Source organism: Manihot esculenta, chromosome 8 (genome assembly GCF_001659605.2).
Source record: "Manihot esculenta cultivar AM560-2 chromosome 8, M.esculenta_v8, whole genome shotgun sequence".
Lineage (NCBI taxonomy): Eukaryota > Viridiplantae > Streptophyta > Magnoliopsida > Malpighiales > Euphorbiaceae > Manihot > Manihot esculenta.
This window is the reverse complement of record NC_035168.2, coordinates 28361997-28434085: the sequence shown is the minus strand read 5'-3', so window position 1 is coordinate 28434085 and position 72089 is coordinate 28361997. Positions and strand designations below refer to the sequence as shown.

At 38.5% G+C, this 72089-nt stretch overlaps 2 protein-coding genes and 2 non-coding genes across 6 annotated transcripts; 3 read left to right on the top strand and 1 right to left on the bottom strand.

The window, feature by feature from the left end:
* The first annotated feature begins 25926 nt into the window (after positions 1-25926).
* LOC122724464 lies at positions 25927-26033 on the top strand. Its single transcript, XR_006351837.1, has one exon. It is a non-coding gene; the product is annotated as a small nucleolar RNA R71 (small nucleolar RNA).
* Positions 26034-37280: 11247 nt separating this feature from the next.
* On the top strand, positions 37281-37352 carry TRNAD-GUC. The gene has a single exon. It is a non-coding gene; the product is annotated as a tRNA-Asp (tRNA).
* Positions 37353-37808: 456 nt separating this feature from the next.
* Positions 37809-38246, top strand: LOC110620235. The gene is given in 3 exon segments (XM_043959398.1): positions 37809-38060; positions 38062-38143; positions 38230-38246. Coding segments are annotated over 3 exon segments (351 nt in total).
* A 911-nt stretch (positions 38247-39157) lies between these two features.
* On the bottom strand, positions 39158-42413 carry LOC110620234. Of its 3 annotated transcripts, XM_021763881.2 has the most exons (6): positions 42020-42412; positions 41415-41505; positions 40553-40716; positions 40043-40103; positions 39876-39923; positions 39158-39501 (listed from the first exon to the last, which is right to left on the bottom strand). In XM_021763881.2, the coding sequence occupies exons 1-5, from the start codon at positions 42134-42136 to the stop codon at positions 39907-39909; spliced, it is 450 nt and encodes a 149-aa protein (XP_021619573.1). In that variant the 5' UTR covers positions 42137-42412; the 3' UTR covers positions 39158-39501; positions 39876-39906. The 3 variants fall into 3 exon arrangements, 2 of the variants coding, with proteins under 2 accessions (XP_021619573.1, XP_021619572.1); XR_006351602.1 differs by having other exon boundaries at positions 39399-39501; positions 39876-40103; XM_021763880.2 differs by lacking the exons at positions 39876-39923; positions 40043-40103 and having other exon boundaries at positions 42020-42413.
* Between the last annotated feature and the right edge of the window lie 29676 nt (positions 42414-72089).

Sequence of the window (72089 nt, the reverse complement as noted above, 5' to 3'; positions counted from 1 at the left end):
TTTTTAATACATGATCTTGGATTTTTATGATGTATATGTAAACCAACTCAGCATATGTTTTGTCACCCATTGGGGGCATTGATGAGATCCCACTGAGGGATCAATGTTATGTTAATGTATATGCACAGGATGAGTTTGGTTGATGTATATGGAAAGAAAAGTTTTAATTTTTATGTATATTGTTGATCGTGTATGGGATTAAATAGGTTCACAGGATGCATGTTAGGCTTGCTACGGGTCCCGGCGGCCTTAAGTTGACCCGGATCCTAGCGCCGGTAGCGGTCCGATTTTCGGGTCGTTACAAGCGTTTTCCATCTCCATAACTAATCTATTGAATCAATCAAGTGAACATAAGTTTCAATGATCAATCCAAACAACCAAAGTGGATCCATCTCTTCAACTAGACCTTTCTCATATTAAATTTCTCTTTTATTTTAATTACTTGCTCATTTAATTGCTTTCAGTAGTTTGCTAATCAAATCAATCTCAAAACCCCCCCTTTTTACTTTTATTGCACTTTACTTTTGTTCCGCTTTTAGTTACTTGCTTTCAGTTACTCATTCAGTTGAATCTCTTGGTCTTGTTGAGAAAAATAGATAAGTTTTCAATTCTCTGTGGATTCGATCCTTTACCACTATCTGCAGTTATAAAATTATTGATAACCGTAAAGGTTATTTTTGACCGGCTTCGACAACCGCGAGTCACACACCACACTCGGGGGAGTACTCAATTTCTTTTGCTCTTTTAATATTTTTTATACATTGAGGACAATGCATGAATTAGGTGTGGGGGTGTATATCTCTGAATTTTCCTTTCAGCTTTTTGCGATTTTGCCTCTTCTTTTTCTTTCAGTTTTTGCGCAAATTTTTTTTTTCTTTTTTTTCTTTCAGTTTTTCTTTCAGTCTTTGCTTTCAATAACACACACAAACACATTCTTCTTCTTTTTGTTTTGCTCTACTCAACTGATGAACTATGTTGGATGAGCTTTTCTTTCCATGACCCCATTGGTGTGATAACTCTTTAAACTTATGTTGAATCAATTGCAGTGAGTTATATTCATGTTTGAGAATTGCCTTTTGAATTGAATCTTTGAGCTTGCCATGGTGAAAAATTTATTGATGACTCTCATTAGAGAGAATGAATTGAAATTTGTGTGAATAAACTTAACATGACTTGATTTAGCAATTGGTGTTGATTTGTCCAATGCATTGATTAAAGAAATTCAGCAAAGGCTTAGACTTCATAAGCACAATTGAAAACTGTTCCAATGGTTGAAAGACTATGAACAGAGCTAGTAGCCACTTGGACAGGTGATCAACTGAGTAACTGGGGGTGGGTATCACCAATATGTACCTTCACATCAAAAGGTTGGTGACTTTTTCAAGCAAAACTAAAATGCAAAATGCTGAATATGGTACTTCAAGGTAAGGGCAAATCACTCTGAGAGCTAGAAAAAGTCTTAACTGAATGAGAACATGTGCATGTATAGTCTCTCTTTTGAGTAAAATAGATCCTAGCCATGGTAAGTAAAGGGAAACAAGGAAAGAAGATGAGTAATCTTCATGCATATATTCTTCACTGCTTGAGGATAAGTGGAAATAAGGATCTAGGGTGAAAAAGCTTGTTTGACTATGTTTATTTGCTTGAGGATAAGCAAAAGGTTAGGTGTGGGGGTATTTGATAGAGCATATTTTAGTCCACTTTCTCATTATGTTCTTGATGTTTATTTACATCATTTCTGCCTAATTTTGCGGTTTTAATCATATTTTGCAGATATTAGGTGTAAAGAGACAATCTGGAGAAAATGCTCTTAAAACTGCCAAAAGTGCCAAATATGGAAAGTGCCAAAAAAGGAAAGTTTTCAAATAAGGAAAGTTTTCAGAAAAGGAAAGTCTTCAAATAAGGGAAGTGCAGAAGTAAAAGCGAAAAAGGAAAGCTCAGTTAGAAGATTATTTGAAATTCAAATCGCAGATCTTTCTTTCCTTGTTCAAAGATGTGCACACACTGCAGCAGTCATATCTTTCTATTTAGGCAGCAAGATCTCATGAAGACGCACTTGCCTCTTCTGCGTTCAGCATTCAAAATTCAAACGAAGGCTCCACCTAAAAAGGAAAGACTAGACAGATTCACTTTCCCTTCTACATTCAATGACTGCGCTCCACTTCCTCTTCTGCAATCCGCGCGCATCCTTCTTCTTTTGAAGCCTGATCCGCGCGCCTCCTTCCTTCTGGAGAATTTGCAACGCGATTCTTTCCTTTTCAGCACTTTGGACAGCCTCTTCACTAATTAGGAAGCAAGTATGACCTAGGGCAGCACTTTCAACTATAAAAAGACACATAAGGAGCCTCCACACAACTGTTTACACACCACCTTGGAGACACCTACGGGATTCACATCTCTTCTTCTACCTTTCTTCTTTTCTTTTATTTTTGGTTTTGGTTCAGCCATGAGTGGCTGAAACCTTTTTATTCTAGTTGAAGATTAGGTGATGCTTTAGTTGTTTTATGGATTGGGAGACTTGATCAAACATTGTTTATCTTTTGTTATTCAATATTCATACAATCTCATGCTTAATTCCATTGTTGCTTTGTTGTTTTGATCAATATGGCCAATTGACTCTTGATTGCAAGGTAATAATATGTTAGTTTGGGTGATTTAAGTCCATAATTGCTTGGATTATTCAAACATAAGAACACTTGGTGTAAAAACCAAGAAAATTGTATGATCTAGCAACATCTCATGTGTTTGAGTAGTTAGGATTGGATCTCTCTATATCTTCATGCAATTAATAATTGTTTTGGTGCCTAAGGCCCAAGGACGTTCCTTGGAAATTTGTTAATTAGTAATTAATTAGAGGACGTTTCCTAATTGGTTTAATCATAAGGAGAGACATAGTGGTGAGAAGCGTCTTCCATCTCCATAACTAATCTGTTGAATCAATCAAAAGAAACTAAGTGTCAATGATCAATCCCAACAACTGAAGTGGATCCAACTCTTCAACTAGAGCTTTCTTATTATTTATTTCTCTTTTATTTTATTATTCACTTATTTTAATTGCTTTCAGTAGTTTGTTAATCAAATCAATCTCAAACCCCCCATTTTACTTTTACTGCAATTTATTTTTATTTCGCTTTCAGTTTATCTCGTTTTCAGTTTTATCTCATTTTGGTTTATTTTGCTTTCTGTTTATTTCTCTTTCAGTTTTATCTCGTTATATCTCGTTTCAGTTTATTTTGCTTTCCGTTTATTTCTCTTTCAGTTTTATCTCGTTTCAGTTTATCTCGTTTTCAGTTTATCTCATTTTCAGTTTTCTTCTTTTTCAGTTTATTTTTGTTTCATTTTATTTTATTGGTCTTGATAAGGAAAATAGGTAAGTTCTCAATTCCTTGTGGATTCGATCCTTTCACCACTATCTGCAGTTGTAAATTGTTGATAACCAGAAATGTTATTTTTGACCGGCTTCGACAACCTCGAGTCAAGAACTGGTTCTCATCATGCAACTTATTTAATAAATGTGTGTTAAATATGTACTCATTATGTGTTTATGGACAATGTAGTGCCCACACAAAGTGCCTTTCTCGCCCCACTCCCCAACACACAAATATATATGTACACTTTCATGCAGGTTGAGTGTCGTTGAAAATGGAAACATTCGAATTATAGAGGAGTTCCTGCCAAATAATAAGAGTCCTTTTTTGAACAGTATTTGATATAAAATACATTTTATGCATTAATGGTTTATTATTTCATTTCTTTTAATTTCTCTTTTCCCTTTTTTCTTAGAATTAACACATGGTATCTTACTTTAATATAGATATCTTGTATAGAAAAATGAATGCTAATCGACAGTGGATGTACAATAGACTTAACGACAGGTTGTTGAATATTGAATTTTTAAACGATTTAGAGGAGTTCATACAATTTGCTTTATCTCATCCTGAATGTATGGATGGTATGAACATAAAATGTCCTTGTAGTATGAGAAGGTGTTCGAATCGTAATTCTTGCCTGTGGACGAAGTATGGTATCATGTGATGAAAAATGGTTTCGTCTCTAATTACTACAAGTGGACGTCACACGGTGAATCTTGGGTCAATGATGGAGGAAACACAATTGTACACTTGTTTGAAACCATTATGGAAAATGAATTCCAAACTGAGGCGAATGGTCGATACTATAAAATGGTAATTGAAGGGTTTTGTTTGCCGCCTCAAATTGAATAGATGGAGGAGGCATCGAATGTCGATGTACAAAATCTATATGAAATGTTACAGGCAACAAAAGAAGAGTTATGGCCAAGTTGCAATAAGCATACAAAACTGTCTACTCAGCACGTTTGATGAATATAAAAGCGGAATATCATTTTTCAGTAAAATGTTTCGATCAAATTGTTGAGTTCATGAAAGAATTTTTACATGAAGATAATGTGCTTCCGGATAATTTTTATAAAATAAAAAAGTTGATTGAGAGCTTGAGTCTTTCAGTGCAAAAGATTGATTGTTGTAGAAATAATTGCATGATATATTGGTTTCGTGACAGTGAGTTATGGAAATGCAAGTTTTGCAAAATTCCAAGATATAAATGCACATTAGACAACTTAACCAAGCGATTTTTCGATAAACCATATAAGAAAATGTACTACTTTCCTCTGACTCCAAGGTTACAATGACTTTATGCATTAAATGTCACAGCACCCCATATGAGATGGTATGCCGAACATGAATAAGAGGAAGGGGTTATGTGTCATCCCTCATATTCTCCTGCATGGAAGCACTTCAATTCATGTTATCCATCATTCAGTTTAGAGATAAGGAATGTGTTGCTTGGATTATGTACCGATGGATTCCAGTCATATGGGGAATCTGGCCAACAGTACTCATCCTGATCCATCAGTCTTATACTGTATAATCTTTCGCCTTGTAATTTTTATAGTTGCTCTTAATGCAAGAATATACATTGAGGAACTACAGAGGGCGGTACCCAACATTAGCGATAGCGAGGTGGACATCAGATTGGAGAATGATTTTTCCACATGGTTCAAAGCATATGTAAATTTTATAATACCTGCAATACAACACAATTTAGCGAAAGGATCAAAATTTATTTTACATGTTTTTTTAATAGGTACATAAACTAGCCAATATAATAAACAACCCCTTCATCCAAGATTTAGCCAAAGGACCTCTAAATACAATGAATGTGTACACTAGATACTATGTAAATGGATACAAATTTCACACTGAGGGATGAAGTGCTAATCGAACAACGGCGAATTGTGGTGTATGCATGAAATGAGTAAACTATAGTGCTCAATCAAGTGATTACTAAGGTAAGTTGATAGAGGTTATGGAATTAGCGTACCTGGCTTTGCCTATCAAGCGGATAGTTATATTCCACTGTGAATGATTTGATCCCACCATAAATGTCAAAGTACAAATTCATCTAAGGTATTATATCGTGGATGTAAATTAGAGAAGGAGATTTCAAAATTATAAGCCTTTGGTTTTAGCTAGCCAGACACAACAAATTTATTTCGTTCCCTATCCTTCTTTAAAATGGGCAAAGTTTGAGTACCAGTGATCGAATTACCAGACATTGTTGCAGCATCAACAGCTTCAACAGTAGTTGCATATCAAGAAGACAATGTAGCTTCCCAACCTTTAGCATTAACTGAAGAGGGAATACCTGATACATTAAATGGTCTATAGGGTGGTGAAGTTTATATAACTGAAGTGGTTAAAGAAGAAGATGAAGAGACATAATTTTTCAACTTTAGACAATGATAAAAATTACATATATTAGGAAACTAACAGGTGCATAGTAAACATTTTTGCTATATTTATCATTTTTCAATTTTAAACAATGATAAAAATTACATAGATTAGGAAACTAACAGGTGCATAGTAAATATTTTTGCTATATTTGGCGTTTGTAATCCCTGCACCTGCTTCAGCAGCCTTTATAGCCCCTGCACCTGCTTTAGCGGCCTTTATAGCCCCTACACCTGCTCCAGTAGCACATGCACCTTGCTTACTAGCCCTTACAGCCCATGCACCTTCTCCAGCAGCCTCTTACAGCCTCTACACTTGCTCTAGTAGCTCCTACAGCCTATGTACCTACTCCAGCAACTAATGAAGCCCTCCCAGCATCCTGTGTACCCCTGCCACCCACCTCTTTAAGCTCTATTCATGGGTCGGGTACTAACAGATCTATACCGAGCATGGGAGACTACTCATATGCAGCCTCATCACATGTGACCATGACCTTCTGTTATGTGCATAGAAGTGGAAAGTAAGTATACTAAGATTACTTATCTAATTTAATAGTTTTTGTTTTGGTTAATTATTTGGAAAATAACTATATTGATTATTTATAAATTACGTTCTTATTGTTAAATTATTATAGTCTTATGCCATCTGAGAAGACATTCGATGCCTGCATAAAGATTTTTTAGAAGTACAATATCGAAGAGAGTTTTTCATGGAAAAATATCCCACAATCCACTAAACAATTTGAGGTATGGAATATATTATGCATTCTAATAGTCTAAATATGTTATAATCTATATTGTGCTATATGTGTTAATTAAATGAATTTGTAGAAAGAATTTTACTAGGATGAGGAAAGTGCTGCAACAGTGAGGAAGGCATGGAATAAAAGACTTTTTTACAAATGAAAAGAAGAAAAACATGGGAGTGCTTATATATCAGTTGAAGTATGAGATAAATAAAACTTAGATTGGAGCACTTCCGAATATGTGCCAAAGTCAATAAAGTATTCGAAGAATCACCTAACAGAGATAGTTCCTCCAACAGCAGCTGAGCATACAGGCGGGTCCATTACATATGAGGAGCATGCTAAGCGCTTGCAAAATACTTCTACATAAAAAGTTCCTCTAACAGTAGCTGAGCTGTTTCTCCATACGCATACAAAGAAAAGTGACCCGTAATAAATTTATTAATAAACAAGCTGAAATTGTTTATGTAAGTTTCTATATGATTAATTTTGGATTATATGCATTTGATTAGTACTTGAAGTTGTATTTTACGGATATAAAATACTGCAATTTGTGATTTGGTCTGCGCAATTAGACTTGAGTTGCTACTCTTAGGATTTAGATGATGATCCTTCAATCTAATTATTGTAGGTTGATATTTCAGGTAATTGTTATATGTTATTAAATATTCATTTGATGTTTGTTAAGAGATAGCCCTGCTACTTAAGAAATTTACATTGCACTTTGAAATTTTGCTATTATGATGTCTTAAAGGTATATAATTATGGTATCTTGCATGTATTATGATTGTCATGTTTTGTAGGTATTAGCATATTTTCTTACTTTAATACTCAAATTGATATATTACTATTTGATTGTATAGGAAAATTATCTGAAGTTAAAAGAACCGCATACAAGCCAGCATGTGGGACTAGATGTGGAAGAAGGTGGAAGAACTGTTAATGAGAATGAGTTATTCATTGAAACATCAAGAGGGTGGTAAGGAAGCCGAGTTTATGGGTTAGACAGCGCTACCTCTTCTGCCTTCACCCAGATAGGATCAGAGGGGACATCAACAAATATATCATCATCCCAATCACCAGAACGGAAGAAGGAAATGGAGGAGAAGCATAATAATTTGCATAAACTTATAGAGGACCAAAATCCCATGATAGCTGAAATGCGTGAAGAACTAAGGGCATTGAAGATTGGACAACATACTTCCTCATCTAATATCCATCCAGCCCATGGGTCTCTTGATGATTTACAAATGGATTAGGATGAGACCCGCTTCTAGCCAGCTTCATATATTTCATGATATGAATATATTATTTAACTGTTTTAATTTTTAATACTATTTAAATACTTAAACTTCCTGACACAGTTTCAAACAATTATGTACTTTTAGTATTTATGATTTTTAATGTTAGACTATACTAGTGTATTTTGGTGTTTTAGATTGCAAAATTGTGGATTGAAATATATGTATACATGTTATTACAACAAGTTTAGGAATATAATAGAAAAAAGGGAACAAAATAGCTTTAGATGGAGCCATTAGTGATCAATCAGCTACAATTTAGCGACCAACTGTCCATATCAGCGACTAAATTGTAAATGACAACTGAAATTTTCTTCCATTTACTACCAATTACCAAAGACATAGCAACCAAAATATAGCATTTATCTTAAATATAGCTACCAATTTGTGATCAAATAGCGACCAATCTGCGATCATTAGTCAACGATCCAGTTGCCACTAATTTAGCGACCAACTTGGCTGATGTCAACTTTCTTTAGGCCCTCGATTAGCGGCCATTTTTTTATCGTTAAATGTCGCTAAATAGCAACCAAAATTCATTTGGTCGCTAAATATTTAGCGATAAGACAAACACCGACCACTCTTTTGTGGTCATTAAGTGGTCGCTATTTACAAATAGCGATCAATTTTTGCCATTTAATGATGAAAATTTTGGTCGCTATTTGACTGGTTTTTTTATACTGGGTTGAAAGGATGAAGGAAAGAATAATCCAAGACCAGAAGCAACTTTTATGTATTTGAGTACTCATTGTAAAGCCTTCTTATGTAAGTCAGTGGGAGTAGAAAGAAACTGACTTAATTGATTTGTGACAAAGGAGAGGTTAGACCTGGTAATGGTTAGATAAAGAAGTTTGTCAACCAGTTTTTGATAGGAAGAACTGTCTATGAGAGGGACAACTATTTTCTTGGAAAGTTTAAGGGAGCAATCCATAAGAGTTTTAGCATATTTACAAGCTAAGTAACCTATTTCCTCTAAGAGTTCCAATGAATACTTTCATTGGGACATGTGAATACCAGTTGAGGATCTAAGAACTTCTAAACCCAGGAAATACTTGAGATTGCCAAGATCTTTAATTTTAAAAGTAGAATCCAGGAAAAACTTGATGGATTGAATCTCTGCCATGTCATTTCGTGTTAGAATTAAGTCATCAACACAGATTAGGATTGTAGTAAAGGAATCTCCAACAATCTTAACAAGTAAGGAATAATTAGACTTGGATTAGTTATAGACCTTAGAAAGCAAGGACTGAGAGAGCCTGGAAAACCACTGTCGCCTGGCTTGTTTGAGCCCATATAAGGATCTATTCAATTACAAACTTGATGAGGTTGAGTAGGCTGAAAACCAAATGGAAGAACCATGTAAACCTCTTCATTTAATTCTCCATGTAGGAAGGCATTATTAACTTCTAATTGATGTAAATGCCAGCCTTTAATAGTAGCTAAGGCTAACAAAATTCTGATGGTTGTCATCTTTGCAATAGGTGAAAAAGTGTCAAAAAAAAAAAATCAATGCCTTTAGTTTGTGTATAACTCTTAGCAACTAACCTTGCTTTGTACCTTTCAATTTTCCCATCAGCCTTGTACTTGATCTTATAAATCCATTTGCATCCTATGGGAATTTTATCAGCTAAAAGATCAACCAAAGTCCATGTATGATTCTGTTCTAAGGCTTCAATCTCAATAGCCATTGCCTATCTCCATTCATCAATTTTGGCAGCTTGTGAATAAGTCTTTGGTTTAGTATGGGGTAGTAATGGATAAGGTTTAATGTAACTGAGGTGAAGATAGAAATTTATATGATAAAATAGAATATAGAGAATAAATGTTATTTGTGTACGTAAAAGAATGAGGAGTAGCTGAGTTCAAATTACAGTGATAATTTTGAAGGTAAAAAGGCACTCTTTTGGTTCTAACAGATGATCTTATGGGTTGAGAAAGAGGTTGACTGTGACTTTCTGACTGTGCGGTTGTCGAAGCCGGTAAAAAATAACCTTTTCAGTTATCAACAATCTTACAACTGCAGATAGTGGTGAAAGGATCGAATTCACAGGGAATTGATACTTACCTATTTTTGTTATCGAGACCAAGAAAAAGAAAACTAAAAGTAAAATAAAAGTAAACTGCAAGTAAAGTAAAAAGAGGGGGTTTTGAGATTGATTCAATTGAACTAATGATGAAAGCAATAAAGTAAGCGAATAATAAAAATAAAGAAATTCAATTATGAGAAAAGCTCCAGTTGAAGAGTTGGATCCACTTCAGTTGTTGGGATTCATCATTGATACTTAGGTTCCTTTGTTTGATTCAATAAATTAGTTATGGAGATGGAAGACGCTTCTCACCACCATATCTCTCCTTAAGTATAAATTAATTAGGGAACGTCCTCTAACCAATCACTAATCAACAAGTTGCCAAGGAACATCCTTGGGCCTTAGGCATCTAACAACTGTCAATTGTATTAAGAAATAGAGAGACCTAATTCTACCTATCCAAACGCATGGTGATATTGCTAGATCATGCAATTTTCTTAGTTTTTACACCAAGAGTTACTTGTGTTTGAACAATCCAAGCAATTACGGACTTAAAATTATCCAAACTAACAATTTATTACCTTGCAATCAAGAATCAATTGGACATATTGATAAAAATAACAAAGCAACAATATAATTAAGCATGAGATTGCATGAATATTGAAAAATAAAAGTTAAACAATGTGTGTTCAGATCTCCCAATCCATAAAACAACTAAAGTATCAACCAATCTTCAACTAGAATTAAAGGTTTCAGCCACTCATGGCTGAAACAAAACAAGAAAATAAAAGAAAGGTAGAAGAGAAGAGGTGGCCGAAGCCCTTAGAGAAGATGGAGTGTGCCGAATCTGAAGAGAAGAGAGAAGAGAGAAGAATTGGTGCGGCAACCTTTAGTGATCCTTATATAGCTTTCATGTGTTGCCCTAGCTCTCCCTTGCTACCCAAGTTGGCCTTCCTTGCTGCCTAAGTTGCTGCCCTTGCCGCCCAAGTGTACATTAATGAGGTGGAGTCTCCTTTTGAATTTTGAATTTTAAATGTGCAAGACTTGGGGGGCAAGTATGTCTTATTTGGCTTCCTTGACAAGCTGAATTTTGAATTTCAAAATTTTGAATGTGCATCTTCTTGAGATTTGGCTTCTTCAATAAGGAAAGGGATTCTTGAAGATTTGAAGTTTGAATTTCAAATTTCTCTGCTGACCGCACTTTCCTTATTTGCCACTTTCCTTATTTAGCACTTTCCTTAATAAGCTAAATCTTGAATTTTGAATTTTGAACGCTCTTGGAGATTTGAAATTTGAATTTCAAATTACTTTCCTTATTTATCTCCTCTTCAGTTGCAACTTGGCATGCTTGCTCTCCTTGGTTCCATTTTAGGCAGTTTTAAGGGCATTTTCTCCAAATTACCTCTTTACACCATTTTCTGCAAAATAAGATCAAAATCACAAAATTAGACAGAAAAAGGTAAATTAACATCAATAACATCATGATAAAATGGTCTAAATTTGGACTGATCACTTTGAGATTGTGAAGGTATGCGAGGTGGATGGCAATCATCATCATAATCTACACTGATGGTTTTAAGAAGAGAAGGAACTATGACAGGAGGCTGAGACTGTGAATATGGAAATATATGTTCTTCAAAAGTTGCATTCCTGGATACAAAAACATCTCTGCTCTTGAGGTCCATAAGGAGGAATCCTTTTTGTGCCATCTTTATAGCCAAGAAAGAGGCATTTTTTAGCCCTTGGATCAAATTTACATCTGCTAGAAACAAAAGTTGAGGCATATGATAGACAATCGAAAACCTTGATTTGTGAAAAATCTGGAGAATGCATGTGAAGCATTTGAAAAGGAGTTTGATCACTAAGAAAGTGTTGGTAATCTATTTATAAGAAATGTAGCATGAGATAGAGCATACATCCAGAAAATTTTGGATATTTGAGATTGTAAAAGTAAGGATCTGGCAATATTAAGTAGATGCTTGATCAAGCCAAATTTAGACCCATGTTTCCTGTTGTTATTTATGTTAATTTACACATTTTCTACCTAATTTTGTGGTTTTGATCTTATTTTGCAAAAAATGGTGTAAAAGGGTAATTCGGTAAAAATGGCCTTAAAACTGCCCAAAAGAGAGTAAAAGAGAACAAGCTTCAAACACTAAGCCCGTGCGTAAGAAGATTGCCAGACCACACCACAGATCATTGTTCGACCAAGCTGTTTGTCCATACAGACTGGAAAAACAACACAGGCAGAGAAGGCAACAGAGGAAGAAATTAAAATAGGGCTGACTCACGGTTGTCGAAGCCGGTCAAAAATAACATTTCCGGTTATCAATAATATTACTACTGTAGATAGTGGTGAAAGGATCGAATCCACAAGGAATTGAGAACTTACTTATTTTCCTTATCAATACCAAGAGAATTAACTGAAATAAAAATAAACTGAAAGAGAAGTAAACTGAAATGACATAAACTGAAAGCAAATAAACTGAAAGTAAAATGGGGGGGGTTTTGAGATTGATGCAATTAATCTAAAACTGAAAACAATAAAAAAAGGCAAATAATTAAAATAAAAGAAATCAATAATGAGAAAGCTCTAGTTGAAGAATCAGATTCACTTCAATTGTTGGGATTGATCATTGAAACTTATATTCTTTTGATTGATTTAATAGATTAGTTATAGAGATGGAAGACGCTTCTCACCACCATGTCTCTCCTTAATCATAAACTAATTAGGAAACGTCCTCTAATTAATTACTAATCAACAAGTTGCCAAGGAACGTCCTTAGGCCTCAGGCAATAAACAACTATCAATTGCATTAAGAAATAGAGAGATCCAATTCTAGCTACCCAAACGCATGAGATGTTGCTAGATCATACAATTTCCTTAGTTTTTACACCAAGTGTTCTTATGTTTGAACAATCCAAGCAATTATGGACTTAAAATTATCCAAACTAACAATATATTACCTTGCAATCAAGAATCAAGTGGCCACATTGATCAAAATAACAAAGCAATAATGGAATCAAGCATGAAATTGTATGAATATTGAATAACCAAAAGACAAACAATGTATGTTCAGATCTCACAATCCATAAAACAACTAATCTTCAACTAGAGTAAAAGGTTTCAGCCACTCATGGCTGAAACAAAAACCAAAAATAAAGAAAGGAAGAAGAAGAGATGGGGTGACTTGCAATCCCGTAGGTGTGTCCAAGGGAGAGTAGAAAAAGCATGGGGAGGCTCCTTATGTGTCTTTTTATAGTTAAAAGTATTGCCCTAGGTCCTTACTTGCTGCCCGAGAGGTGCTTGCTGCCCAAGTTGTGTCTGAAAAGGAAAGAATCGCATTGCAAGGTCTTTAGAAGGAAGGAGGCGCGCGGATGGCTCTTCAGAAGGAAGGTGGCGCGCGGATGGGGATGTGCAGAGAGAAAGATATGTTGTCCAATCTTTCCTTTTTAGGTGGAGACTTCGTTTGAATTTCAAATCTTGAATACTGAATGCAAGAGAGGCAAGTGCGTCTTCTTGAAATCTTGCTGCCTAAATAGGAAGATTTGACTGCTGAAGTGTCTGCACATCTTTAAATAAGGAAAGAAAGATATGTAATTTGAATTTCAAATAATCTTCTGACTGTGCTTTCCTTATCTGCTTTTGCTTCTGTACTTTCCTTATTTGAAAACTTTCCTTATCTGAAAACTTTCCTTATTTGACACTTTCCATATTTGGCACTTTTTTTGCAGTTTTAAGAGCATTTTCACCATATTGTCTCTTTACACCTATCTTCTGCAAAATAAGATCAAAATCACAAAATTAGGCAGAAAAGATGTAAATAAACATCAATAATATCATTATAAAATGGTCTAAAATATGCTCTATCAAGGGCAGTACCTTCTTCATTCAAATTCAACATTCTATTCTTCCCTCTCCATGACAATTCTCCTTCTTCTCAAAAACTTCTTGTTACTGTGCAAAGTGGGCAAGTAAAAGTGGTTTTCTCTTGATTCTCAAGTGCAATCAAAATCTGAAAATATCCCAAATATCCATCTAGAAAGCAACAATAAGGATATCCAGATAGTCTTTCCAACATCTAGTCAATAAAAGGTAAAGAAAAATGGTCCTTGCATGTTGCCTTATTCAATTTTCTATAATAAATATAAACATGCCACCCTGTGACTATCCTAGTGGGTATCAACTCATTTTTCTCATTAGTCACCTGTAACACCCGGCTAGAATCCGGCACCGGAATTCCTAATGTCTGGTGGAATCCGGGGTGTTGGGATTCTATATAAGGGTAGGCGTTGTGTTTTCTAAGGGTTATGAGAGGTTTTAAGGTTAAGGGAAGTGAGTTTTGAGTTGAAATGACCTAATGCAGTTGAGCCAAGTTCGGCCGCCGAAAGTAAGTTCGGCCGCCGAAAGTGTTTGGCTTCCGAAGGGAAGTTCGGCCTCCGAATGTTGCATGGTCTTGCCTGTGATTGGGCAGCCGACGATGAGTTGGCTAGTGAGCTGAGTCATGGCTTTTGCCAGATGTTGGCCTCAGATTCTTGCCATGAATGAGCCACGTCTTCTATGACTCATCTGCAAGTGTTTTGAGCAGCTCATGCAGGAGTTTGCTCATTTACCACGTTGTGAAGGTTTTGAAGCAAAAAGTGAGCTTTGGAGAGTTAGTGAGGGTGAAGAGAGGTGATCCATTTTCCTTTGTTGAGATCACTCACCAGGAGGTAAGTGATGTGTTGCCTATGTTTTTATATGTTTTCTGAAGGTTTTATGGGAGTTGTGAAGAGAACGATGCATGTTTAGGTTTTCAACGGGAGGTTTGCGGATATATGCATGAATATATGTTTCTGTGGTATGTTTGATTTGTTGTTTGGGGTATTAGATAGTTTTGGACCCCTGTGATCATATACATGAGTATATGTATGTTGAGTAGATGAGATATGCATGTTTTGAGAGCTTGAGGGGAAGGAGAAGATGGTTTGCCGTTGAAACTGAGTTCTGGATGAACTCAGGTTCGGCAGCCGAAAGTTCATTCGGCCGCCGAACCTCCTGCATGGTGACTTGGTTGCCACAGCTTGCCCCCGAGTGTTTTTGCATGTTCGGCTCTGTTGGGGACTTCGGCCGCCGAAGGTGCCGCCGAAGGTTAGAGACTTTCGTCTCTGGAGTATGTTTTGGCCCCCGAAACTTGCCCCCGAAAGGGTTCGGCCGCCGAAGCTTGAGATTCGGCCGCCGAAGGTGCTTGAGTTTCGTCTCTGGAGAGGACATTCGGCCGCCGAACCTGCCGCCGAAAGTGTCCTGTCCAGTTTTCTTTTGCATGCTTTGCATGGCTAGTTAAGTGAGTGTCAGGGGATTCTTGGGGAGTATAATAGAGGTATTGATAAGTTAGTCTGGTCCCTCATTTGAATCTTTATGTGTTACAGACCAGAGGAACCAGAGAGAGCAGCAGTGAGTACTGCTCCAGAGGTAAACCTGCAGAGTCAGTCAGTCCAGTTAGCCAGAGGTGAGTGGAACTAAACTTATGACTTTTAATTGAACCACAAACTACTTTTTAGCATATCTCATGCATCATGTTTATGCCATAGGTTGATTTCATTAGTATTCACGACTATGTTGCATTGCATTGTTATTTGGTGATGTGAGTGAATGCTGAATGATCCAATAGTCTCAGACAGGAAGTCCAGGAGCCTTTGACTACGCCCTGGCATGTATAGCAAAGACCAGGAGCCTTTGACTACGCCCTGGCAGGTATATAGTAAAGTCCAGGAGCCTTTGACTACGCCCTGGCAATGGTAAGTTCACAGGTGTTATATACACATATACATATATGACAGGAAGACCAGGTGCTCGATTCTACGCCCTGGCACAGAGTTACTGGGACTATGTGGTGACAGGTTTACTCTTGATGTGGCTTGTTTGTGATATGGTGCATTCCATGAGATCATATTTTACTGAGATGTTTTACTGTTCTACTCACTGGGCTATAGAGCTCATCCCACTCCCTTAACCCCAGTTTTGCAGGTTCAGTGTACAGTGTACAGGGACAGTCCAGCAGAGTACAGAAAGAGAAAGAGTAAAGAGATCTGTAATAGCTTAGAGTGGACATGTAATATTAAAGAGATGTATTAGTTGTTGCTTGACCTAGACCTAGTGATGTATGTATTGTACATGATCTGTATATGTCTATATGTTTTTCTGTATGTTTTATAACCAGGCTTAACAGGTATGAGATAACCCATCTAGAGCAAGCTCTAGTCAGGGGTACAGAGTACAGAGTACAGATGTACAGAGTACAGAGTACAGAGTACAGAGATAGTGCATGCACAGGTTAAGCCTTGGTTCAGCACAGAGTTGTTATTTTTACAGAAACTGTTTGATCATGTATGAGTTGTACAGGTACACAGAGAGTATAGCAGGCTTGCTACGGGTTCTGGCGGCCTTAAGCCGACCTAAATCCTAGCGCCGGTGACGGTCCTTTTTGGGGTCGTTACAGATTGGTATCAAAGCCCTAGGTTCACATGATCGGACCTATAGAGACAGTGTTGGGCTCAGACAGGTTAGAAGTGGTCAAGCACAATAGGAAATCATGTCCACTAGGATAGGGTCTTGAGTCCTATCTGCTATGATATGCCATGAGTGTTGAATGTATATGATTGATATGTGATGTTTATGTGCTAAAGTGGTATGTTATATGTTGTGTTTTCAGAGCGAGCAAAGATGCGAGGAACTCGTCGATCAGCTCGATTGACTGGAGTCCCACCAGAGAATGAGAGACCAGTTGCTCGTCCTCCTGCATTGCCAAGGGCAAGGTCTCAGAGATCTAGCAGGGAAGGTACGTCAATAGACCCGAGAAGGTCTGTCGACGAGAGCAGAAGAGGAACAGCTAGGGGAGGAAGATCAGAGGAAAGGAGGGAAGCTATGGAGATAGATGACAGCATGGGTATAGGCAGTTTTGAGGAAGGCATGGGAGAGTCGCAGGGAGGTGCTCAGACCTCAGGTTTTGGCTATCCAGAGTATCCGATGGGAGGTATGTCGGAGTACTCGAGTTTTGTGCCATATCCTCCGTATATGCCTTATATGCCTTATCCTTACTACCCACCATATCCTATGTATCCATCTTCCCCTACCCATCAAAGTGTAGCACACCTAGAGCCAAATGACCCAGTACTACCACCAGAACCAGTAGCCCCTGTTGTTGACAGACATGAACCTAGCTCATCTGGAGGTAAAGTTCAAATGACGGAGTATTTGAAATTGGATGCTCCGAAATACAACACGGGAGATGATCCATTTGATTACCTCAGAGCAGTTAGGATGATCACCAGCGAATTGGGAGCAGATGATAGGAGAGCCATTGAGATGGCAGGTTTCACAATAAAATGCAAGAAGGCCAGAGAATGGTTTAAGAATTATGTGGAGCCTAGAATGGACAGCATGTCATGGGGAGAGTTCGCCAATGAGTTTGCAGGGTGGGCTTTTCCTGACAGTTCCAGAGAGATGAAGATAATTGAGTTTGAACAGTTGAGACAAACAGATGAGATGACTGTTGATGAGTTCACAGATAAGTTCCTAGATCTGCTTCAGTACGTGGGTCAGGCCTATGATACTGATCAGAAGAAGGCGAGGAGATATACCATGAGACTTCATCCCAGGTATTCTTCTTTGATCCTTCCAGCAGAAAAGGAGAGTTTTCACTCTATTATAGATGCAGCTAGGAAGATGGAAGCTAGTGCTAAAAGTCAGAAACAGTTAAAGGCACAGGCTTCGGGTTCTAAGGCCCCCAGTTCAGGTTCAACAGGCAGTAAGAGATGGGATAGAGCGAGAGGAACAAGGAAAGGGTTCTGGAGTAAAGTAAAGACAGGTCTGGGAATAGGTAGTGGCTCAAGCTCTGGCACAGCTCCAGTCTGCAAACGATGCGGAAAACCACATGGAGGAGTTTGTCGGTTGGGATCTACAGCTTGTTTTCGATGTGGACAGGAAGGGCATATTGCTCGGGATTGTCCGCAGATGACTTTTGCACCATCCCAGTAGATGAGTTCTGGCAGTGTGGTACAGCCAGTTGTACAGCCAGCAGCTCCAGTCATGCCTCAGACTAGTGGCAGAGGTAGAGGGAGAGGGGCAGCCTCTACTTCAGCAGCAGGTTCCCGAGGTGGAAATCCGGTAGCCCCAGCACGGATTTTCACAGTGACACAGGAGGAGGCTAACACGTCGAACACAGTGGTGTCAGGTAATCTCATCATTGGGTGTTCAGATGTGTATGCTTTGATGGACCCCGGTGCTTCTCATTCCTTTATTGCTTCGAGAGCCATAGAGAGATTGGGTTTGATCAGTTCTGAGTTAGAGTATCCTCTCTGGGTCAGTGGACCTAGATGTGACCCATCAGTGGCAGTGTCAATCTGTCGTTTCAGTCCAGTGTTTATTGAGGGTAGATACCTTCCAGCTGACCTTGTGGTTCTAGACTTGACAGATTTTGATGTCATTCTAGGGATGGATTGGCTATCTGCATATGGTGCTACGTTGGACTGTCGAGAGAAGTTAGTGAGTCTTAGAGACCAGGATGGGTCAGAGTGTGTCTTCAGAGGAGACAGGAGAGGTACACCCAGAGGTATGATTTCAGCCCTTCAGGCTCGTCGTTTGCTTAGGAGGGGTTGTCAGGGGTTTCTAGCTCATGTGAGAGAGCTAGACAGTCAGGTGAGGGAACCAGCCACAGTACCAGTAGTCCGAGAGTTTCTCGATGTGTTCCCAGACGATTTGCCAGGACTACCACCTGATAGGGAGATAGGGTTTGAAATTGAGTTGCTGCCAGGTACGAGACCTATCTCTATTCCTCCCTACAGGATGGCACCAGCAGAGTTAAAAGAGTTGAAAGACCAGTTGCAGGATTTGGTAGATAAGGGTTTCATCCGCCCTAGTACCTCACCTTGGGGTGCTCCAGTGCTCTTTGTCAGAAAGAAGGATGGATCCCTCAGACTTTGTATCGACTACAGACAGTTGAACAAGGTCACTATCAAGAATAGGTATCCCTTACCTCGGATTGATGATCTATTTGACCAGCTAGCTGGAGCAGGTTGTTTCTCGAAAATAGATCTGAGATCTGGGTATCATCAGTTGAAAGTCAAAGAGGCAGATGTGCCTAAGACAGCTTTCCGGACCAGATATGGGCATTATGAGTTCTTAGTGATGCCGTTCGGGTTGACTAACGCCCCTGCAGCATTTATGGATCTCATGAACAGGGTATTCAGTGAGTTTCTGGATCACTTTGTCATTGTGTTTATCGATGATATCTTAGTGTATTCCAGAGATGCAGAGGAGCATGCCCAGCATCTGAGGATTGTGTTGCAGACACTGAGAGAGCATGGTTTATATGCCAAGTTCTCGAAGTGTGAGTTTTGGTTACGGAGCATTGCCTTCTTGGGACATGTAGTATCAGCAGAGGGTATTGAGGTAGACCCCAAGAAGATAGAGGCTGTAGCTAACTGGCCCAGACCCACGACAGTGACTGAGATTAAAAGCTTTTTGGGACTGGCAGGTTACTACAGGAGGTTCGTTCAGAACTTCTCAAAGATAGTAGCTCCTATGACCAAATTGACTCAGAAGAACCAGAAGTTTATCTGGTCAGACCAGTGTGAAGAGAGCTTTGAGGAACTCAAGAGGAGATTGACTACAGCACCAGTGTTAGCTCTGCCTGTCAGTCATGAAGAGTTCACAGTGTTCTGTGATGCATCTCGAGTGGGATTGGGTTGTGTATTGATGCAGAGTGATAGAGTAATAGCTTATGCTTCTAGACAGTTGAAGAAGCACGAGTTGAATTACCCTACCCATGACCTAGAGATGGCAGCAGTTATCTTTGCACTTAAGATGTGGCGGCATTACCTCTATGGGGTTAAATGCGAGATCTTCACTGATCACAAGAGTTTACAGTACATCTTAAGTCAGAGAGAGCTGAATTTGCGGCAGAGAAGGTGGGTCGAATTGCTCAGTGATTATGATTGTAAGATCCAGTATCATCCGGGTAAGGCGAATGTTGTTGCAGACGCCCTAAGCCGGAAGTCACTAGGCAGTTTATTCCATATAGCAACAGAGCGGAGACCAGTTGTGATGGAGCTTTATAAGCTCTTTGATGAGGGCTTACAGCTAGAGTTGTCTGGTACAGGTGCGTTGATAGCACAGATGAGGGTGACACCTGTGTTTCTGGAGCAGATAGCTCAGAGACAGCATGAGGACCCTGAGTTGATGAAAATTGCTAGGACTGTTCAGTCAGGCAACAGTGCAGAGTTCAGATTTGACAGCAAAGGGATCCTTCGCTTTGGGAGTCGACTTTGTGTACCAGATCGGGGCAGTGTGAAGGAAGACATTATGAGGGAAGCTCATAATGCGAGATATAGTGTTCACCCAGGAGCCACTAAGATGTATCAGGATCTGAAAAGGGTCTATTGGTGGCCAGCCATGAAGAAAGAAGTGGCACAGTTTGTGACAGCCTGTGAGGTGTGTCAGAGGGTGAAATTAGAACATCAGAAACCAGCCGGAATGCTTAACCCATTACCGATTCCAGAGTGGAAATGGGAGAACATAGCCATGGATTTTGTAGTGGGTTTACCAGTAGCGTCCAACAGGATAGACTCGATATGGGTGATTGTGGACAGACTCACGAAATCTGCTCATTTTCTTCCAGTACGGAGTAACTATTCTGTGGATAAGTTGGCACAGGTCTATCTGGATGAGATAGTGAGATTACATGGAGTTCCAGTGTCTATAGTTTCAGACAGAGGACCTCAGTTTACCTCCCGCTTTTGGCGGAGTCTGCAAAGTGCGATGGGCACGAGATTGGATTTAAGTACTGCTTTCCACCCACAGACTGATGGACAGTCAGAAAGGACCATCCAGACCATAGAGGATATGCTTCGCCTATGTGTGTTAGATTTTGGCGGTTCTTGGAGGCAGCATCTACCTTTGGTGGAGTTTGCTTACAATAACAGTCATCATACTAGCATTGGGATGGCTCCTTATGAAGCATTATATGGGAGGAAATGCAGATCCCCTGTTTGCTGGGAAGAGGTAGGAGAGAAGGCTCTTGCAGGGCCAGAGTTAGTAGACATTACCAGTAGAATGGTGCCCATGATCAGAGAGAGAATCAGAACAGCTCAGAGTAGACAGAAAAGTTATGCAGACGTTCGCAGAAAGCAGTTAGAGTTTCAAGAGGGTAATTGGGTATTGCTGAAAGTGTCTCCAATGAAAGGAGTGGTTCGTTTTGGGAAGAAAGGTAAATTAGCTCCACGGTACATTGGACCCTTTGAGGTGTTGCAGAGGATCGGAAATGTGTCGTATAAGCTAGATTTGCCTGCTTCTATGGAGAGGATTCACCCGGTATTTCATGTTTCTATGCTACGGCAGTTTGTGTCAGATCCAAATCAGGTTCTGAGTGAGCCTGAGGTGGAGATTCATACGGATCTCACCTATCTAGAGCAGCCAGTGCGGATTCTGGACACGCAGATCAGACAGCTAAGGAACAAAGAGATTCCGATGGTGAAAGTTTTATGGAACCACCATAATCTCGAAGAGTGCACATGGGAGACGCGGGAGTCTATGCTCCAGCAGTATCCATATTTGTTTGGAGGTTCGTTTTCTCCTTGTGTTTTGTTTTTGTGTGTTTTAGGAACATTCGAGGACGAATGTTCTTAAGGAGGGGAGAATGTAACACCCGGCTAGAATCCGGCACCGGAATTCCTAATGTCTGGTGGAATCCGGGGTGTTGGGATTCTATATAAGGGTAGGCGTTGTGTTTTCTAAGGGTTATGAGAGGTTTTAAGGTTAAGGGAAGTGAGTTTTGAGTTGAAATGACCTAATGCAGTTGAGCCAAGTTCGGCCGCCGAAAGTAAGTTCGGCCGCCGAAAGTGTTTGGCTTCCGAAGGGAAGTTCGGCCTCCGAATGTTGCATGGTCTTGCCTGTGATTGGGCAGCCGACGATGAGTTGGCTAGTGAGCTGAGTCATGGCTTTTGCCAGATGTTGGCCTCAGATTCTTGCCATGAATGAGCCACGTCTTCTATGACTCATCTGCAAGTGTTTTGAGCAGCTCATGCAGGAGTTTGCTCATTTACCACGTTGTGAAGGTTTTGAAGCAAAAAGTGAGCTTTGGAGAGTTAGTGAGGGTGAAGAGAGGTGATCCATTTTCCTTTGTTGAGATCACTCACCAGGAGGTAAGTGATGTGTTGCCTATGTTTTTATATGTTTTCTGAAGGTTTTATGGGAGTTGTGAAGAGAACGATGCATGTTTAGGTTTTCAACGGGAGGTTTGCGGATATATGCATGAATATATGTTTCTGTGGTATGTTTGATTTGTTGTTTGGGGTATTAGATAGTTTTGGACCCCTGTGATCATATACATGAGTATATGTATGTTGAGTAGATGAGATATGCATGTTTTGAGAGCTTGAGGGGAAGGAGAAGATGGTTTGCCGTTGAAACTGAGTTCTGGATGAACTCAGGTTCGGCAGCCGAAAGTTCATTCGGCCGCCGAACCTCCTGCATGGTGACTTGGTTGCCACAGCTTGCCCCCGAGTGTTTTTGCATGTTCGGCTCTGTTGGGGACTTCGGCCGCCGAAGGTGCCGCCGAAGGTTAGAGACTTTCGTCTCTGGAGTATGTTTTGGCCCCCGAAACTTGCCCCCGAAAGGGTTCGGCCGCCGAAGCTTGAGATTCGGCCGCCGAAGGTGCTTGAGTTTCGTCTCTGGAGAGGACATTCGGCCGCCGAACCTGCCGCCGAAAGTGTCCTGTCCAGTTTTCTTTTGCATGCTTTGCATGGCTAGTTAAGTGAGTGTCAGGGGATTCTTGGGGAGTATAATAGAGGTATTGATAAGTTAGTCTGGTCCCTCATTTGAATCTTTATGTGTTACAGACCAGAGGAACCAGAGAGAGCAGCAGTGAGTACTGCTCCAGAGATAAACCTGCAGAGTCAGTCAGTCCAGTTAGCCAGAGGTGAGTGGAACTAAACTTATGACTTTTAATTGAACCACAAACTACTTTTTAGCATATCTCATGCATCATGTTTATGCCATAGGTTGATTTCATTAGTATTCACGACTATGTTGCATTGCATTGTTATTTGGTGATGTGAGTGAATGCTGAATGATCCAATAGTCTCAGACAGGAAGTCCAGGAGCCTTTGACTACGCCCTGGCATGTATAGCAAAGACCAGGAGCCTTTGACTACGCCCTGGCAGGTATATAGTAAAGTCCAGGAGCCTTTGACTACGCCCTGGCAATGGTAAGTTCACAGGTGTTATATACACATATACATATATGACAGGAAGACCAGGTGCTCGATTCTACGCCCTGGCACAGAGTTACTGGGACTATGTGGTGACAGGTTTACTCTTGATGTGGCTTGTTTGTGATATGGTGCATTCCATGAGATCATATTTTACTGAGATGTTTTACTGTTCTACTCACTGGGCTATAGAGCTCATCCCACTCCCTTAACCCCAGTTTTGCAGGTTCAGTGTACAGTGTACAGGGACAGTCCAGCAGAGTACAGAAAGAGAAAGAGTAAAGAGATCTGTAATAGCTTAGAGTGGACATGTAATATTAAAGAGATGTATTAGTTGTTGCTTGACCTAGACCTAGTGATGTATGTATTGTACATGATCTGTATATGTCTATATGTTTTTCTGTATGTTTTATAACCAGGCTTAACAGGTATGAGATAACCCATCTAGAGCAAGCTCTAGTCAGGGGTACAGAGTACAGAGTACAGATGTACAGAGTACAGATGTACAGAGTACAGAGTACAGAGTACAGAGATAGTGCATGCACAGGTTAAGCCTTGGTTCAGCACAGAGTTGTTATTTTTACAGAAACTGTTTGATCATGTATGAGTTGTACAGGTACACAGAGAGTATAGCAGGCTTGCTACGGGTTCTGGCGGCCTTAAGCCGACCTGAATCCTAGCGCCGGTGACGGTCCTTTTTGGGGTCGTTACATCACCATAGTCATCCCCCTTTTTTTTGAAAATACCTAGACAGAACTAACCCAGTTGCTATTTGAGATGGGATAGATGATACTCGCATCTAGCAACTTTATTACCTTAGCTCTAACTATTTCCTTCATATTAGGATTCAATCTACGCTGATGCTCAATAAAAGGTCTGCAGTCATCCTCTATCAAAATTTTATGCATACAAAGACTAGGGGTAATACTCTTAATATCATCAATGGACCAACCTAGTGCTTTCTTATGCATATTCAACACTTTAAGCATTTTAATCTCTTCTTCAACCCCCAAATGATTAGAAATAATAACTGAGTGTGTGGAAGACTCCCCTAAAAATGCATATCTCAAATGTGAGGAAAGTGGTTTAAGCTTAAGCTTAGGTGTTGGTGTACTTTCACTGATCTCATGCATTGAATTTAAGTCATTAACTACAGCAATATTCTCAACCAACGGCTCAAAACAATTTTTAACAACATCATCAAGCATGTAGTCAGATTCACTTTCAAACTTAATTTCACAATCATTTAATGATCCATAACACATTCATCAACTGTATCAATCCTAAAATAAACATCAATAGTGTTAGGATATTTAGAAGATTGCAAAACATTAAAAGCTACCTCTTCTTGCCCCACTCTCAAAGTTAATTTTTCTTGATGAACATCAATGAGTGCCTTACCAGTTGTAAGGAATGGGCGTCCCAAAATCATTGGAATTTCTCGATCTTCCTCCATATCAAGAATAATAAAGTCCATTAGAAAGATAAATTTATCCACTTTGACTTACACATCCTCTATCACACCTCTAGGATATGTTACTGAACGATCTGCAAGCTGTAAGGATACTATGGTAGGCTTCACTTCTCCAAGCCCAAGTTTCCTGAAAACATATAAAGGCATCAAGTTAATACTAGTGCCTAAGTCACATAAGGCTTTTATGAATTCCACATTACCAATGTTACAAGGAATAGTAAAGCTCCTTGGATCCTTAAGCTTAGAAGGTAATTTATTCTGAATAATGGCACTGCACTCCTTTGTAAGCATCACAGTCTCCTGATCATCTAACCTTCTTTTATTGGAGAGAATTTCCTTCAGAAACTTTGCAAAGCTAGGCATCTGATCCAATACTTCAGTAAAAGGAATGTTAATGAGCAACTTTTTAAATACCTCCAAGAATTTTAGAAAGTTCTTAACTTCAATATTTATCTTGAGCCTCTGAGGGAAAGGAATTGGTGGTTTGTATGAGGGTACAACCACCTCTACCTTAGGCTCTTCTACTACCTCCTCTTCAGCAGTCTTTGCTTGCTCCTTTGGAGGTAGCTCCTCCAACTGTTTGCCACTCCTCAAGGCAATTTCCTTTAACTGTTCTTTTGGATTTTTTTTAGTATTGCTAGGCAAAGTATCTTGGTTCTACTGGATACTAGATTTGCCAATTATCCCATTTGTACCTCCAAATTTTTAATTAGTAGATTATTGATTTTGGAGGTTGGATATGGTTTCTCCCAAGAAGGATTTGGTTTCTCCCATAAAGTCATTAGTGGCTCTAGCAAGAGTTTCAACTATGCTCTCCAAACTGCTCTTCTTCTTAGGTGGCTGAAATCTAGGTGGTGCACTCTGTGGAGGTGGCAAAACTTGAGTTTGTGACTGAGTTTTCCACCTGAGATTCGGATGATCTGTCCAACTTAGATTGTAAGTGTTAGATTATAGATTGTTTTTCTAACATCCCTAATTATCCGTATAATTAATCTTCTCAGCTTGCAAAAGAGAGTAGTCCATAGGACACTCCTTGGAATCATGGTTGCCAGCACAATTCTCATAGACCTACACCATAGAATTAACAGAATCAGTAGTAATTTTGTCTAACCTTTTACTTAAAACTTCTACCTAAGCTTGTAGTGCAGAAACAGTGTCAATCTCATGCATTCCTTTAGGTCTCCTAGGTGGAATCCTATCCATGAAAAACTCAAAGTTTGTGATAGCCAATTCATCTAAAAGGGCAAAGGCTTCAGGGATTTCTTTTCTCATAAATGACCCTCTAGCTGCATTGTCTACCATATTTCTTGTGTTGGCATTGAGTCCATTGTAGAATTTATCTATATCCATCCAATTTAGTAATCCATGGTGAGGACATATCCTAAGTATGTCCTTCATTCTCTCCTAGGCTTCATAAAGTGGCTCTGAGTCCATCTGCAGGAAATGATAGATTTCATTCCTCAATTTGGATGTCTTTGTTGATGGAAAGAACCTTTCTAAAAATTTATCTGTAAATCATCTCAGGTAGTGATTGATATGGGTGGAAGGTTCTGTAACCACTTCTTGGCTTTATCCTTCAATGTGAAAGGAAATAACCTCAATCTAGCCGCTTCATCTGATACATTATTCTGCTTATAATTGTCATAAACATCTAGAAATTGCTCCAAATGGTTACTTGGATCCTCACTAGGTAACCCGCAAAACTGAAGTGCATTATAAAACATCTGTACCAATGAAATTTTTAGATCAAAGTTTTTGGCTTGCACTCCTAGTCTAACAATGCTTAACCCAATATGTCTGATGTCAGGTCTGATATAGTTTCAAAGTGTTCTGCAGTTCTTTTAGTGTATTTGCCCTAAGCCATTATCTTGAACCTTTTGTATGTCATTTTTTTTATTAATAAAAGAGGTTTTATTATCATTATTATTTATTTGCATGTTACATAATAATGATTAACATCCCTAGTTACTTATTATTATAATGATAATAATAAAATATGATTAGTATGATTATTGATTGATAATCATGAGATGATTATGTATATGTTTATATAAATCAATAATCATAGATACTTGTTAGAAAACAAAGTATTGGATGGACCCACATTGAGATCACTACATAGGTTATTGTCATAAGTGAATCTCAAGATAGTTATATTTTAATCCTTTGACTTGAGATTGTCATAGTTTCCAACATAAAGACTGTTATGTTTTGACATAACCAAACATTGTCTTTAATCGGATAATCATAAAGGTTATGATTGAACATAATAGAAATTATGTAGAGGATATTGAACAATCAAGATAGAATTTGTCCCTCTCTTTAAGAGAGATATCTTCTGGGCCACTCGATAAGTGAGATTGAGAAATGCATGGTCGTGCTCAAATGAATTGATAATATGATCAATATTATTTGATTTTAACAGTCTACTTAGAGATCGAGAAATCATAAGTTTGAGTATTATAAGTTTGACATTGATCATGACTTATGTTCAAACTAGATATCGTGTGACAAATGAATTAATACATGTTCTGTTTATTAGGCTTTATCAGACTATTGATCCTCATATTAATTGGGTAGTCATAATATCTTACTAGAGGCCGCTTATGATTTATGGGTCTTGTTGGACTAGACCTATTATCAATTAATGTGAGCCTATTGGGTCACACACAAAAGGACGTCATTGATGTGCTATGTCATATTAATGAGCTAAAAGCTCATTAGTATAATTAATAATAATATTAATAAAGATATTATTATTTAATATTAATTTTTGTTATTATTATAAGATAATAATATTTAAAAGATCTGCAGCCTATCTGTAACTGTTACAGAAAAAAGATCTTTTTGTTTTCTTTTGAAAAGGACTTATCGCATAGATATATTAGTATTTGCGATACTGTAACGATGGGGCTGAACACAACTCTTTTACGAAAAGAAGTGTGAGAAAATGAAAAGATTGAGAGAAAACAAGTGAACATAAAACACCTTCTTTGAGTTGCATGAGGAGAGTTTTTGTAATCATTTTTCAGGATTGTAGATTTGGAGCACATAGCTAATCCATCCGTTCAGAGAGCTAGCACCCCAGACGAAAACATTTGTGTAGATACTATTGAGGATGTTCGTTTCAGAAGCAGCACCATCAGTTCAGAACAGTTTTTTTTCATCAAGTCTAAAAGGTTAATATCTTTATCCTTCCTTTTGAATTAAACGAAGCACTCAGATCCTGAAAGCGGAAACAAAGATCTTCTATTTTTTCGCTGTGTAATTTTTGGTTGCAATGATCTCTAGATTTCTTTACAGTTTTGTGGTCTAGCTTCTCCTCCAACCACTGGATTTGCAACTACTACATTGTTGGTGTTTTCATCACAAGCTTCAACAATAGCCCTATTTTTAGCCATATTTAGTTCAATTTTCAGTTCAGTTGCTATTGGATTAGCACTCTTACTTTCTCTAACTTTCTTTATGTTATGACAACAAGTGCGTTCAATCTCTGGGTTGTACTGCAAAGGTTTTATAATACTCTTATTTCTCCTGTATTACCAGTAAATAAAAATAAAAATTAATAAAATAAAATAAAATGTCTAAAGTAATAACAGAGTTTAGTATTCTAATATTAATGTTGTTATTCCCTGGCAACGATGCTAAAAACTTGATAGGCTAGTGATCAGACAAAATTTAGACCATTTTATTATGTTGTTTTTAATTTTAATTTACACTTTTTCTGCTTAATTCTGTTGTTTTAATCTTATTTTGCAGAAAATGGTGTAAAGAGATAATTTGGTGAAAATGCTCTTACAACTGTCTAAAATAGGATAAAGGAGAACAAGCATGCTTGCACAAGCCAAGTTGCAGCTAAAGAGGAGATAAATAAGAAAAGTACATTAAGCTAAGTAATTTGAAATTCAAATTTCAAATCTTCAAGAAGTCTCTCCCTTATTGAGGAAGCCAAATCTCAAGAAGATGCTCTTGCCTCCTAAGGATTCAAAATTCAAAATTCAAAAGGAGAACATTCAAAATTCAAAATTCAAAAGAAGGCTTCACCTCATCAAGGAGATCTAGGGCAGCACATTCAGCCTATAAATACATCACATAAGGAGCCGCACGGACCCTTGGTTCCTATCTCCCACATTCGGCCGCACACTCCTTCTCCAAGGCCAAGCCGCCGGCCACTCTTCTCCTCTTCTTCTCTTTCTTTTATTTTGTGTTTTATTTCAGCCATGAGTGGCTGAAACCTTTTTTCTAGTTGAAAATTAGGTGAAACTTTGGTTGTTTTATGGATTGGGAGATCTGAACATACATTGTTTATCTTTTGTTTTTCAATATTTATGCAATTTCATGCTTAATTCCATTGTTGCTTTGTGGTTTAGATCAATAGGGCCAATTGATTCTTGATTGCAAGGTAATAATTTGTTAGTTTGGATAGTTTTAAGTCCGTAATTGCTTGAATTAAACACAAGTAACTCTTGGTGTAAAAACTAAGGAAATTGCATGATCTAGCAATATCACCATGCGTTTGGATAGCTAGAATTAGGTCTCTCTATTTCTTAATGCAATTGACAGTTGTTAGATGCCAAAGGCCCAAGGACGTTCCTTGGCAACTTGTTGATTAGTAATTAATTAGAGGACGTTCCCTAATTGATTTATGCTTAAGGAGGGATATGGTGGTGAGAAGTGTCTTCCATCTTCATAACTAATTTATTGAATCAAACAAAGGAACCTAAGTATCAATGATCAATCCCAACAACTGAAGTGGATCCAATTCTTCAACTAGAGCTTTTTCTCATATTTGAATCTTCTTTACTTTATTATTTGCTTTACTTTATTGCTTTCAGTATTAGTTTAATTCATCAATCTCAAAACCCTCCCTTTTATTTTACTTTCAGTTTGTTTACTTGGTCTTGATAAGGAAAATATGTAAGTATCAATTCCCTGTGGATTCGATCCTTTTGCCACTATCTGCAGTTGTAAAATTGTTGATAACCAAAAAGGTTATTTTTTACCGGCTTCGACAACCGCACAGTCAAAAATTGACGCCGTTGCCGGGAAACTGATTTAACTAATTTATTTTCCTTTCATGACCAGATCTGGACACAAGGAAACTTTGCCTTACGATCCATAAATTGAGCGTACAATCAAGCGATTAGGGAAGTAAGGAACTCGACTTTGGGAGCAAGCCCCCACCGAATCTACCCCCAAGGAGCCTACCATCGCAAAAGCTGAAGCAACACCTTTTGAACTTGACCAAACAGCCGCAGAGATGGCTGAAGTCAATGTACAATCTGCTGCCCATGCTGAACCTGCTGTCCATGAACTCATACCAGAAAATCCAGCAATGAGGCCACCAATACCAAGAGAAAGAACACTGAGAGAGTTGGCAGCCCCTATAGGCGATCAAGCACCTCTCTGCATCACCTATCCGCCATTGATAGTCCCTTTTGAGCTCAAAACAGGTTTGATACATCTACTACCTAAATTTAATGGTTTGGAGAATGAAAACCCACATAAGCACTTGAAAGAATTTCATATAGTGTGTTCATCCATAAGGCCGCAAGGCATATCTAAAGAGCATGTAAAACTGAGAGCATTCGCATTCTCACTTAATGATTATGCCAAAGATTGGTTATTTTACCTACAATCCGATTCAATCACTTCTTGGGAAGGTATGGTTAGAGCTTTTCTGAATAAATATTTCCCAACTTCTAAAGCCATAGGTATAAGAAGAGAGATAAGTGGTATTAAGCAAAAAAGAAACTGAAGATTTGTATGATTATTGGGAAAGATTTAAGAGATTGTGTACAAGCTATCCTCAGCATGACATTTCAGATAAATCACTCATAGAATTCTTCTATGGAGGTTTGCTACCATTCGAAAGGAAATTCGTTGATGTAGCATGTGGACGTTCATTTGAAGATAGAACACCTCAAGCAATCAGAGAGTTGATTTAAACACTTGCAGCATCATCTAGACAATATGGAGATGAAAAGCAGCTGCAAAGAGGAGACAATGAGGTAAGTACATATGTTCTCACTGCTTAAATTTCTGAACTAACCTCTGCTGTGAAAATTCTTGTCATAGGTCAAGCTCAATGGCTCAAAAACTTTAGCAAATTAGACTATATGGGATATGTGCACATGCAGGACACCCAACTGATCAATGTCCTACACTTCAAGAGGATGACCAGTAAGTAAATGCAATTGTAGGGATTCAATGGCCAACCTAGACATGATCCCTACTCTAACACCTACAATCCAGGTTGGAGGGACCACCCGAACTTCAGCTATGCTAGGGCTAACAACTACCAAAACTATCAAAGAAATCCAGCCCAAGTAGCACCTCCAAGCTCCAATATGTACCTTGAGGAGATGATGAAGACATTGGCAAATTCTGTGCAAAGCCTCCAACAGCAGATGGGTCAAATAGCCACCTCAGTGAGCAAGCTTGAATCTCAAGGTAAGTCACCTTCCCAAACCGAGGCTAATCCCAAGCAAAATGTAAGTGCTATCATGTTAAGAAGTGGGAAAGAGCTTCAAGATGTCAAGGCTGATGATAGAAGTTCACAAGTGCAAAGACAAGCTGCTGAAGGAAAACAGCCAGAAAACTGTTTGTCCAAACAGACTGGGCAAACATCACCAGTACACCAGCAGAATACAAATCAGAAAGTAAGTTTCAAGGTACCACCTCCCTTTCCAAAAAGTTTTGAAAAGTCACAAAAAGAAAATGAAGAAAAAGAGATCCTTGAAACCTTCAGGAAAGTGGAGATCAACATACCCTTGCTAGATGCTGTGAAACAAATTCCCAGGTACGCAAAATTCTTGAAAGAACTGTGCACTAACCGAAGAAAGCTTGCTGAGAAAGAAAAGGTAAGTGTGGGAGAAGTTGTGACAGTTGTCATAAAGAGAGAACTCCTAGCCAAGTGCAAAGATAGAGGGATGCTTGTTGTTTCTTGCAAAATTAGTAATGTGGGCATCAAAAAGGCCATGTGTGACTTAGGTGCATCAATTAATGTTATGCCTCTTTCTATTTATAATTGTTTGAATGCAGGTGCACTAAAAGACACTAGAGTGGTCATTCAATTGGCTGACAGATCTGTAGTATACCCAAAAGGAGTTATAGAAGATGTTCTAGTGCAAGTAGATCAACTTGTCTTTCCAACAGATTTCTATGTGATTGATATGAAGGAAGACAATAGCAACACTACTTCAGACATCCTACTTGGACGACCCTTCTTAAGCATAGCTAGAACTAAGGTAGATGTGCATGATGGCATATTGACCATGGAATTTGAAGGGGAAGTAATAAAATTTAATGTTTATGATGCTATGAAATATCCCCATGACATGTCCCCTATTTATGGTTTAGATATCATTGATTGTTTGAGCCAAGAAGTTTTTGATATGAATCAAAATGATATGCTAAACAATGACTTCTGCAAGGAGGCTAGCCAGAAAGATGAAGGAGGCCAAAAAGAGCCAAAACTAAAAGCAACAGTTTGCTGCATCCAGTAGATGAACTGTGACCAAATGCAGAAAGACAAAGGACGGCCCGCACCACTTCAGCAAGCAGAATCCAAATCGCCCAAACAAAAGGAGAAGTCAAAATCCAGTTCAGCCAAAAATCCAACACAGACAGACACTTGTCTGCCCAGACAGAAGTTCCCCATGCATCAACTTCTAGAATCTGAAGAAAATAAGAGCGGCTTCTATGAACATATTTTTCATGCCTCAACTGATGAACCATGGTATGCAGACAAAATAAAGAAGAGTGCAAAACACTATGTTTGGGATGAACCACACCTGAAACCATACTATGAAGGGTTCACAGTGCAAGTAGTGGAAGGAGTTCCACTGCATCATCCTCCTCAGCTTGCTTAGTGGATCGCACCATACAAACCACACCAGGGGAGTACTCAGTTTTCTTTGAACTTTAATATTTCCAATACATTGAGGACAATGTATGAACTAGGTGTGGGGATGCATATATCTCTGAATTTTTATTTTAAATCCATTTTAGCTTTAATTCTTTTTAGTTTACACACATTTTTCATTTTTGTTATTTTTGCCTTTATTGCACACACATGTAGCCACGGTTTTTTTTCTTTTTTCTGTTTTGGTATGATTTACTCAAACACATAGGCTATGTTGAATGAGCTTTCTTTCCATGACCCCATTGATGTGATGACTATTTAAACCTAAGTTGAATCAATTGCAGTGAGTTGTATTCGTTATTGGGAATTTCCTTTTGAATTGGATCTTTGAGCTTGTCATGGTGAAAAATATATGACATTACTCATTAGAGAGAATAATAAATTGGAAGATGTGTGAATAATGAAATATGACTTGTTTTAGCAATTAGTGTTGATTTGCCCAATTCATTGAGAAAGAAATTCAGCAAAGGCAGAGACTTCAAACGCACAAATTGAAAACTGTTCCAATGGTCAAAAGACTATGAACAAAGCTAGTAGCCACTTGGACAGGTGACCAACTGAGTAACTAGGGGTGGGTATCACAAATATGTACCTTCACGTCAAAAGGTTGGTGACTTTTTCAAGAAAGAATAAAGGTCAAAAAGCTGAATAAAGTGCTTCAAGTAAGGGCAAGTCACCCCGAGAGCTAGGAAAAGTCTAAACTGAACAAGAATATGTGCATGCTTAATCTCTCTCTTGAGAAAAATAAATACTAGCCATGGTAGGTAAGAGGAGACAAGGAAAGAAGGAGAGTAATCTTGGTGCATACACTCTTTACTACAATGCTTCAAAGTAGGGGTCTAGAGTAAGAGCTTAAGTGGAAATAAAGGATCAAGTAGCAAAGAGAGCTTGTTTGACTAAGTTTGTTTGCTTGAGGACAAGCAAAAGGCTAGGTGTGGGGGTATTTGATCAGATCAAATTTAGACCATTTTATTCTGTTGTTATTAATGTGAATTTACACTTTTTCTGCTTAATTCTGTGGTTTTGATCTTATTTTGTAGAAAATGGAGTAAAGAGGTAATTTGGTGAAAATGCTCTTAAAACTGCCTAAAATAGGATAAAGGAGAACAAGCATGCTTGCACAAGTCAAGTTGCAGCTAAAGAGGAGATAAATAAGGAAAGTACATTAAGCTTAGTAATTTGAAATTCAAATTTCAAATCTTCAAGAAGTCTCTCCCTTATTGAGAAAGTCAAATCTCAAGAAGATGCTCTTGCCTCCCAAGGATTCAAAATTTAAAATTCAAAATTCAAAATTCAGCATTCAAAATTCAAAATTCAAAATTTAAAAGAAGGCTCCACCTAATCAAGGAGATCTAGGGCAGCACATTCAGCCTATAAATACATCACATAAGGAGCCGCACGGACCCTTGGTTCCTATCTCCCACATTCGGCCGCACACTCCTTCTCCAAGGCTAAGCCGCCGGCCACTCTTCTCCTCTTCTTCTCTTTCTTTTATTTTGTGTTTTGTTTCAGCCATGAGTGGCTGAAACCTTTTTTCTAGTTGAAAATTAGGTGAAACTTTAGTTGTTTTATGGATTAGGAGATCTGAACATACATTGTTTATCTTTTGTTTTTCAATATTTATGCAATTTCATACTTAATTCCATTGTTGCTTTGTGGTTTAGATCAATAGGGCCAATTGATTCTTGATTGCAAGGTAATAATTTATTAGTTTGGATAGTTTTAAGTCCGTAATTGCTTGAATTATTCAAACACAAATAACTCTTGGTGTAAAAACTAAGAAAATTGCATGATTTAGCAATATCACCATGCGTTTAGGTAGCTAGAATTATGTCTCTCTATTTCTTAATGCAATTGACAGTTGTTAGATGCCAAAGGTCCAAGGACGTTCCTTGACAACTTGTTGATTAGTAATTAATTAGATGATGTTTCCTAATTGATTTATGCTTAAGGAGGGATATGGTGGTAAGAAGCGTCTTCCATCTCCATAACTAATTTATTGAATCAAACAAAGGAACCTAAGTATCAATGATCAATCCCAACAACTGAAGTGGACCCAATTCTTCAACTAGATCTTTTCTCATATTTGAATCTTCTTTACTTTATTATTTGCTTTACTTTATTGCTTTCAGTATTAATTTAATTCATCAATCTCAAAACCCCCCTTTTATTTTACTTTCAGTTTGTTTACTTGGTCTTGATAAGGAAAATAGGTAAGTATCAATTCTCTGTGGATTCGATCATTTTGCCACTATATGCAGTTGTAAAATTGTTGATAACCAAAAAGGTTATTTTTGACCGGTTTTGACAACCGCACAGTCAGCTAGCGATATCCACAATTGTATGGAATCGTCTTAAGTAATAAAGAGGGAGTAGAATAGCGTATCCATAGGGACTAAAAATTAAGTACCAAAATATTTGTAAATCTAACTATTATTTAGATTACCATTTGGGAAGGATGATTGTAAATTTAAAAAAAAAAAACAAGAAAATAAAACTAAACACTCAATAAGGCAGAATTTGTGAAACAATTAATATTAAGTACTATGGTACATTGATGTCACTTAAGCCTGATTTAATTGATTCATATGGTTAACAATTCAATTTTAATCACCAATTCTAGAGTAAATAACCCTAAGGTAATGGACCATCTCTCTCGAGTAAGACCAAATTAATTAACTAAAGATTATCCTTTATCTCTCAATAATATTATAATTCTCTAATTAATTTTGCAAACGAACAGGTCAAATCTTCATCCCCAATCCAATTAATATTCATGTGATATTTAATTTCCATTTAATTCTAAAGCGTCCCCTCCCAGTATTAATCTCAGGATAAAATCATTCAAGTATCTCGTAGGTACTCAAAAGCATTAATTTCAAGAATTGAATAGTAGATTGGTAAAGAAAATTAACTCAAATAAAATAAAGAGAATTAATAATTCAAGCTACATGAAGTCCCTAGTAAAAGCATTTAGTTGCTCATCTTCAAGAATTCAATAATAAACTCTATTGAGAAATTATTCAAAATATCTTAAAATAATTGTGAACAACAAATCAAAAGAATAAGAGAAGAAAAAAAAAATTCTAGATATGTGGATTCCTCCTCTAGATCTTCCAAATCTTCCTTCTTGAGTTCTTCGTGATTTCCGCGGTATATGTATTCAAAAGTGGGCAAAAAAAAGCCCTTTGAGTCTCTCAATTATGATATATTTATACTCTTTTGAAACTCTTAATTTGTGGCCCTGGTGAAAAACACAAAAAATTTGGACTTTTGACAAAAATATGGGGTGAAATGCATGGAAAAGAGCATTTTTTTGTCCAGAGAAAAACAACGGGCAAAGAGCAAAAATATAGGGCAGAGACAAAAAAAATGGGGCTGCCCAATGTTTTTGTCTATTTATTCAGAATCCCTCCAAATTGTTCCCTAGTTCTCTGTGTCTCCTTCATTTCTTTACTTGTTTTGAGTTGTATAAATACTATAAATGAAGTGAAAATATTAAATAATTGACTAAAACTAAAAATCTTAAAATTAAATATAAAAATTTAATAAAGTTAATAAAAATCAATCAAAATAGATAGATGTAATTCCAAAACTATATGAGTAAATGTGTAAAATTTCATCACATCAGTTAGCTTAGTTTTGAGATTCAATACAAAAAATGAAAGAGTAAGTAATTATTTATGGATTATATTGACAATGGTTTGTTGTAAATTTTATTACCATGTATAGTAATATTTAGTGTTTTTAATAAAATTATGTTAATAAATGGCTATGATAATATAAAAATATATCTATTTGTTTTCTTAAATATTAATGAATACTTATTGGATTCTAGATATAATTATTACTCCTAAATTATTGAATATATGAGTGAATTTAATTGGGAATGACAGTATTAAATAATGTCATAAGAATTAAATTATATTATATTATTATAAAACTTATGTTATTATCTATTGTTAAGAGTTATGTGGACTTATGCTCTACTGAAAGTTCATAGACAATCTGCGGATGCAGTTCGAAAATAAAAATTCTTATTTTTCTCTATTTTATTATTTATTTATTTATTTTTCTTATTAATTTCTCACATTATTACTCCCACAAAAGTTATCATTCCTTCTTATGACATAAGAATTATGAATATTGACAAAACATTTCTGGCTGCAAGCAGAAGAAAAGTTTTATCCTTCTAAGGCTTAAATTGATGAATGGTTTCTTAGACTTTGTTGGCTTTTTACATCATGATACAGGTCATGACTTGCAGACCACCATCAGAACTCTTCCCAAACCTCCCAGCTCTGCCCAAATTAGGTAACATGCTTCTTGTAAGATTCACTATAATTCCTTAGTTTGCAAAATGTGGCATCCATGAAAATTCTAGGAAGCAATGGCGCATAAATGTGATTGCATAAACCAAATGTTAAAAGCTATAAAAATCGTCTGAAGCAGGGTTTGGAGTTGAGAAGATGCTGAGAGATGATATCAATATTGACATAAAGCAACATACAACTAAAAGCCAAAAACATGAAGATTTTAAAGCGGAGTTGGCATTTTTTTATAAAACATCTCAGTTTTCTCTTTAGCTCAGTATCGTGTCCGGAGATGACAAAGTTGCAAAAAGATTTTGGGGCATTATGAGAATTGAAGGACCTCTCACACCCTAAGCAAGAATCATACCACTAGACCAAATGCCCTTTATGTCCAAAGTATTTCAAGATAAAACATATCACCTATTGATGAATGAAAGTATTAAAGGAGATAAAAGAAAGAATTATAGCAACTAAGTCGTTGTAGTATAGTGGTGAGTATTCCCGCCTGTCACGCGGGTGACCCGGGTTCGATCCCCGGCAACGGCGTTGTTTTTTTTTTTTTTTTTTTTCTGTTCTTTCTGATTATGAGGTTGGTGCGGTGGGTTTGTTAATGGCGAGAAATGTTACAGATGGTCTGTGGGAGTTGGCTCAAAATTGGCGGCGACACGTCTCCACACAAAATGGAAACTTTATTGGAAGAAGCCCTGTGTTTCTGTTTATGGCAACGAAGTTTCAGAAAATAACTCTGTTGGCTGCATATGTTGAGCTCTTTTAAACTATACGACCTCACTGAGATGATAACATCTGGATAAAAATTGGAAACGACGGGATGATATTTTAGTGGAGACACCAACCCTGATATGTCTTTTGTTTGTGCTACCTCCATTACAATTAGTGGGCAGAAGTTTCAAGCATTTTCAGCGATTTTCTTACAGTATAAAAGATGTCAATAGAGGGAAAGCTTTTGCATCCCAAATCATCAAAGAGGATTCTTCTACATAAATGTAGGCTTCACTGAAGTTATTCTGCCTTGTGGGGTTGAATTTACTTGTGAGCATTGCTGGTGGGGTTGATGGAGCAGGCGAATGTGGAAAATCTTCTCCTGACAATGAAGCACTTAAGCTAGCTCCTTGTGCAGAGGCAGCACAAAATGAGAATGCTGCTGTGTCGGATGGTTGCTGTCTTCAGGTGAAGAGAATTGGCCAGAACACAAGCTGTGTTTGTGCTGTTATGCTTTCAAACACTGCCAAAGGAATCTGGAATCAAGCCTGAAATCGCCATTACCATCCCCAAGCGATGCAACATTGCTAGCCGCCCTGTGGGCTACAAGTGTGGAGGTTAGCTCAAAATTGCCATTACCATATCTATTATTTATGGTTATCTATTTCTCTGCTACGCTAAAAAGTGCTGGTTTGCTTTGCAGCTTACATGCTTCCATGAACATGCAGTACTTGAAAGCTGGTAGCTACATGCAAGTAGAATCAGGATGTAATATTATTCTCTTTTCAATAAAAAGCTAGCAGCTTCAATTTGTCATTCCTGAATAAAATTTCAGAATCTTTATTTTCCCATATTTTTATTATTTCCTTCTCTTATAATATCTTCAAAAATCTTGTCTAGTTGATTAGTAACCCTAAAAACCACTTCAATAATTAGTTTTCTTTATAATCCACAATTGCTTTAGCATGCATGTGCTGGCAAAATTCAATTGGAAGAGTGTCGGAATCAATTCTGCTTTACAAAAAGTGTGGCTGCAGGATCTTTCTACTCTCCTTAGAAATCTTCTTTAACTGCCAACCTTTAACGAACTTTAGAAAGGCATCGTCCCACAGAACCATGGATAAGGACTGCATCAAATCTGTGGGTCACATGTCGGATAGGGAATATTAAGCTAGCAAGAGTTCTCATGTTCTGCTCAGGATAAGATATTGACAGGACAGCTTCAAGGAAATTCTAGCCTGATTCAAGATACCCAAAACACACATATATGATAGAATTCACACGTAAAATAAGCAATATATTTATATCTGAAGTCCATCATAGATCGAATGTAGCTAAAATTTTCCCCTATTTTAACACGTAACAGAGGGGACACTGTGCGAGATAATTGCGAAACTGGACCACAACCCACGAAGGATGCCTGCCAGTGCTAACCAGTTACCGGTGCGTGGGCCTAACATGAGGTTAGTGGACAGGGGAGGCTAGGAGCTTTCAAGGATATTCATCCTACTGACAACAATGTTTTGACCACTTGACACTGGTCTCTTCACAATAAAAACAAACCTCACAAGGCTTGCGTTAATACATTATCTGATCATCTTCGCTTTAACACTTAATAAAGATCACAGAAATCCAAGAAAATTTAAGCATTTGAATTTCCAACAAACCTTACAGTTAACTACAAAGGGGAAGTTTGGGGCCAGAAAGAACAAGACTATGAAATATTTCAAGTAGTTCATATTTACAGTTTTAAGATAGATTAAGGGTGAGAAGAAGGAGCATATATAAAATATCCGCCAGTTTAAGCTCCTAAACCAAACATTATGTTACAAGGAAAAAGAAAAACTGGAATGATAATTTTCATACTAGTATATCTTTAGCTAAAGGTAAACCACCCGTCTGCTATCGTCTGACTGCTCACGTCATCCATATAACAAAAGCTAAACTGAGGTGCTGCCTTGTTTTGTCCCTTTACCTGCAAATCATAGGTGAAAAGATTTATCAAACACAAAAGCAACAAGTTCTTATGAGAAGGCATAGGAAGAAAGTAGTAGATGGTAGCAACTGAAAAGGTAAGAGATTGTTATAAAGATATCATCAATAATTTAAAGAAAAAAAATATATACAAAGTATATGGTAGTTGTAACAATGGTATCAATTCAATAAAATATATTTTAAAATATAAGGTCTCTATAACTAATATAAAGTCGACCAAAGAGGTATCATCATCATCATCATATATGATGCTCGAGCAAGTTTATAAAATAGGGTATGCACAAAAAGAAAAGGAAATGACAAACCGTTTTGAAAAATAACTATTCCGACAAGGTTTCTTTAAGAAATAAATACCTAGGAAGTAAATATGACGGCAGGTGAGATCTTAGTAATAGAGAGACCCTGCAGGGTAAGAAAAAGAAGAAGAAAAAGAAAAATAAAGAGAAACAAATATGTCAGTAGAGTACGTGAAATTTCCCTGAAGTCCTACCCGTGGAGTTACATTATAATCACACTCATACCCTTCCACCAATTTCCTCGTGAAGCACTCCCAGAGTCATCTTCAGTCCCATCTTTCTTGAACTGAGGATAGGATAGAATAGAAATTTGTCAAGGGACCTATCAGTTAATTATTGCTATGATGCCTAGCAGTCCAATATTGATAATGCATCCAATATTCTCTCTTGTCTAGGAGGACAAAACAGGCTTTGTGCTGAGATGCAAGGAGCAGTCCACATAGTTCATTCAATTAAAACTTTCCTCATCCATATCTAACCACACACTTAGTATATGCAACATTATTGATGAAATCTCTGCTAGATGAGAAAAATGCTTCTTTCAAAATCATTTATTTGAAAAGAACCCCCAAAAAATGTCAATCTATATTTTCATTTTATAGTTTCGTAAGAAGAAAAAACCACAGAGGATTTTGAGTTTGGCATTTAAATTAGATGACTTGTGCAGTGCACATGGGGAGCTTCCAGAAAAGGCAATATATGTATATTAGTTGGCTTTAACTAATTTAAACTAACCGTTGAGGTCATGCTAGAGCTCTGGGTATGATATATGTCTTGACCACCGTAGTAGATTGATGAACTGAGATGGCATGGTTGTACTCTTTGTTCCTGATAGATGGAACTTGTATCTCTATTTGGCATGTTCTGTCCTTCACCCTGATTGCTTTTAGAAGTGGCATCTGAAAATACAGCAGGATGAATCAGATGAATCAAGCTGTTAATGGAGATGAAAATTGGATAAAGATCATAAGTTTAAGCTGAAGTATTATTCCCTTTATCAAAGTAAATTAATCAATCAACTGACTAAAACAGAGCATAAATATAATCCCATAATTATTAAAGTACATCTCAATCCACAGACTTAAACAACTAAAAACAGAACTATAGCAATTGTGATATAACATGCGTGCATTCAATCAAAGACTCTTTAGGCTTGAATAAGGGGATAAGCACTACGTTATTTCTAAAATTTTATTAGACAAATGAAGGTGGCATACAATAATAGTAAACTTAAGATCTGTTGCATTTCTGTTACAATAGGTACTGATAGAACACTTCCTTAAAATATTATTTACAAATTACTAAAAATTAGTAAAAAATAATTATGAAATATTTTAGATATAAGAACATTAAAAGAAGAAAACAACCCTTTCTAAACTTCTTATTTCAACATCTAAAAATATTGCTTTTATGAAAAGCCTTTTTTATCTTTTCACCCTGAAACTCATTGCAATATGGAGCCTTAATAATTGCAGATTCTCACACAAGAATAAGCTCCCCTGAAAAATACTTTCAAAAAAATTATGTTGTAAATGTCAAAAGAGCTATAAAGAAACAGAACAAAAGTAAATATGTAATCAAGATCTATTATTCAAACCTGGAGCTCCAGGTTTGGTATTCCAAGCTTCATTTGCAGAATCCTGCTTCTTTCCCATGACTTCATATCGCAGTAACCCTCTCCCCAATACCTGAACCAACATCAAAATCAGAAATTTCAAACCTTGGCACTACAGATAAAGTCAAGTAAAATCTCTCTCTCATGTTCCAAGAACAAGTGGCCTAAAGGTAAATAACAGAGCATGGCTGAAGAGAATTAAAAACATGGGGGTTTATCCAGTACTCTAATAACTTATTAAGACCATGTCACGTCTCATTGTAAGACTTATCTTCAAATCTTCAACTGCTCTTATCAGTATTTAACAAACTATCAGATAAACCTCAGGGGTCCATCACAATCAAAACAACAAGCAAACCAGAAATAGAATAATAATTGCCTAAAACCCCTAAACAGGACCAGTGATTCATAGAAACCATGAACAAAGAATTTCCCTCCACTAAAATTGAAAGTCAAGGAATGCAGAATATCTCAGCAACATCAAATGAGTGCCATAAATTTCTTTTCTTTAAACAAAAAAAATTTCAAGTAGTAAAGAATCAACTAAAAAAAGTAAGGACCTGATAATTAAACAAGTGAAGTACTACCTTAGAAGGAGGCGCAAATATAGAGCTAAAAATCCCAGCAGAAGACGTAGAATCCTTGAAGCCAAAAAGTTCAGAAGTGAAGGAAGAAGATGAAGCCACCCGCTTCTTTCCCTCCATTTCTCACCCTTCCTTAAACCTCTCTATTTCTCTTAATAAACAGAAAATTGTATGTGTGTTCAAATACCAACACCAACCCGTTAAAGAGATTTTTTTTTATAGAAAGCGATAACTGATAAGTTCTGGCCAAGAAACAAACAGAGCTCAATAATGAAATAAATTGAAGGAGGAGGAGGAGGAGGAGGAGGAGGGAAAAGGAAACAGAAAGAGAGAGAAAGAAAAAGAGAAAGAGACACGTTAATACGGGACTGTTTGTTGTTTGTGTAGAGAGAAACGAAACCGCTGCACGCCATTTTATAAACGAGGCAAAAGGAAGAAAGAAAAATAAAATTTATTTTTACTTGTTTTCTGTTTGTCGCCCAAGAAGATCCCCTCTCGCTATCCTTTTTGGGAAATCTTTTTAATGAGGTAATTTTATTTTATAGATAATTTTTCATTTTTATAAAAATAAAATTTTGTTTTATTAATAATAATTTATTACTATATAAATTTATGTATAAATAAACTAATAAACTACATTATCTACTTCAAATTTTATGTATTTTATTTCATAAATTTAATAAAATGTTTTTATAAGCAATTATTTGTAAAAATTAAATTAGTATAAAATATTAATACATAAATTCATGCTTAAAATACTCGCTATAATATGATTAAAATTTAATTTTAATCTAATAAATTGATAATACTTGTGTTTTAAAATTAATAAAATAAACATTATTATATTTGTTGATCATCAAATATGAAAAATTTTACTAATGATATTAGTTTAATATGATAATTTATTGCATTATCTTACAAAATATTATTTTTATTATTTTGAAATTTCATTTTTCAATAGAAAAATTTTTATATTAATGCCATATATACTTTAGACACAAATTATATTATAAAATTAAATATTAAATAAATGTAAAGGTGAAATATAAAAATTTTATATTGCTTTTATGAATGTATTTACTTTAAATGGAAAAGATTGTATGTTTCACCATAAAGTGTGAAAAGTCGTTCTTTTTTTCGTATGGTCTTTAGATATGTGCCAAGTGTAAGAAATAACCGTCCTTAAGTGGGGCCCACAAGTGACTCCCCAAACTTTACTGCCACGAGTACCCCTAGTGGATTGTAACAACCCGAATCTAATATATATACATTTTTTTTAAATTATACATATACATACATCTTACCTCTACCCATAAAAAAAATAAGCATATTTTATTTTTGGCATATTAGAAAAAAAAAAATGTCCTTTACGCTTTTCATGACTATATTCGGACTTTCCGATTTTGAAAAACAAAACTCGTTCAATCAATTTTTTAGTGGTTATATTTTAATGTTTAAAATTAATTTTTACCATAGTCATCTACAAAAACTTTTAATTTCTTTAATACATTTTTAAATACACATCATCATTCAACTGCATTATAATTTTCAATTAATAAAAAAGTCAAATTAATTCATGAATTGTGAGTCGTGTACCATCTAGTAGCTAATTGTTGCTCAACATAGCTAGTTTACAGCTATCGTGTTTAGTAAGGTTTTGTGGAGTTTATAGCATTATATTTATAGGGAAAAATCTTATTTTTGAGTGATTGATATGTGATGATCTGAGATTCAGAAAATTAGATTTTTGCAAGAATTCTGTAATAATGGAAAAGTTTGGGCTTAGAAGAGAATATTTCTCCTTTTATATGTTTCCTTTTGTCCGCTAGTGACGTGTAATAGAGTGTGTGTCATTGGGCCACCTGTCCTTGATACGTTGATACGGACGTACGAGGGAATCAGATCTCTGCCCCATGCGTAACGGCCCCTGATTCTCCCCGAGTATGCATGCGGATGGTACCACAAGGCGAATGGGCTGAATTCCTTTCTGGTTCCGAGCTGGGCCGGAAGATAAGATTAAGACTAGGCCCAGAGGGAATCTGTTTATTGAGCCGGAAGAGCTAGGCCGACCTGTTTGAAGAAATTGACTGGAACCCAATCTTTGAGCTGAGTGGGCTGGGCCTGGTTCTTGGAGGGGGCTTAGAAGCCTTCAGACTATGAGCTGTCCTAATGGGCCCGGCCTTAGATTAGGGCGAAGGAACCCAGCGGTTATCAATTGCCCCTTTACCTTCTAGTCAGTTATTGCCTCGACTGACGAGGGGGTAAATCCCAAGAATCATTATGACCGCGCCTGTTTATGTACTGCTTCCCTCATAACGCTCTTTCATCTTTTTGTTATTTTGACTTTCGAATCCCCTCTGTACTTTTCCATTTCTGGCTTTCCTCTGTTCTTCGTGCACACTGCCATCTCTACTTCCCCACTTTTATTTTCAAGGTATGCTTTCCTTCCTTTCCCATGAATATCTTTTAAGGATCCTGGCACCGCTGGCCCAGAGTCTAGCATCATCCCGTCCAGCATAAAAACCTCATTCTTGGGGTATATTTTGATATTATCCCTATTGCCACCTTTAGGACCCTCACCGGAATGAAGAATCTTTCTTTCCGATCCACATACTTCTGGTATAATCTGTCTTCAAAAAGGTGTGAGCTTAGTCTTCTCTGTTAAACAGAAAGAGTATGGTTTATCTTTTCCCTTAACTTCTTTCTTCCACGGGGTTTTCTAGTATTTCGAGATTGCTTCTCAAATGCTGACCCCTAATTTCATTCTTTTTATGTCTTCTTTTGAATCTGTCTGTCTGGGCGTAGGTTTGACATCCACTGGGTGTCTGTTCGACATCCTCTCTTTGCTGGTCAAGGCGAGCCAAAACTTTTATTACTCTGTCTCTCATGGAGGTCTGTTTTAATCTTGCTTTTGTGATTTTTTGCAGCTTCTAAGATGAAGATGGATCATATTAGGCCCCCTAAAATTCTTACGCAGCCTAGGGGGAGCTTGAGCGTTGTCTCAGATGCCCTCCTAGTAGGACGATCGGCGGAGGGGTATACCCAACAAGTGGCCGAAGTCATATTGTTCAGGTTGTCTAGCTGGCCTCCTCCCCCTGCTCCTGCCCGAGCTCCGGAACTGAGCTTTCGAGGTGCCGAATCTTCAAGGCTGCCAAGTATCGACAGGTCGGTCTCAGCCGCTCTAGCTGTTCAAGCTCTCAGGTCCCCTCGGACTTCAAGGCCGAGCGAGGACTCCGGGTTGACGGGAGCGAAGCCTGCCCCGCCTTTTGGCGATGCTTCTGGAGAGAGGCTTGAGGCCTCCATAGCTGAGATGGGGACCCTTGCAAGCAGGGCTGAGGTCGCCTTTGTGAGGGATGCCCATGGGGTCCTTTTCGAGGTCGGCCCAACTGCCGAGGATAGGGAACTCAGCTTTGTAAATGAAGGGGGTGTAGCGGAGAAGGTCGGGGGCAAGCGTCCCCTCCCCACTGAAGTGCTTATTCTGGTTCGCGCTCCAAAGAAGTCTTGGGTTCCTCGAAGACCGGCTCTTGCCTTCCTTCCTCTCAGGAAGAAGGAGAAGGTTCCCGTGGTATCCCTGACGTCTGTTCCTGACTCAAACTCATGGAATAACATGGTTTCTGAGATTTATTGTGGAATACAAGATGCAGTTCACACATGTAACATGAAGCGGCTCATGGCGAGCTCGTGTCAGGATTTTAATGTAGGGTGCCTGTGGTATGAGGAACAGAGATTTGCTGTACTCAATCGAGCTTCTGTTGATGCTTTCAAACATGTGTTTCGTGATATTCAAAGTTTAGCTCACAAGTATGCGAGTGAGGGCAATGCATCAATGACTATGTTTAAATCAGGAAGCAAGGGTAATCTGCTAAAATTAGTCCAACATAGTATGTGTGTAGGTTTGCAACATTCACTTGTTCCCTTGCTCTTTAGAATGCCTCGTCAATTTTCCCATGGAATGTTTTGTTCATTCAGTAACCAGTCGGCAAGGCTGATCTTCCTGGGACTTTAACTTGAAGACTTATGTTTTTCATGCGTGATACACACACAGCATATGATGGAACAATGAGAGATGCTTATAGGTATCATCTTGTTCAGTTCTCCTATAATAACGAGAAAGGGTTCAGCTGGAGTGTAAGGGGCGTCTAAGGGAGTATAGGGAGTCTGCCGAGCTAAAAGTGGGGGATTCAGCAGACTTGTGAAGCTCTTTTTTTGAACTGTAAGGATTCTCCTGGATTGAAAGCCAAGAGAATAGTGTGGGTGATAGTGATGTAAATGTAGATGATAATGTGCCTAGGCATGTAAGTCCTTTGAGGACAGTTTTTCTTTCAGTAGAGTGAGTGATTAGACTGTAAATCTTCTTTTTCTTCGAATGAAATTTCATTTTCATTTACTTTGCTTGTTAAGCCCATCAGAACTAAAATTCCATCAACTGACTGGACTTTGACTTTTAAATTTATCTATTTCACTAAGGCATTCTTATTTGTAAGCTCTTTCAATTACTATGAGCTCGGGCACACAGCCTTTGCTTACTAACAATAAGTCAGATCACGTACCTTTAAAGGCGATGAGCAGGGCTGGCCTTTTTGCTTTTGAGTTCTGATTTGACAGGAACTGAAGCTGGGGTTTTATCTGCTTACGCCATGGGATTTCTTCTCGAGTTGCCCCTTTACCTCCTCAGTATTTATTACATGAGTGGTGAGGGGGTAAATCCTTAGACTTTATTTGCAATAGCGCGACTTTATTTTAGATGATTTTACCTCTCTTGCTGGTTATAAGCTTGGATATCTGGTCCATCGAGAAATGACCCTTTGTCAGTCGGTGCGGTCTGGGCTGTATGCTCCACTAGGATGAGGAGTTCAGCTGTATTGTCGTTTTCCTCTCCCAGGGTCAGTTTTGCTAAGTATTTATTTACTGTGAGTTAATCTGAGCTGTGGGCGGGATCGTTTGCTTTTGTCGTGAGTCCGTCCATTCAGCAGATTAAGGAGCTCAGATTTTTGTTCTTTGCTTGGGCTTTTTTGTTACAGCTTTTGCGCTGTCTGTGTGACGGGCTCAGGAGTTCAGAAATTCACCTTCCTCATTGTGGAGTCAATACTTAATTTCTTGCTTCTTTGTCGAGCCGTATATGGGATGTGCTTCAGGGATCCTGATCATTTTACCTCGGGGAGATCTTGGAAATCTTGCCGGCCGTTTTAACTTCAGGAGATCTGACGAGATCCTGGCCGTTTTTGCTCCAGGGAGATCTTAGTGATCCCGCCGGCCGTTTTTGCTCCAGGAGATCTGACGAGATCCTGGCTGTTTTTGCTCCGGGGAGATCTTGGTGATCCTGCCGGCCGTTTTTGCTCCAGGAGATCTGACGAGATTCTGGCCGTTTTTGCTCCGGGGAGATCTTGGTGATCCCGCCTGCCGTTTTTGCCCCGCAAGATTCAGGCTCATTGGCCTTACTGTCGCTTCGTCATCTCAGCTGATTTTGTGGTGCCGGGGGCCTTTTGGGAGCCCGGCCACCTACCTGACTGAGGTCTTGGGCAAGATTCAGGCTCATTGGCCTTACTGTCGCTTCGTCATCTCAGTCGGTTTTGTGGTGCCGGGGGCCTTTTAGGAGCCCGGCCACCTACCTGACTGAGGTCTTGGACAAGATTCAGGCTCATTGGCCTTACTGTCGCTTCGTCATCTCAGCCGGTTTTGTGGTGCCGGGGGCCTTTTGGGAGCCCGGCCACCTACCCAGGTTTTTTAGGGCCAGGTCTCCCACCTTTAGGCTTCTTTCCCTGACCCTTTGATTATAATAGCGGGCTGCCCGTTGTTGGTAAGCGGCAGTTTGGACTAGAGCTTCCTCCCTAACCTCTTCGAGAGCATCCAGGTTGCTCCTTAATTTGTCCTCGTTAGTGCTCTCGCTAGCAAATTGGACTCGATGAGTGGGGATTTGCAGCTCGACTGGGACTACGGCCTCTGTGCCAAAAGCGAGTGCAAAGGGCGTTTCTTTAGTGGACGTTCTGGGGGTAGTTCGGAGTGTCCACAGGATGCTGTTGAGCTCTTCTACCCAGTTCGCCTTGGCCCCATCCAGCCGCTTCTTCAATCCTTGGAGGATTGCTCTGTTGGTGACCTCTGTTTGCCCGTTGGTCTGAGGATGGGCTACTGAGGAGAACTTATGCCATATACCCATGTTTGCCGTAAATGTTTTGAAGGCGTTGCAGTCAAATTGCCTGCCGTTGTCTGAGATGAGTACTCTGGGTATGCCAAATCTGCAGATGATGTGCCCCCATACAAAATCTATCATCTGGTGGGCTGTGATTGTGGGAATTGCCTTTGCCTCTGGGCATTTTGAGAAATCTCTACAGCCACCACTACAAACTTTTTCTGCCCTGTGGTTTTGGAAAAGGGTCTCAGGATGTCTATTCTCCATTGTGAGAACGACCATGGGCTGGATATGCTGGACTGATATTGATGGCATTGGCAAACCTCTGGCATACATCGCATTTTCGGACGAACTCTTCTGCCTCTTTTTTGACAGTGTGCCAGTAGTATCCTTGCCTGAATATTTTATTGGCCAGTGTTCCTGCTCCTTCGTGAGCTCCGCACACTCCTCTGTGTATCTCTTCCATCACCTTCATTGCTTCCTTCGGGCTTACACATCGGAGCCATGGGCTGGACTTCCCTCTTTTGTACAAGGTCCCCCTCACTGCTTGGTAGTTAGCAGCACGAGCTGCTATCTTTCTTGCTTCATCCTTGTCTTCAGGGAGCTTTCCTTTTTCCAGATATTCCAGGTATGGGGTCATCCAAGTCTTGCTTTGTTCTACCTGCAACACAGTGGCTGATTTATTAAAAGCAGGTTGTAAGACCCCGCTCGTTCAGACATCGGAATTCCTACCGTCCGGTGGAATCTCGGGTGTCGGATCCTCTTTGGGGGGTAGAGCAAGGGTAAAGGAAAGGTTTTCTAAAATGTTTTTAAGTGTTTTATGGTTTTAAATAGAAAAGAGTTGAGTTTTTGAAGAGAAAGGCCAAGGAGGGAAAATCAGAGGTTCGGCTGCCGAAGGTTAAGTTCGGCCGCCGAACATGTGAAGGCTTCGGGAGCGCCTTTGGCCTCCGAAAGTCTTGTGGGAGCAAGCCAAGGTTCGGCCGCCGAAAGTGAGGTTCGGCCGCCGAACATGCATGAGTTTAGGGGGCACGTTAGGCTGCCGAAGGTTGATGACCAGGCCACCTATAAAGAGCCCTCAGATCGGAAATGGGCGAGTTTTCTCCCCATTCTCGAACTCAGGTGAGTTTCTGCCCTCCCTTGGTTGCTTGTGTGTCTTCTCTTCAAAATCCCTCAAGTTTTCATAAGATCTACCCTTGGTTTGAAGTTTTGAAGCTAAAATAGAAGTTTTGGGAGCTTGGAGCTTTTGGAGCTTGGATTCTCCACACCTCCGAGTTAGGGATCGCACCAACCCTCGATCTTCAAGAGGTAAGTGTAGATCTTGGTTTCCCTTGAGTTTTCATGAAGTTTTAAGTAAGTTTTATGAAGGTTTTATGTTGGAATGGGTAGATATGCATGTTAAGGGTTTATGTGGGTTTTATGCCCAATGTATGTTATGTGATGATGTGTTGAGGAGTTTAAGCTAGTTTCTTTGCTCTCTATGCTTGTGGGAGTGTGTATGCATGCTTGGGAGAGAGTATGTGAGGTTTGGGGTGTTTTGGAAGGTTTTGGAGGCTGGTGTGCAAAGGCTGAGTTCTGATGAACTCAGGTTCGGCCGCCGAAGGTGGTTTCGGCCGCCGAACGTGCCTTTGGACGCTTGGTTTGGCCGCCTAACCTTGCCCCCGAAAGTTGTGTTCTGGGTCTAGAGCAGACTTTCGGCCGCCGAAGGTAATGTTCGGCCGCCGAAAGTGCCTGTCTTTCGGATCTGGAGTGAGGGTTCGGCCGCCGAAGGTGCCGCCGAACATGCATGACTTTCGTCTCTGGAGGGGACCTTCGGCCGCCGAAGGTGCCGCCAAAAGTGCCTGTCCAGCCTTTTCATGGCTGTTTTCTATGCATGGTTCAGTGATGTTTAGAGGGGTTTTTGGGGAGTTGCTTATGAGTTGTTAGAATGTGTTTAGTACCTCATGTGAGTCCATCTATGTAGGATTGGACCTGAGGAGAGGTGTCTAGCTTCAGTGCTAGTTGACCCTGAGTTTGTTGAGCAGTGGCTTCAGGTGAGTAGAACTAACTTAATCTTTTATTTTAAGAAAATCAAATGTCTAATGCATCTTTTATTTTAAGGAATTCAAATGCCCAAAGCATATGCATGCATCATGTTTATATGTAATAGGATGATTGCACTAGTATCACGAATGTGACGCATTGCATAATTGCTGTGTATATGATGAGATGGGTGGACCAAGGCGACCTCAATAGCCCGCAAGTCTGTCATTGAGTCTTTGTCAGTCGGGCGAGTACATGTAGGAAAGCCCCATGAGAGCTCCTTCGGGGCCAAGTTTTGACAGAGGGAATGTTGGGGTCATGTCTAACCCTGAGGGGAAGGACGTTTCGTGAACCCTCTAAAATCACCCGCGAGAGGAAGAGAATTGCTAGCGTGAACTCAAGCGGGAGTGATATGTTTGTTGTGCAATAGTTGTGATGTGTTGCACTTCATGAAAGCATGAAAAAGAAAAAGAAATAGAAAGAATAAAATAAAATATAAAGAATATAAAGAAATAATAATAATAGTAATCATAATGATAAAATGAAATAATAAAATTATATGTTTTCTCTGTTTCTACTCACTGGGCTCTTGTAGCTCACCCCATTCCCTTAACCCCAGTTTTGCAGGGCCAGAGTAAGTAAGCCAGAGTAAGTCAGGAAGAGCTATGGGCTAGAAGAGGTTCAAGCATGGGTTGCCATGTTTGGTTGTAATAGCTTAGCTGTGTTTTGTTTATGTTTAAGAGATGCTTGATGTATGTTATGGCTATAGTGAAGGTTATGTAAGGAAAGGTATGTATATGTCATGTAAGGAAGTTGTTAAAGAGATGTTATGTTATGTAATGCTATGTATGTTTGTATGCTTGTATAGCTTAGTGGTGGACATGATGATATATGGACATGATAGTTAGACTTGATGTATGGTCCTTATGTTCATAAAATATGATGAATGGAAAGAGTAATGAGCATGTTATAAGAGATAGAGCCAAACTAAGAAAAATAAGTTTATGCAATGAGGTATAGAGTTGTGCTTTGCCTAGTGTTGGTAAATCCCATGGTTCATGCATGATCCCTATGAAAGTTAAAGAAATGTTTTAAGCAAGATAATTAAAGGTTTTCATGATGTGAAATGTTTTAATGTTTTGAGGTATGAATGGCCGTGAGGGGTAAGATGGGCCGAAGGTGCTCTCCCAAAGCGGATATGTTTTTACAGCTAGCTTGATGACCCTGTGAGGTTCTATGTTTTCATGCATAGGTCAAGCTGAGATAAAGAAAAAGTTTAAAAGTTTTATGAAAATGTTGATCATGTATGGGATTATACCTAGAGTTTCAGGATGTTTAGAGACTTGCTACGGGTTCCGGCGGCCTTAAGCCGATCTGAATCCTAGCGCCGAGCAGGTCGGAGCCGTTACAGAGGGGTACCGGTTTTCGGGCTGTTACAGATGGTATCAGAGCATAGGGCCTCAAGAGTACGGTGTGTTGAGCGAGGATGCTCAGGGATCAAGGGATCTCACATCGGAAAGAGGTTGTGCTAGATGTTATAGGAGGGCAAGCACATTAAGAAAGATCAAGATCATGTCCACTAGGATAGGATGAGGAGTCCTGTCTTGCATGCTGATGTGTAATGCCATGTGTGATGCATGTGCATTTATGCTTGTATTATGGATGTTGATAGTCCCTTAGCTGCGAGATGGCATGATTTGTACTGATATGAGATGAGCTGAGAGACCAGGTATGGCCCTTAGCACAGTTGGTCAAGGCATGATCTGCTATGTTGTAGGCTATAGGTGACAGGTTCATCCATGATATATGTTGCTTGAGGGTTCACGTGTTTGTCACCTGGACCATATGAGATGCTATATGTTATGCTGCTATGCTATGTGTTGTGAGTTCATGTGTTTCTACATGGACTGTATGATGTGATGTGATGCTTATGTTTGCATGTTTGCTTGTGTTTTCAGAAAAGCTGAAGATGCAAGGTGCTAGTCGGTCTGTGGAATCAGATCCGTCTGAGTGGGAAGGTATGGACACCTTTCCTCCCGATCTGCCAGGAGTGCAGTCAGGTAGAGTTGGCAGTGAAGGACCATCAATGGACCCTGGAAGGTCTGTTGAGGTCGGCAAAGAAGGAATAGTGCAGAGGAGGGATGTAGGTCTGCAAGTGTTTATGGATGAAGAAAATATGGAACAGTCTAAGGATTCTAAGAGTTCAAGTTCAGGGGAAGTTGATCCCTCCATGCTGAGTACAGCTGCCAAGAGAGAGGAAAGGTGGGGGAACACCACCAGGAAGTGGGGAAGAGCCAGAACCCCTAAGCAGTGGGGTAGAACTAGAAAGGGTAGGTTGTGGAAGAAGTTTAGGCTAGATGCTGAGGATGTTTCGAGTTCTGGTCGAGGCACTATAGGATGTTTGAGGTGTGGGAGACCACACAAAGGAGTTTGTCTGGCAGGGACTACGGCATGTTTTAGGTGCGGACGAGAAGGGCACTTCGCACGTGAGTGTCCTACTGCGCCCAGGATGGTAAGGTCCCAACAGTTAGCTCCAAGAAATGTGGCCCAAGCCAGTGTTCAAGGAAGGGGAGCAGACACATCGAACACAGTGATGCCAGGTACGCTCACTTTTGCATGTTCTGATGTGTTGTTGTTGTGCACCCTAGTGTGTTTCTTTTTCTTTAGTTGCTCTAGGAGCCTTTGAAAGGTTGAGTTGTTTAGCTTCTGGGGGTAGAGAGTTCTCTTTGGGGCTTGTAGATGTGACCCATCTGTGGCAGAGTTGGTCTGCCGGTTCAGTCCAGTATCAGGCGAGGGTAGATGCCTTCCACCCGACCTTGAGGTCCGAGACTTGATTGTCTGGATGTCATTCGGGGGATGGACTGGTTTTTCTATCTGTGGTACTGGTACTACCCGAGTTTGCAGCGCAAGGTAGTCAGAATCATAGTGCAGAATGGATCATAGTAAGTCCGTGGAGAGAACCGAGTAGGATGCCTAGAAGTTGGATGTCAGCTCGTTAGGCTCGTAGGGTGTAGTAGTGGTTGTCAGAGGGTTCTTGTTCAGGTTTGAGAGGTTAGCGGGCAGGTCTGAGAATCAGCTCTAGTACCATAGATAGGGCGAGTGTTCAGAGGTTCCAGGCTAGTGTCAGGTTTACCATCGGTCAGGGAGGTAGAGTTTGGTTTAGAGGTGGTACTTGGTACCAGAACCGTTTCTCTCTTTCCTCACAGGATGGCACCTGCAGAGTTATAGGAGAAGTGTAGGAGTAGTAGAGTGCTTGGTAGACAGGGGTTTTATCTGACTCAGTACCTCACCCTGGAACGCTCCAGAGTTGTGAGGGAAAGGAAGGATGGATCCTTGAACCCTTGTAGCGACTGTCAGCAGTTGTGCAGGGTTACTACTGGGAGTAGGTAACCTCTACCTTGGATTGATGATCTACGGGATCAGCTAACAAGAGTCGGTTGTTTTCCTAGATCTGAGATTCGGTTTTAGGTTGTGAAGCTTAGAGAAGAGATTAGTGGCAGAGTAGAGAGTAAGAGTATAGCAGAGAAGAGTAAGAGTAGAATAGAAAGCAGAAGAGAAGAGCAAGATCAGTGAAGGAAGAAGAAGAGAAGGATCAGAGTAGCGCAGCAGAAGCTTGTGGCGTTGAAGAGCAAGTTTGAGGTTTTGTTTGTTTGTTTGTGTGTTTTTGTTTGAACATTCGGGGACGAATGTTCTGTAAGGGGGGAAGAATGTAAGACCCCGCTCGTTCAGACATCGGAATTCCTACCGTCCGGTGGAATCTCGGGTGTCGGATCCTCTTTGGGGGGTAGAGCAAGGGTAAAGGAAAGGTTTTCTAAAATGTTTTTAAGTGTTTTATGGTTTTAAATAGAAAAGAGTTGAGTTTTTGAAGAGAAAGGCCAAGGAGGGAAAATCAGAGGTTCGGCTGCCGAAGGTTAAGTTCGGCCGCCGAACATGTGAAGGCTTCGGGAGCGCCTTTGGCCTCCGAAAGTCTTGTGGGAGCAAGCCAAGGTTCGGCCGCCGAAAGTGAGGTTCGGCCGCCGAACATGCATGATTTTAGGGGGCACGTTAGGCTGCCGAAGGTTGATGACCAGGCCACCTATAAAGAGCCCTCAGATCGGAAATGGGCGAGTTTTCTCCCCATTCTCGAACTCAGGTGAGTTTCTGCCCTCCCTTGGTTGCTTGTGTGTCTTCTCTTCAAAATCCCTCAAGTTTTCATAAGATCTACCCTTGGTTTGAAGTTTTGAAGCTAAAATAGAAGTTTTGGGAGCTTGGAGCTTTTGGAGCTTGGATTCTCCACACCTCCGAGTTAGGGATCGCACCAACCCTCGATCTTCAAGAGGTAAGTGTAGATCTTGGTTTCCCTTGAGTTTTCATGAAGTTTTAAGTAAGTTTTATGAAGGTTTTATGTTGGAATGGGTAGATATGCATGTTAAGGGTTTATGTGGGTTTTATGCCCAATGTATGTTATGTGATGATGTGTTGAGGAGTTTAAGCTAGTTTCTTTACTCTCTATGCTTGTGGGAGTGTGTATGCATGCTTGGGAGAGAGTATGTGAGGTTTGGGGTGTTTTGGAAGGTTTTGGAGGCTGGTGTGCAAAGGCTGAGTTCTGATGAACTCAGGTTCGGCCGCCGAAGGTGGTTTCGGCCGCCGAACGTGCCTTTGGACGCTTGGTTTGGCCGCCTAACCTTGCCCCCGAAAGTTGTGTTCTGGGTCTAGAGCAGACTTTCGGCCGCCGAAGGTAATGTTCGGCCGCCGAAAGTGCCTGTCTTTCGGATCTGGAGTGAGGGTTCGGCCGCCGAAGGTGCCGCCGAACATGCATGACTTTCGTCTCTGGAGGGGACCTTCGGCCGCCGAAGGTGCCGCCGAAAGTGCCTGTCCAGCCTTTTCATGGCTGTTTTCTATGCATGGTTCAGTGATGTTTAGAGGGGTTTTTGGGGAGTTGCTTATGAGTTGTTAGAATGTGTTTAGTACCTCATGTGAGTCCATCTGTGTAGGATTGGACCTGAGGAGAGGTGTCTAGCTTCAGTGCTAGTTGACCCTGAGTTTGTTGAGCAGTGGCTTCAGGTGAGTAGAACTAACTTAATCTTTTATTTTAAGAAAATCAAATGTCTAATGCATCTTTTATTTTAAGGAATTCAAATGCCCAAAGCATATGCATGCATCATGTTTATATGTAATAGGATGATTGCACTAGTATCACGAATGTGACGCATTGCATAATTGCTGTGTATATGATGAGATGGGTGGACCAAGGCGACCTTAATAGCCCGCAAGTCTGTCATTGAGTCTTTGTCAGTCGGGCGAGTACATGTAGGAAAGCCCCATGAGAGCTCCTTCGGGGCCAAGTTTTGACAGAGGGAATGTTGGGGTCATGTCTAACCCTGAGGGGAAGGACGTTTCGTGAACCCTCTAAAATCACCCGCGAGAGGAAGAGAATTGCTAGCGTGAACTCAAGCGGGAGTGATATGTTTGTTGTGCAATAGTTGTGATGTGTTGCACTTCATGAAAGCATGAAAAAGAAAAAGAAATAGAAAGAATAAAATAAAATATAAAGAATATAAAGAAATAATAATAATAGTAATCATAATGATAAAATGAAATAATAAAATTATATGTTTTCTCTGTTTCTACTCACTGGGCTCTTGTAGCTCACCCCATTCCCTTAACCCCAGTTTTGCAGGGCCAGAGTAAGTAAGCCAGAGTAAGTCAGGAAGAGCTATGGGCTAGAAGAGGTTCAAGCATGGGTTGCCATGTTTGGTTGTAATAGCTTAGCTGTGTTTTGTTTATGTTTAAGAGATGCTTGATGTATGTTATGGCTATAGTGAAGGTTATGTAAGGAAAGGTATGTATATGTCATGTAAGGAAGTTGTTAAAGAGATGTTATGTTATGTAATGCTATGTATGTTTGTATGCTTGTATAGCTTAGTGGTGGACATGATGATATATGGACATGATAGTTAGACTTGATGTATGGTCCTTATGTTCATAAAATATGATGAATGGAAAGAGTAATGAGCATGTTATAAGAGATAGAGCCAAACTAAGAAAAATAAGTTTATGCAATGAGGTATAGAGTTGTGCTTTGCCTAGTGTTGGTAAATCCCATGGTTCATGCATGATCCCTATGAAAGTTAAAGAAATGTTTTAAGCAAGATAATTAAAGGTTTTCATGATGTGAAATGTTTTAATGTTTTGAGGTATGAATGGCCGTGAGGGGTAAGATGGGCTGAAGGTGCTCTCCCAAAGCGGATATGTTTTTACAGCTAGCTTGATGACCCTGTGAGGTTCTATGTTTTCATGCATAGGTCAAGCTGAGATAAAGAAAAAGTTTAAAAGTTTTATGAAAATATTGATCATGTATGGGATTATACCTAGAGTTTCAGGATGTTTAGAGGCTTGCTACGGGTTCCGGCGGCCTTAAGCCGATCTGAATCCTAGCGCCGAGCAGGTCGGAGCCGCTACAGAGGGGTACCGGTTTCCGGGCTGTTACACAGGTGTACTGACATGCTGTATGTATACTTCATCAGGGAGCTGTTCTAGTTCTTCCTTGGATAACCGACTAAGCAGGTTTGCTTCTTCGTTTTCTTCTTGAGGTATTCTTTGGTATTTGACGATGGTTCCCCGACCCTTGAGCTCGGCTTCTATGGCTTTTACCTTTGCTAGGTAATTCTGCATGGTTGGATCTCTGGCCTGATATGCCCAAGTTACCTGATTGATCACCAGCTGGGAGTCACTATTCACTTCGAAGTCGGTTGCCCCTACCTCCATTGCCACCAGCATCCCATTTATTAGGGCTTCATACTCTGTCACATTATTGGAGGCCTTGAATTCCAGGCGTAGGGCATAACAGACCTTAAATTCTCCAGGTCCTTTAAGCATTATCCCGGCGCCCCTGCCCCCGGCGCTTGATGCCCCATCTACATACAACTTCCAGTAGAATTCTTGTAGAGGCTCTTCTTCTCTCCCATTCCCCGACACTTCAGAAGATGACTCTCCCCGCTCTTCGTTGAACGAGCATTCTGCTATGAAATCAGCAAGGTCCTACGATTTTATAGCGGTCCGAGGTCGATACTCTAGGCAGTAAGGGCTAATCTCCATGGACCAAGTGAGCATCCGCCCTGATGTTTTCGGCCTGCGCAGAATCTTCTTCAGAGGTTGGTCTGTCATCACTACACCCTGATGGCTTTCCAGATAGACCCTAAACTTTCGGACTGCTAGCAACAGAGCATATGCCACCTTTTCAATGTTCAGATATCTGACCTTGACATCCTTAAGCACCTTGCTGACGTAAAACACCGGCTTTTGTTCTCCTTCATCTACTCTTACCAATACTGCACTGATCGCTTATTCAGAGGCTGCCAAGTATATCAGAAGTTCTTCTCCTTCCAAGGGGCTACTGAGTACATGGGGCAAGCTGAGGTAGCCTTTGAGCTCTTTGAAAGCTTCTCGGCAGTCTTCCGTCCATTTGAAGTTTGGTACTTTCATCAACTTCTTGAAGAATGACAAACATTTCTCTGCCGACCTGGACATAAAGCGGTTCAACGCTACTACTCTCCCTGTCAGTCTCTGGACATCCCTTACACAGGTCGGTTCTGGCATATTCAGTATAGCTTCTACTTTCTCTGGATTGGGCTCAATGCCTTTCCCACTCACCATGTATCCCAGGAACTTTCCTCCTCTGATGAAAAAGGCACACTTCGCTGGGTTCAGCCTCATTCTATACTGTTCTAACACCTCAAACACCTCCCTCAGATCTATCATATGCTGCTAGAAAGTGGGGCTTTTGACCACTATATCATCTACGTAAACTTCTATGTTTCTGTCGATTTGATTTTTGAAGATTTTGTTCATTAGTCTTTGGTATGTTGCCCCAGCGTTTTTCAGCCCGAAGGGCATGGCTTTATGGCAGTAGGTCCCATCTTCTGTTATGAACGAGGTCTTTTTTTCGTCCAACCTGTCCATTGGGATTTGATGATAGCCAGACATAGCATCCAAAGAAGACATGTAATCGAAACCGGCCGTAGAGTCAACCATTTTATTAATATCAGGGAGGGGATAATAATCTTTAGGACAGGCCTGATTTAGGTCATTAAAATCTATGCACATCCTATATTTGCCATTGGCTTTTTTGACTAATACAGGATTTGCTAACCATTGTGGGTACATGACTTTCCTAATAAAGCCTGCCTCTTCTAACTTCAGTACTTCCTCCCTGGTGGCCTGTTGCTTCTCTTTTCCTACCACTCTCTTCTTTTGCTGTACCGGTATGGCGCCGGGGAGGACATTCAGCTTATGGGTCATCACCTCAGGGTCAATTCCAGGCATGTCAGAGGGCTTCCAGGCGAAGCTCGATGCGTGACGTCGGATCAGGGCCATGACTTCAGTTTTTTGTTCTTCAGTAAGGCCGACATTGAGACTGAAGACCTTATCTGTCTCTGTCTCTGATAAAGGAAAAGTCTCGAATTCTCCGACCGGCTCTGTTTGGGCCTCTTTCTTCTCGTCCCTGACCTCTAGCACTTCCGAGTCGAGCCTCTCTGCTGCCGAGCCCTGTTCCGCCACTGTGGCTAAGTACACTGCTCTCGCCTCTTCTTGGCTTCCCCGGACTACTCCCACTCCTGCCTCTATTGGGAACTTTAACACCAGATATCTGACACTGGTGACAGCCTCGAAGTCAAATAGTGCAGGTCTCCCCAGGATTGCGTTGTAGCTCAACGAGAGTTTGACCACTAAAAACACCGCATAATGGGTGCGAGTTCTTGGCGCTTCGCCTAAGGTGAGAGCCAGCTTCACTTTCCCCTCTACGGGCACTGGTACTCCTCCAATCCCCTTGACCGGTGCCTGATCCAGGACTAACTGTTCCTCGGGGATTCCCATCAGCTGGAAAACCCGGTAGGGTAATAGGTTCACCTTGCTCCCATCATCTACCAAAATCTTCTTGACTCGGTAGTTGTGAATGATAGCTTCAACGACAAGGGCATCGTCATGGGGCATCTGAACACCCTGGGCATCTTCCGGAGAGAAGGTGATGGCCACTAGAGAGTGCTCGACGACCTGCATGACCTCGGCGCTGCTGCTTTCCCCTTCTCGACTCCTTTTCTTCCCCCTACGGCGCATCCGACCTCCAGTTCCCCCAACAATCATGTTGATGGTTCCGCTGGACCCATCATTCACTGGTCCAGCTCCCGCTCTTCCTGGCACATGGGCTGCCGGATTGGGCTGAGGCCTCTGTCCCTCCGATTTCTTCACGAAGTTCTTGAGGTGCCCTCTTTTTATCAGCCTCTCAATCTCCATGATCAACTGGAAGCAGTTATTGGTGTCATGGCCGTGCGTGCGGTGGTACTGACAATATTTGTCGGGATCTCACTGGCTTGCTTCCGTTTTCATAGGCCTGGGCCATTGGAGGAACTCCTTGTGTTGGATAGCCATGAGCACTTCGGCTCTAGAGGCATTGAGTGAGGTCGGCTTCTCGGGGACCTACGGAGGGAGTGGCCTTTAGTCTCTTCGTTCCCAGGGTTGTCTGTAAGGCTCCAGCCTCTTGCCATGCTTTTTCTCGTGCCTTTCCGACCTCCCTTCCTCTGGTGTTTTCCCCTTATCTGTCGCTCCCCTGGCGAACCTACTTGTCACCAAAGCATCATCCTGCCTTATGTATTTTTTAGCCCGTTTCATCAGCTCGGCCAGTGAGGTCGGAGGCTTCCTGCTCAATGAGCCAAAGAACTCGGCCGAGGTCGTCCCCTTCTGCATGGCTTCTACAGCCCTTCCCTCGTCAAGCTCGGGAATCTGTAAGGCCTCTGTGTTGAAACGGGCGACATACTCCCTGAGCGATTCATCTCTCCTCTGCCTGACCGTCTCCAAGTAGCTCGTCTTTCTATTTGCGGGCACCCCAGCGATAAATCGGCTGATGAAGCGAGTGGCCAGATCTCCAAAGCTGCTGATACTTCCGGGCTCGAGGCTGTTGAACCACGCCCGTGCTGGCCCCGAGAGCGTCGTAGAGAATACCTTGCACATTAAGGCATCTGAGAGGGTTTGCAGCTCCATAAAAGTCTTATAGTTCAAGACGTGCTCCCGAGGGTTCCCAGCTCCGTCGTACGCAGCCATAGGCGGCATCATAAATTTCTTCGGAACGGTCTCTTGTTGTATCCACTTCGAGAAGGGTGAAGAGGTGTGCAAGATAGTTTGGTTTTGATCCTTCGTCCCTAGCTCGGCCAAGAGCTGCTCTCTCATCTTTTGCAGCTTTTGGTCTACGCTCTCCTCCTCTTGCCTGAGTTTCTTCTCCGGCGATACTCCTCCTCCCATGTCTCGCTGCCCATTCTTCCGGTTGTTCCAGCAGAATAACTGTCGGCCCCATCGTTCTCAATCATCTCTCTCATTCTCCTTCCATGAACCCTGGCCTCCGGTTCCTCCTCTTCCCCAGCTCTTCTCTCCCTTTCTCCGGTTTCACGGTTAACTGTTTGGGGATGGTTGTGGATAGGTTGAGGTTCGTTGGTCTGGGGCTCTTCTACCACTAGCAATATGTTTGCTGGGGTGCTAAGTCCCCGTTGCTGCATTATCTGCCCCAACCAGTGGGCGGTGTTTTGTAGTTGGAGGGCCATGGTTTGGAGGTCCTGGTTGGACAAGGTAGCGGCGGAAGCATTCCCTACCAAGCTTGGCGAGGGGTTGAAAGGGATGGGTATTTGGTTGTTTGGTGTTATAGGACTAGAAAAAGAGAACTGTTGTCCCTCCTGAGCGGAGCTCAGGTCATTAGGGGTATTGACAAGATTGTTTTCGTTGTGGTTAGCCATTGTGGATCTCAGTGGGTATTGTAAGAGTGGAACTCCAGCGATGAAAAGATCTCCTTCGTTCCCACAGACGGCGCCAATTGATGATCTGAGATCCAGAAAATGGAGTTTTTGCAAGGGTTCTGTAATAATGGAAAAGTTTGGGCTTAGAAGAGAATATTTCTCCTTTTATATGTTTTCTTTTGTCCGCTAGTGACGTGTAATAGAGTGTGTGTCATTGGGCCACCTGTCCCTGATACGTTGATACGGACGTACGAGGGAATCAGATCTCTGCCCCATGCGTAACGGCCCCTGATTCTCCTCGAGCGTGCATGCGGATGCTCTCACAAGGCGAATGGGCTGAATTCCTTCCTGGTTCCGAGCTGGGCCGGAAGATAAGATTAAGACTAGGCCCATAGGGAATCTGTTCATTGGGTCGGAAGAGTTAGGCCGGCCTGTTTGAAGAAATTGACTGGAACCCAGTCTTTGAGTTGAGTGGGCTGGGTCTGGTTCTTGGAGGGGGCTTAGAAGCCTTTAGACTATGAGCTGTCCTAATGAGCCCGGCCTTAGATTAGGGTGAAGGAACCAGCGGTCATCAATAAGTTTAGAAATAAGTTTGCAAATACGAAGATTTTTAAGGAAATTTTATATTTTATGGGAGTCTTTATAAACAAGATACGTGACTCTAATTAAAATTAATTTTAAATATTAATTAATCGTGAAAAAATTAATATTTCATCCAAAATTAAAAAATAGGACTATAATTGTAACTCGTGATAATCTAAAATGAAAAACTAATAAAAATTATAAAAAAAACATATGACATGACACACAATCCTACTTAAAATTGATTTTAAACATTAATTAATGAATAAAATTTTAAAAAATAAATTTTATTGTCGAAAATTAAAAGCCCAAAAATGTAAAAAATTGGTTTTCTTTTATCTAATGGCTTTATTTTTATATAAATTAAAAATATATAATTAATATAATTTTACAACAATAATTTATATATTCTCTTAATTCACATATCATCCTATCATATTACTTTTTCATTGAACTTTTATTAAAATAAATATATTTGAGCTCGTCATTACGTACAAATAGTGATATATCAAAGAGCTAACTGATGACACTTCCGAATCTTGAAATTTGTTTGGGCTTCAAGTTGGAAATAACATATTTTTTAAGATTCTTAGACTTTATGAGCCACCTTAGGCGTAATTTTGACAGGTTCCTTGCAAAAATTGGGTTTATGAAGAACATGTGGAATAGAAGGAATCTGCTCATTTAGAACAAAAAAAATTCGAATGTACATGAAATAGTATAGGCAGAACTGAAAGTTTTACAAGAATACCAAATGACATGGTGTAGACATCCTATTTCCTTAGTTGCCTATAATAATTTCTAGTAGTTGGGTTGGTTGGATTAAGTTGGTTGAGGATATGTTAATAAATATAATATCGATTTTGGTATTTTCAGAGAGGGGAAGTGGATATTGATTGATTGAAATTTTATTTTTCTCTTACTCCATCAAAGAGAATCCAATGCTTTGAAAGACTCTATAGGATTTATAAAATTAAAAAATAAATAAAAATTTATAAAGATATTCTGTGATAATTTTTTAATATTTAAACTAAATCTAAATTTTCACGGTGAAACTAGAGCATTAGAGAGAAGGAGAGAAGAAAAGAGAAAGAAAAATTAAAAAAAAAAAAAAAGAAAAAGAGACAATAGGTTGCTCCCTCAAAAGTCTGCCCCTACTTTTTAATTTACCTATACTTTTGGAGAGGTATGAGAATATAAATGCCTTGGTATATTCTTGAGATAGATTCATTCTTTAACTTAAATTATTTAATATATTATAAGGTTGTAGTTGTCTTAAGAGACTCTGATGGTAACTTCATATCAGGTTGATTAAGCTTTCAAAATATTACCCTTCCTTCTACAATAGCTGAAGTTTGTGTTTTGAAAAAGGCATTGAAGAGAAATGTTGATCTAGATATTGAAAAGGATGCAAAGTATGATTAAAATGACTAGATTAGATTTAGACAGATTACGAATGATTGTAAATTTACTTTGAGTATAATTCATATTTTAGCTATAATAACTATATTTTTATGTTAATGTTATATTATGGTCAGAACTTTTGAGTTCCATTCTTAATATTATATATGATGTTTTTTTATATTATTTTTCTTAATATTTTAAGTTTTAGAATATGGGGCAAGGGAGAAGTATGTGTGCTGAATTTAATTTTAAATCTAATTTGGTAAGTTTTTTAGAGTTAAATTAAAAAAATAATTAAATTTTAAAAATGTAATATTTAAAATATAAAAAAATTCCTATTTATGAGAGGGAATGAAATTTATCTTTTTGGTATTGTGTCAAATTTTATTTAGTTTCGGTCACCGAAGAAAAAAAAAGATTTTGATCACGTGATATTTTTATAAAATTATTAATTTGCTAATGATTAAGAAATTAATATATTAATCAACAATTAGTTTATTAAATTATAATTCTTTTAATACAATTATTATCAACTTGTAAAACATTGTTAATGCGACTCTTACGTTAATTTTCATTTTTAATAATTATTTTCATATTTTCACTTAGTATTTAATACTCAAAAGAAAATTAAGCAACATTATTTTTAAATTAAAATTCCATTTAATACATGTTGTAAGTTATTCTCTATTTCAATAGTTTCAAATCTTATGGGGGAAGGAACAAAAGTTTATCTTTAGATTATTATTAGGCTATGTAAGGAGTAAGAAAAAGAGTCGAACTTACACACACTATAATAAATTTAAAAATTCAATATGTGTATAAATTGTTAAATTCCCTTTGCGCATGAAATAATTGCGATAGTAGTGGAATTTTAAGAGTCAAATTTTTATTTTTATGAGGGTCAAAAATTTTAAACAGCCAAATTTGTTTGATTTGTATTTTATTTTATTGGTTGGAATATGATAGAACACAATTTAGCACATATATTGCTCTATTCTTAGCACTGCTTTGAATATCTTCTTATTAATTTTGTGTTTTTTAATGCTTTTTCACATAAAAACATAGAAAATGGCTGATTTGATGAAAATAGTGAAAAAAATTGTTGAACATGACTTGACACACGATTTGGGCAAATCTGCCAGCTGATACTATTTCACAGAAACAAAATTTGCTCAGATTCTTTAGTTGAGCTGATAATAATCCAGTGAAAGATTGAAGCATATACTTGCCCAAATCTCTAGGCAAACCGATAATCCGCACCAGATCTCGACAGAGAGTGTGAGTTGACTCAAGATTTGAAGGAAAAATCAAATCTCCTCATTTAAAGCTACTGAATCTCACGCGATATTCTCTCCTTAAGTGCGGCAAGATTTCTCTATCTTTTCTCAAAGGAAACAAATTAAAAAGGGGATCCCTCATCAAAGCAATTCAAAATCAGATTTTTTAGGAAGGTTTGGCAAGGATTCTGCTAGGGTACAGCCTCTATAAAATCTTATTTGAGTGAACAGCCGCATCATCATCATCTTTCCTCTTCAGCCTATTTCTTTTATTTTCTTTTGTCTTTTATTTTCTTTCAAGCCATGTGTGGTTAAACTCTTTACTTCTAATTAGAGATAAGTTAAAATTCTAATTTCTTCATAAATTATTAGATCTAAATATTATTATTCCTTTTTTATTCTTCCAATATTTATGCAATTTTAATTTTTATTATTATTATTATACTATTTTGTCATTTGACTAATAGGACCCGTTTTTTATTTTTTCAAGGTGATATATTGTTAGTTTGAATGTTTGAAGTTCATAATTACTTGAGTTATTCAACAACAAGTAACAAGTAAAGTAATCCACTAAGAAATTACATAATCTAACTTGAACTCACCACGCGGTTTGATTTGTTGGTTAAAATTAGGTCTCTCTAAATCTTAAGGCAATTGATAAATTTAATTCAATAGACGTTCTTTGGATTATTGGATTGTTTGTTGACTAGGTTTAATTAGCGAATGTTTCATAATTAATTTACACTTAAGGAGAGATTTGTTATGTGGAGCGTCTTTTATAACTAGAACTAATTTATTGGAATGAATAAAGGTATTTTGTTTATATGACCAGTTCTCACAGCTGAAATGGATCCTAATCTTCAACTAGAATTTATTTGCATTGATTTAATTTTCTCTTGATTATTGTTTTCTTTAATTGTATTGATTTTTATTTTTTTTAACTCTTCACCAAAACTCCCTTTTTATTTTCGATGTTTACTTTTCTTATTATTGATTGGAAATTCTTAGTGTCAATTCCTTGTGGATTCAATCCTATTCACCCTATACGCAATATATATTTGTTGGATTTGGATAGATTATTTTTTGAGATTTCAACACCTAAAAAAAATTAGCGACGCCGAAAAATTAATTTAAACTAACTTATTTCCTTTCATGACTAGGCTGGGACGTGAAGAAAAATTGCTTTATGACTCAAAAATAATAAAAAAAAACTACTAAGAACTTGCGAAAACAAGCAAATTTGATGAAACAAGTCCCATTGGCATCTTCATACTACAAGAATTTTCAATATCAATAATAGAAATTTCCGTTAGTAAAACAATTTACTAATGGATCAGTGACGGATAAAATCGGTTGTAAAAAATCTCGTTGGTAATTTATTCACTAACGGTTTTAAAATCCATTAGTGTCATTAATGGATCAACAACAGATGTTTTCGTTATTGTCACTAATGAACCGCATGTCCATTAGTGAAATAATAGATTTTTAACATGGACTTCACTAACGGATTGACTTATCCGTTATTGACTATAATGGAATTTCTATTAATAATGCGTTAATGAATAAAAATAATGTTGTTTTCTATTACAACGGACTTTTTCCGTTAGGAGTACCAATAGAAAATCCGTTGATAATTCATTAGTGAAGTCCATAGTTGTCCATCAGCCCCATACATTCATATACATCTATCACCATCCCTGTACTGTCATATGTATCCATCATCACCCTATACATTATTCAACTATATATATAAGAACCAAATCAATCATTATATAAACTAAAATATCTTTAAAACTTACAGTATTTTATAATTATATTGTTAATTTTGTACAATAGATCTAAGTTAAAATAAAATTATCAACTGGTCCAAATAAAATATATATACTAAACTAAACTAGCAAGCTCATCATCTATATCATCATCATTGTCTGTATGATGATCACCAATGACAGGGACATGATCATGCTGCTTTTGTGGAGATGGAGCTAGAGTTGCCGGAGGAGCAGATGTCCCAACACCCTATTGTGCCATCATCCTATGCATAAACGCCTGCAACTCCTCCAACACTGAGTTAAGTTGACCATTCTCTATCTCTAGTCGATCAATTTTATTTGGCATCCTATTCATTGCTTCAAAGGTAGGAGGATAGACTTGGGGTGTAGATGAGTATGAGGCGGAACAATGTGATGATGCATGAAAATATGCAAAAGCCTGGAACCTTAATCCATAAACTCGACTCTTTTTCTACCCGCCAATTGCCTTATAATAAAGTTGGGCCTCATTTATGGGTATCGGCTCACTGCTTCCCTCTTGTTGATGTATTGCTGCCTCCTTTAGTTGTATGAATGTAACACCCGGTTAATTTCCAGCGTCGAAATTTTCACTTTCCGATGGAATCTCCATCGGAATCTGAAATCTCGAAGCTGGAATCTTTGGAAGGGTAAAAATCGGGTTTTCATAAAAATGAATTTGAATCTTTTAAAAAGGGTTTTAAAGGTTCGAACGCCGAAGGTGGTTCCTCCAGCCCAAAAATCGAGAGAGTTTTCTCCACCTTCGGGCAGAGGTAAGCTTTTTCTCTGTTCTTGATGTTCTTACTATTTTGTGCTTCAAATCTTTAGAGAATTCTCAAGTTTCCACCTTGTTGTTGAAGATTCGAATTGGAACTTCAATTTCTTGGCTTTGGAGACCTTCGGAAAGCTTTTTCCCCTCTTTCTTCAAGTGGTTTTAGCTGCGTGTGTCCCGTCTTCTTCAAGAGGTAAGTTGATCCTTGCTTCTTCTATGTATTCTGAAGTTTTAAATCAAGTTTTTACAAGTTGTTGGGACATGCATGGGTGTTTATCTAAAAATTTTAAGGTTTATGTTAGTTTTTGTGTGAAATGCTTCTCTTGAGAATCTGTGATTTGCATGTTGAGTTTAGAGCTAGTTTTAAAGTCCCTATTGTGTGTTAGGTGGTTATAGTAGCTGATAGTTGTTGCATGCGAGTTTAGTTGTGTTTTGGAGGCTGAATGCTAGGGCAGAATCAGGTTCTGCCTAAACTGGAGAACTCAGGTTCGGCTGCCGAAGCAAGGTTCGGTCACCGAACCTGCAGGCAGAGGCAGCCTTTTGGCCGCCTAAACTGCCCCCAAAAGTATTGACTTTCGGATCTGTGAAGGGTTTAGGCCGCCTAAACTGCCTCCAAAAGTATTGACTTTCGGATCTGTGAAGAGTTTAGGCCGTCGAACCTGCCCCCAAAAGTTACTGACTTTCGAATCTGTAAAGGGCTTTAGGCCTCCGAACCTGCCCCCAAAAGTTACTAACTTTCGGATCTGTGAGGGACCTTCGGCCGCCGAACCTGCCACTGAAAGTCCCCTACCCAGCCGCTTTCTGTTTATTTTATATGCATGTTTTGGTATATTTTAGGGGGTGATTAGGGAGTTGTTTAGAGTCTTGTAAAAATTATGTTTGGTCCCTCATTTGAGTCCATTTGTGTAGGATCGAATCTGGGAGACCGTAGAGGCCTATAGTGAGATAACTGCGTCAGTTTTAGGCGAGCGTCAGCCAGAGGTGAGTAGAGCTGAACTAATATATTATTTTAAAAATAATAAAGCCTTTTAAGCATGCTCATGCATCACGAATGCTATGTATATGTATTAGGTTGCTTGCATTAGAATTTACGAATATGATGCATTGTATAATTTACTATTGTTGTGGATGGATGTTGGATGACCCACTAGCCCTCGAGTATGATATGTTATGATGTATACGGAAGTTCAAGTCGAGGCCTATTCTACGCCCCTAGTACTATGGATTTATTATGTTATTTTATGTTTAAGACGAAGTTCTGAGGAGCACCCGTCGTGGGTAGGGCACTATTGGAATTTATAGAGGGTTACTGGTGACAAATCCATCTTGATGTGAATTGTTTGTGTTGCGATGTATTTCATTCGATCATATGTTTATTGAATTATTTTTATGTTCTGCTCACTAGGCTTTTGTAGCTTATCCCTTTCCCCTAACTCTAGGTTTGCAGGGTTAGAGTTAGCTCGGGGAGGGCGGCTGAGTTGCTGGTATAGCCCTTTGTAATAGCATAAATATGGACATGTATTATTTTATGGTTGTAGAATTGTGCTTTGCCCTAGTGTTTGTTCTTGTAATCCCTGTTAACATGATTCTTATGTAAAAGTTTTAATTATGAGTTATGTTCGAACTAAGCTTTAGGCAGTGATGTTTACCATATTGGAGTATTATGAGGGCTCTAGTATAGGTTTTATGTTTTCAGTTTTGATACATGCACAGGTCGAGCCTTAGTTCATGGAATGTTTATGTGTATGTCCTCTTGTGATCATGTATGGGATTTATAAGGTATAACAGGATGTACAGTAGGCTTACTATGGGTTCCGACGACCTTAAGTCGATCTGAACCCTAGCACCGGTAGCGGTCCGGTTCCCGGGTCATTACAATGAATTTGTCCTGTATTATAAAATTTTAATAACTTATTATTAATATGATAAGATTTAAGTTTATCAAATTTGTTTATAACTAAATTTATTATCAACTTACATAAATAGCTTGAGACCTAGCATCAACAGACTCCTCCATCCCCTTTCTCTTATGTGTGGCCTCAAAAAACTTATGAGGATGTGGTTCTCTTCCTAATCTTTCTCTCTGTTACCAAGTATAAGAAGGATAACAATTAGCATCGCAATAAAATATATATAACAAAACAAATATTAAAGTGATTATTGATACCATCCTCTATTGGTGGATATATTGTGAAACTGATCCACAAGCATGCTTGGAAATGCCAGATTCTGCCCCTCCAACCTCACTACGTCTATTGGCAGAAAACTTGTCACACTTCTCTTTATATTCAGAAGTATTCCAAGTTTCCTACGACTTCCTCAAAACAAAATGTGGTGTAGTTAGATTCTCTGTCTTTCCTTTTCTGATTTCACACATAAGGCCTCTGTATCTCTCAGCAGCCTTTTTTTGCCATGCAATTTTGATCAAGCTGTCAATTGCTTGGTCTTATAGGAAGTATTTCTGCAAAAAGATTAAAATATACGAGTAATTAGTAATTCTATATTTCATATTATAGTTCAATATACATTAAATTTTATGGTTTACCTTAAATTCTTGCCAATAAAACTCCTTCGTGTCATTTGGTACTGTCTTCCAACAGTGTCCTTTCGCAACTAATCTCTCTTTTATTATAAGAGTGATCCTGCGACTGCACAACTTCGATGGATGTAAACTACATACATAACAGTTAGTGAGTAAAGGAAAATAATGAAATTAATAGTAATTAAAAAATAATTCATTATTACATATTATTAATGAGTGAAATGGTATGTCGGAATGACTGTGTGCCGTCTACAGCAGTGGTTGAACCCGCAGATGACCTAGACGGATCGAGTAATGCGATTGCTGGAGCAGATGTTGATGCAGATCTTGCTGTACTAGTTGATGCATATGAATTGAATGCATTATCACCATCTATACTTGCATCTGAATCAGGGTCACTAAGGAACTCATCTTCGTCCGTCGAAACATCATCATGAATCTCAGTCATTAGGGAATGTTATTCAGTTACATCATCCAGATTTACTTCTGCATAATCAATCTCATCTTCTTGGAAAGATTCATCTATCTTGAAGACGTATAAGCTACTTCTACAACAGGTCTACATTTAACTTTCATCACAACCCACTAATCATTTTTATCACGACGCTTGCTCGGATATGAAACATAAAAGACCTGTGTTGCCTGAGAAGCTAACACAAATGGTTCGTACTTATTGAATCTTCGCTTATTGTTAACATCGATTGCAAGGACAACGAATCTGATCACCATTTAAATAATCTGGGCAGTTCTTAGGTTTCTCTATAAATTTATTTATTCCCTCTAAAAATCTAGGGTTTGGTAAACCCTCTTTGAGTCGTGCATACATCCAACTTCTTTTAGTAGACATAATAATTACATTCACTATACTGATATGAAACCAAAATACTTATAAACTGTATGTTCGAATAGAGCCTGAAAAGTAGCCTATAAGAATAACAAAAGTTGAGTGTACATTTCAACCATCATGTATATCTATGAAACAGTTACTCCACTAACAGATGAGCATTAGATAACATAGGCATATGGTTTATTTAAGATCACATCATGTATCTATATATTTATGAACTTGGCATAGATGATGTATTAGTACATGCATGCTGGCTAACCTTATTTGCCATCAAGTTAATCCTCTTTTTTTTTTTTTTTTTTTTTTTTTTTTCAGTTTCTCATCATCAGATGCAAAAATTGTACATCTATCACACAAGAGTTATGAATCAAATGTCAACAATTAAACCTAAGTCCAATCTTGTCCATTCGTTACCATTTGAGCTGCAACCCAAAAGATTTTATTGTTTATTTCTCCTATTTCAAGTATATTTCCCCAAAATTTGAAAGTGAGCTTATATCTTGTTAAATGGAAAAAATTGTAATATGAAGGCAGAAGTTCCTTCTAAGAAAGATTATTAAAATACTGCAACGCTTCACATATATCACACACATGAACTCTTGAAGATCAGAACATAACAAAGACTAATTGTGCCAGGAAATGGAAAATAACAGGATTGATATTCTATACAAATATTCCAATATTCATAGGAAGGGAAACATCTTCAGAGTTCCGTATATTGAAACAGAGAAGGGTTAAGTGTTACAAGGTGCCTAACCCTGTAATTCGCTGAAAGGGAATCATGGAATATACTAATAATTTTAACCATAAATTTGACATTGTTGCTGTTCATCCATAAATTAAACTAGTTATTACGCTTTCAATGATGATTCTCTTCTGAAGCCTTTATAAAATAGTGGATATCATTTCTGGTGTTCTCATTGTGAGTGGATTAGTTCCGAGATTCAGTTAATTGCTAGCAAGAAAATCATATAATATTTTCTTTTTTTCATACTTGATAAATTGCAATTAAATGCTCATAATCCATTATTCATCAGAACATAATCTAGAACTAAATGCCAGCAAATCATATAGTATTGTTAGTAAAGAATACCGTTTTCATTTTTTTTTAAATTGATATTCACACAAAATTTGTAAAATTTGAATTTTGGTATGTAAATTGTTGGTCCCTTATATAAAATTCCCTTGGTTATAGACTTTCGGATGCTTTTTTGAAATAAGAAATCAGAGTTAATGATGAATGAAATATTTCAGCGGATACACCCTTAGAAAAGAGATAGTGGCAATGAAAATTCTTCGTGGATAATTTCATAATATATTTTATTATAAAAATATATTTTATTATTTTTAGAAATTAATTTGAGTATTAGATATTGGCAATGAAAATTGTTCGTGGATAATTTCATAATAAATTTTATTATAAAAATATATTTTATTATTATTTTAAATTAATTTATAATACTGAACATATATGGTACCTATACTAATAATCTGTTGCCATGTCTTTTAGAATTATAGATAAAAAAATATCTAAATGTTTAAGATAATACACATTTAAATTTAAAACTTTAAATTTTGATTGTAAAATCAATTCTTTTTAATTTGTCATACAATTATAATAAAAAAAATCAAATTGAATTTATATCAATTAATAATAAATTATAATATAATATTTAAAATTTTATTTAAATAATAAAATAATCTTTAAATATATATTTTTATTACAATAATATTATTTTTTATTAATCTTATTATTCACTCTCTATTTTCATTTTTATATAATATCATAAATATTAATAAAAATTTAAAATATAAAAAAATAAACTTTACAATTTACAAGCGTATAATATTTTATTTAAATATTGTAAATAAAAAATAAATTTTTTTAAATATAAAAACATAGACATAATTTATAATATTAAATATAAATATTAAATAAAATATTTTAATATATAT

Excerpts from the sequence above, each read along its gene's own strand:
- LOC110620234 (XM_021763880.2), bottom strand. The coding sequence starts at position 42,136 with ATGGAGGGAAAGAAGCGGGTGGCTTCATCTTCTTCCTTCACTTCTGAA. Across the intron at positions 41,506-42,019 it reads TATTTGCGCCTCCTTCTAAG|GTATTGGGGAGAGGGTTACT; the intron begins GTAGTACTTCAC and ends ATGTTGGTTCAG. Across the intron at positions 40,717-41,414 it reads TACCAAACCTGGAGCTCCAG|ATGCCACTTCTAAAAGCAAT; the intron begins GTTTGAATAATA and ends CTGTATTTTCAG.